Source organism: Equus quagga, chromosome 1 (assembly GCF_021613505.1).
Source record: "Equus quagga isolate Etosha38 chromosome 1, UCLA_HA_Equagga_1.0, whole genome shotgun sequence".
Classification (NCBI taxonomy): Eukaryota; Metazoa; Chordata; class Mammalia; order Perissodactyla; family Equidae; genus Equus; species Equus quagga.
This window is the reverse complement of record NC_060267.1, coordinates 75,526,637-75,598,725: the sequence shown is the minus strand read 5'-3', so window position 1 is coordinate 75,598,725 and position 72,089 is coordinate 75,526,637. Positions and strand designations below refer to the sequence as shown.

Here is a 72,089-nt window from a genome sequence, read left to right as displayed (position 1 = left end):
TATTATTTCAATGAAAGAACTTGTGCTGGATAGGAGAAGTCTCTGTGAATTCAGTATCAAGTTTAATACCATATCCTCAGATTCATCATCATTCATGAATAGGCACAGAAACTTCTACTTTGTCAAACAACATCATGGAGTGGGCTCAGTGAAAATTTTAATTAGTGTTGAATTATCCACATTAAAAGAATTTTACTTGTGACAATAATATATGTACATGATAAAAAAACTGAAACAGTATACAATAAAAAGTCAGTCTATTTCCAATCCTAGACCCTATTCCTGTACTCCTGTGCCCAATGGCAACCTCTATTAAATTCCTTCTGTATTTATTCAAACCAAGTCTATTCACATACAAATATTTATATACATATATATATATCTACACACATACATACACACATACATACATACATATACACAGACAGAAGAAGATAGGCAAACACATACACTATTTTGTACACAAGTAGGAACATACTATACACACAGTTCAGCAACCTGCTTTTTTCACCTAACAATTTATCTCGCACATCATTCCCTACCAGTACCTGTGTATCTTCAGCTGCTTTCTTTCATTTTCTCTTAGCTTTGTGTTAACATTTTTTACATAAATACTAACTCTTTTTTTTAAAATAATACATCTGTGTTTTGTTTTTTATTTTTTTCCTTTTTCTCGCCAAAGCCCCCCGGGTACATAGTTGCATATTCTTAGTTGTGGGTCCTTCCAGTTGTGGCATGTGGGATGCCACCTCAGCGTGGCTTGATGAGCAGTGCCATGTCCACGTCCAGGATTCCAACCAACGAAACCCTGGGCCACCACAGCAGAGCGCACGAACCCAACCACTTGGCCATGGGACTGGCACCAATAATAACTCTTTTTTAAAGTTTTCTACTGATGCAGAAGCTAACAGAGACATTAAGAAAGAGCTGGGTGATAATATCAAAGATGAGACCCATACCAATGGCCACACACATTTATATATGGCAATAAGCAGATATGCAAATTCACTTCTCATGTGTGGTGCTTAAGTACACAACACTCAAGCAACTCAGGAATTCTTAGCATATGTAATTTGTTTTCGCTATTGCTCTGATTATTCAACTTATTAACAATTTTAAAAGCTTTATATTTCAATCTGAACACATACATCATTTATAATAATTGAGATTTAGAAAACAATATTTTCCATAGAAGGTTTGGTATCAAGTTTAAATTCTCCATCTATTGCTTCTATGTGAAGCTTCACTTTCAAATTCTCTCATGTGTAACGTGCTGGAACTTCTTATTAAAGGCCTTCTAACATTCTTGAAATTCAGAAGACTTCTAAGGTAAAATACAACCTTCAGTTCATTCAAAAGATTTCCCACATCCATTTCACTCAGGAGATTTCACTTCTAAATGAGTTTTCACATGTTTGGTAAGGGATGCATTTTGTTTGAAGGCTTTCCCACATTCATTACATTCATAGGGTTTCTCTCCAGTGTGGGATCTTTGATGTATAACAAGTTGTGACTTTGCATTGAAGGCTTTTCCACATTCATTACATTCATAGGGTTTCTCCCCAGTATGAGTTCTCTCGTGTACAATGAGGTGCGACTTTTGGCTAAAGGCTTTCCCACATTCAATGCATTCATAGGGTTTCTCCCCAGTATGAATTCTCTGATGTTGAGTAAGGCCTTCAATTTGTTTGAAGGCCTTCCCACATTGATTACATTCAAAGGGACTTTCACCTGTATGAATTCTCATGTGGTAAGTAAGAGATGAGCTATGTCCAAAGGCTTTTCCACATTCATTACATTTATAGGGTTTCTCCTTAGTATGAGTTCTTTGATGTATAATGAGGTGTGACTTCTTGTTGAAAGCTTTCCCACATTCATTGCATTCAAAGGGTTTTTCACCTGTATGAATTTTCATATGTTTAGTAAGAGATGAGCTATACTTAAAGGCTTTTCCACATTCATTACATTCATATGGTATTTCACCTGTATGAGTTCTCACATGTTCAGTAAGAGATGAATTATACCTAAAGGATTTTCCACATTCCTTACATTCATAGGGCTTCTCACCTGTATGAGATCTCACATGTTGAATAAGGTTTGAACTGTGTCTGAAGGTTTTCCCACATTCAGTACATTCATAGGGCTTTTCCCCAGTATGAACTCTTAGATGGTCAGTGAGGGCATGTTTATGACTGTGGGCTTTGCCACACTGAATACATTCATATGGTTTTTCTCCAGTGTGAGTTCTCTGATGTACAACAAGGTGTGACTTTTGGCTAAAAGCTATCCCACATTCATTACATTCATATGGTTTCTCCCCAGTATGAATTCTCTGATGGTCAACGAGTCCTTGTTTATGGCTGAGAACCTTCCCACACTGATTACATTCATAGGGTTTCACTTTAGCTTGGGTTTTTTCATGCTTAGTAGGAGATAAGCTATGGCTGGATGATTTCTCATGTTTCTCTCCAGTTTGAATTTTGTCCCATTTAGTATGGGAAGAGCTGTGTATGGGATGACCTAATTTCTCACGTTTCTTACCAGTTTGAGTTTTGTCATGCTTATTAGAAGGGTTTTGGTTGGATAATTTCTCATGTTTCTTTCCAGTTTGATTTTTTTCTTTCTTTGTATCAGATAAGCTATGGCTGAATGATTTTCTCTGCTCTTTAGCTACATCAGGTTTCTTTTTTACATAGTTTCTTCTATGATCAGGTAAATCTAAATTCTGTTTCAAACTTTTACCATGTGACTCAAATTTAAGAAGCTTTTTTTTTGAAGGAGGATGTTTTGTACTCACATTTTTTTCCCCCAATGAACTACATTCATGGCCTTTCTTCTTAGTCAGAGTTTTTTTCTTAAATGCAACTTCCCTAAGGAGTTTTTTTTGAGATTCCTGGTGATTCTCTAGCTGGTCATCATCTTGCTGGACTTCTAAAATGGAATTCAATGAGACATTCTTGTGAATCTTTGCACTCTTGTATTTGGAATACAATTCATAAAGAAATGCCCTGTTGTGGGGTTGAATCTTTATTCAAGCCTAGTATCCCAAAGTGAATGACCTATCAAGCACAAATGTCCCTATTCTCTTACACTTGAGGGCGAAAGTGCCATAGTAAAAAACAAGAAAAGAAAATTGATAATAGTGATTAGAAAAAGCTTTGGCTATTTATTAATATGACTTTGCAACCTGGGATAGAAGATGAAATAACATGAGCAGAGAAGACAGAACAGATGAAGTTCAAAGAGCTTTTGATTGTAGATGACATTTTTTGAGGTCTCTCCTTAGCCCAAGGTGCACAGCTTTGATGACTGACAATCAACCCATAGTACTTGGCTCCTACAGCCTGCACCGTATTAATCCAACTCTCCACAGTCACAGATGGAGACATCTGGCAAAAGCCAAGATGTCCAATAAGAGTCTTCCTCTAAAAATTTAGACTCTAGTTAGTCTCCACTGGATGCTTAAATTTAAAAAATTCTATTAGACAAGTACTAGTGAAGCCTTTTTTCCCTGTGTTCAACAGAAAGTTAATCAGTATGAAGAATGAAGCATATATACACAGAGAAGCAGAGATGTAAGATCATGTGTCCTCAAAGAGACCATTTGCACAATCCTAATTCCTAATGGCTTCCCAGTTCCTGGTACTAATCCCTGGTAAGGTCTGACTGAAGTATCTACCCTTAGGTTACAAGAGATATACCCATGGCCTCATAATAAATTCCTCTATTTACTTAGGCTAGCTCAAGTAAATTTTTGTTATTGCACCCCAAAGAGCCAAAATAGAAAGAATAAGGTAAGTCCATCAAGGAGTACAGAACAGCTTATAGGTGACTGAGGGAATAAGCAGGAAAGGGTGTTGCACTGCTGCCACCCATGATCAATATAATGACATTCTTGTCCTAAAAATCTACAGTTTCTCTGAGTTCCCTGATGCTTTTACCATATGATGAAATTCACAGTAATGAGATTGACAAACAGCTTTACACCATTTGGATTTACAGTGTACACACATACTTGTTTTCCAACAATTTGCTGTGGAGCACACCTTTGTTTCTGCTAGGTCATTCTACTAATTGACTGTAATAAATTTTAAGCTTATTCCAAGCTCTAAGTAATTGTTCACATTCTTTCCTCCACACATTACACAATTATACATTTTAACGTATCTTCTCAATGCAGGCTTCCCTTCCCCGAGACCACCACCCCCACTCACAGATGTGGGCAGCCGTGTTTGTACTACACGATCCAACCTCTGGTTGAAAACAACCAATTGGACAGTGGTAAACATGGAGCCCCAGGTAGTCCAATAATATTCTCACGCCTAAGAATTTAGAATAGAAACCCAAAGACTACTTTTAACTAGATATGGCTATCACATGTATAAAAACCTAAAAGCGTAAGAGCTGGGCATACAATTTTGGGGTGGCCTTTTCCAACTATGTACATGGAAAAGCAGAAAAATCTTCATGGTGAGAATCCACAAAGACTCAAAGAGAGAAGCATATGTAAGAGCTCAGACCTCAGAAAGCTCAGCTCATAACCTTAGAAAGATATAGAGAGTGAACAGTCACCTTGTTCATAATGAAGCATTATGTGGATAAAGTGAAAACTAGGATCAAACAGAAAAGAGTTATGGTATTTGAATATACAGCCAGGAAATACTGTTACTTATTATTTGGGTGAGAAAGATTGGCCCTGAGCTAACATCTGTTGCCAATCTTCCTTTTTCGCCTTGAGGAAAATTGTTTCTGACCTAACATCTCTGCCAATCTTCCTCTATTTTGGAGATGGGATTCTACCACAGCAGGCTTGATGAGTGGTGTGTAGGTCTGTACCCAGGATCTGAACCCATGAACCCCGGGCTGCCAAGGCGGAGTGCACAAATTTAACCACTACACCACTGGGCTGGCCCCAGGAAATACTATTATTTTTTTTCTAAGATTGGCACCTGAGCTAATATCATTGCCAATCTTCTTTTTTGTTTTCTTTCTCCCCAAAGCCCCCCAGTACATAGTTGTATATTATAATTGTAGGTCCTTCTGGCTCTGCTTTGTGGGATGCCACCTCAGCACAGCTTGAAGAGTAGTGCTGTGTCCGCGCCTGGGATCTGAACCGGCAAAACCCTGGGCCGCCAAAGCAGAGTGTGCGAACTTAACCACTTGGTCACAGGGCTAGCCCCCAGAAATAATGTTATTTCTATGGAGGACTTTAAGAGATTAGTTCCCATGGAGTAGAAGATCAAGTTTTGTAAGTATAGATATAGTAATGGTACAGATACAGTAGGGAGAAGGGAAGTTGCTAGCTGCTTTTTCGTTTAGAAAATTTTAAGTGATACAAACATCCTGGGAGAATGAGTACAACAAGACTTTTATGTAGCATAGCAAAAGCAGAATCTTCCAATAGCCAAGGATGCTGGGGAGGCAAATTTCCTTCTCGGAAGAAAGGGATCAAAACTCAAACCTTTTCCTTGGTAGCGAAACACTAAAAGAACCTCTTATAATGATGGTTTGGGCTGGTTCCAACTGACATTGGCCAGTAGAAAAACATATAAAGCACTACAAGAGAAATTTACCATGAGTGAAGGGACGAGAATCTGAACTAGTGAATTGGTACAATAACAGGGTAATACCAAGGGAGAGGTGGGTCTGGCAGAGCATATGATTAAAGCTGTAAGCTTGTCTTGAATCTGAGACAGTAAATAAAACATGAATTTTAAGCTAAAATAACTATAACTTTAGAAACTGAAGTATGGCGCTCACTAGACCCAGAAAATCATTGGAGGGAACAGAACAGTCCATCCTTGCAGAATCTCCAAGTACTATATAAGAACCTGAACCAAGAAGAGAGTCACAGCAGCAATGACAAAGATGTATTAAATGACTCAGGATTACTTTTCACTTGTAGCACCAAGTACCAGCGCAAAAAGTAAAGAGAGCCAACACTGGAGCCACTGATGAATAGATCAAAAACTCCATGAGGTCTTGTCATTTGTCATTTGAAGGACTTTCCCTCTGGTCTCAGAAAGTCATGGAGTCTTGGAAAATTCAGGGTCAGAGGAAACTTAAAAAGATATTGTGGACATTCTGCTAATTTGGGAACTATAGTGACTTAAATAATAGCTGAATAGATTAATGGTTGGTGGCAACATCTAAGATGAGTTATTAAAAAAAAAGATTCAACAAATCCACCTAAGAATTGGAGCAATTTAGGTATGAGATAATACGAACTTGATTTGGATGATGTCAGTGAGAAATGAGGAAAACAAACCAACCAACCAGGAACTGAGGAGAGGATAGCAAGAGAGAAAGCAGAAAGCAAAGATTCACAGAACTCCATGGTAGACAGGCCTAAATCAGAGTAGACCCTGATAAAAATAAGAAAGGTGAAAGGCAGCTCTAATTTACAAAAAAAGATAGAGTTTTCAATTTCTGACACTGACAATGAGCTGTCCTATAAGCAATTAAAATATGAGTGCAAGACAAAGGAATTGGAGATTTATCTGGACAAGGTAAATTTATCTTGGAAGTCACCAGTGTAGAATAAATAGTTTGTATTTACATAATGGATGATTCATTTGAGGGAAATATAATGGAAAAAAAAGAACAGATAGCAGAAGATAAAACCTTAGGGACACTTCAGCAAAGTGAGAAGGAAGAGAATCTGGTGAAATAAAGGGTAAAGAAACACTTAGAGGATAAGATCAGATTCAAATGGTATAAGTCAAGCTGGGTGAGCAAGAATTTCAGGCTGATCAAAACAATTAAAACATGCATTGGAAGGTAAGCAGTAGTCTCTTTAAAGTCAGAAATTTAGATAGAGGCATGAATTCTGTGGGATTCGCCTGCAAGGGTTAAGGAGAAAATGGAAATGATGATGCACTGTGGTATATAACCACAAGTCTAGAGCACTTCACAGTGAAAGGAGAGAAATGCAAAGTAATTAGGGGCAGGAGCATCATGCCAACAGATGTGGAAAGAGGACATATCTAAGAATGTCTGAATATATAAGGAGAGAAATTTGATACCATGGGGTCTCAGAGTGTGGGTAGAGGAAGGGAGAAAAACTGAGGATATTAGGAAAAAGGAGGATAATTTTAAAACGCACTGCCGGGATTCAGAGAACAGCTAAGAGAGATCAATGCTCCTTCTGAAAGCTGAGCAGTAGAGAACATGGATGAGGAAAGACAGTATATGGACGGGTCAGTTAGGCATCTGAAGGGCTGTACCAAAGGTTTAGAGGCCTGGTCTTCACCATTTTTCCCACCACAACCTGAGTGATGTGGCAGACTGTATTATTATTCCCTGTGGAAGGATTATACATTCATACCCTGTTGAACTCAGGAGTGACCAGGTGATCTGCTCTAACCAACAAAATGACAGAAAGAGATATCCAGCACTTCCATTCAGTGATTTTGAGAGTCATCATGTGGTTCCACTCACTCTTCTTTCCCTCTGCCATGAGATCAGAATTTGCCAGATAGGGACTGCTCCTTCATTGTAGGTCCACAACATAATGTGGAATAGGGCTGTAGCTTGAGCAAGAAACAACTCTTTCCTGTTGTAAGCTGCTAAGATTTTGGGGTCATCATTTACTGGAGCATAACTTAGCCTAAGCTGACTGATAGAAGTGATAGAAGCAAAGTCTCATACATAACACTGGCTTACAACTATAGTAACTTCATATGAGAATCTCTCACGTGGACCAGTTCATAGAAGGATGAGATATTACAATCTCTAAGGTTAGAGAATCTTTGTAGTTTAAACTCCTCTTCCCCCAGGAGATTCTGATATTTTTCTACTGCTACTTTATGGTTAAGAAAGAAAGGTCTGGGATCTTTAAAAAGAATGTAAGAATAAATTATTCTTTGAAGAATTCCAAAGTTACCACCAAGAAACTAGGAACTTACTTCCACGGGCTCCTATTTGCTTGGGTCTTGCTATTTCACTCGGACCACCTTGACTGGGTCTTTTCCCCTTCCCCAACCACGGCTCTTCTCCTTTTTCCAACTTGGAGATCATGTCCGGTTTGGCAGCTTGATATCCTGCTCATGAGAAAGGGTAGAAATTGATGTATAACAACAGCCATCCCAGAAATAAAGCCCTAACATTTGAGCTTTAGAGCCTTAAAAGGATAAGAAATACATGGTTTCCGAAATTTCATAATACAGATGCCCATGTACCTCATCTGAGTAGAACTTCCTTTGTTGAGGCAGGGGCACAAGTATCCTGTCTAGTACCCAAAAGGGACTAAAACTCTTTGATCTATAAAAATCCAGACTTCAGAGAGAAGGTATCACAGTGGACACATTTTGAATTATGAAGGAACGGTCCTTACCCATTGAAGCAAGGCTGCTGTAGTTCTCCAGCATCACATCCTTGTACAGGTTCCTCTGAGCAGGATCCAGTTGCTCCCATTCCTTCTGGGTAAAGGCCATAGTCACATCTTTGAATCTTACTGATCCCTATAATAACATATTCCTATTCAGTCTAATGTTATCCATATTAGTGAGTGATTTGGACAGGATATTAATGACTTCTTCTTACCTTGACCATTCTCTGTTGATCATGATATTGTATAGGATACCTATTCTCTACCCAATTTTGCATTGTTTTTTTTGAGAAACAAAAGTCATATTAAGAAATGTCCCCGTTAGGGACTGAATGTTTGTGTCGTCCCAAAATTCATATGTTGAAACTCTATCCTTCAGTGTGATCATATTAGGAGATAGGGCCTTTGGGAGGTAATTAGATTAAATGATGTCATGAGGGTGGAGTCTTCATGAATGAGATTAGTGCCCTTATAAGAATCAACAGAGAGCTTGTTTCCTCTCTCTGCTCTTTCTGACAAGTGAGGATACAACAAGAAGTCTGCAACCTGGAAGAGGGTCTCACCAGAATCTGACCAAGCTGGCACCCTGATCTCAGACTTCCAGCCTCTAGAACTGTCAGAAATAAATTTCTGTGGTTTATAAGCCACTCAGTTTATGGTACTTAGTTGTAGCAGCCCAAACTGACTAAGACAGTCCCTACTGTGAATTTGTTTATTCAAGAGGATGAAAAAAAAATCATACAAATATCAGAAAGACAAGTAACCAAAAAAAAACAAAGAAGGAAAGAAACAGAATCATCTTTATCTTTTCTTCTATAACAGAAGACTATGGAGTAGTGTTTTAGAGTTCTCAGGTAGAAGAATTGAGACCCTTGATTTTATAACCAGTCAAAAAATCATTTATGTTTGGAAGCAAAGTAAGGTATTTTAGGTATATAAGGATGCAGAAAGTATATTACCTATGTACTTTAAAAATAAAGAGGAGGAGAGAGGCAGGGAGACACTGGGGGGTGGGGAGAGGAAGAAAAGGAATGATTTTTAAAAGAAGGACAATTGGATCATAATCAAGATTTTAAGATTGGGAAAGAATAATATACAAGAGAGAGCTATGAATAGTAAAACCAGTAAAATGTCTAGCTATATCTAAATAACTTGATAATGTTCTTGTGCAATTGCTATAAAAGTATCCTTAAAATCAAGATGTATGATGAAAGAAAAATAAGCAGGAATATAACTGGTAGGGGTTGGGGATAGGGGAGAAATTTAAGCATGTTAAAGTTTTCCTCTTACTAGGCAAGTGAGAGGAGGATGATACGGCTATGGGAAAATTATACATTCACACGTGTTTTGTAACATTTAAAGATAACCCCTTCCTCCCACACAACACCAATCAATTAATTGCATATGTCACCAATCTCTAACCTCACAAACATCCAGTTACTGACTCCTAATAACCCCCATCATTGATTGTCACTGCCCTCCCAATCACTGAGCCTATAATTCCAAAATGGCTGATCTCAACAAACCTCCCAATCACTAACAGCAACAGATCTCGCCAATCACTTGCCCCTACAGACACTCCAAATACATATTCCCACAAATTCCTCAACTATTGATACCCACAGAACACATCGATTTCTACCTCCTGCATAACCCAAATCCCTTATTTTATCAATCCCCAGTCACTGACTCCAACAGGACTCTCAAACAGTGGCTTTTACAGAAATTCTAACCACTGCCAGCAAACCCCTCTACACCCTCAACCTCTTTAACCATTCCCTTCACCTGCTTGCTTTAACCAAAATCTACCTTTCTCCTGAGGATCCTGCTCCCTTACAGCACTCCCCAGTGGAAGCTGTTTGTCTCCCCGCATAATCCATGTGCCTCAGGGCATGAAGATGAGGTAAATGGTTACTTTCAACCATTTCTCTTGGATCCTTCAAAATCCATAGCTTGTTTATAGTGTCACCAGACTGTAACCCATGAGCCCTCTGGTTTGATGAATCCCTAGAAGGACTCACAGGACTCGGCAGCTAGTTGTACTGATAGCTATGATTTATTACAGCGAAAGGATACAAAGCAAAATCAGTGAAGGGCAAAGGTGCAGAGGGTGAAGTCCAGAGGAAATCAGGTACAAGTATCCAAGAGTCCTCTCCCAGTGGAGTCACAGGACATACTGAATTCCTCCAGAAATGAGTTGTGATAACACTTGTTAAATGTTGTTTACCAGGGAAGCTCATTAGAGACTCAGTGGCTAAGGTTTTTCTGAGGGGCTGTTCATGTGGGTACCTTCGGCCCATACAAAAATCCAAGAGTCCTAGAAGGAAAGCAGGTGTTCAGCATGAACCACATTGTTTACATAGTTTAGGCACAGGGAGCCACTTTTATCAGTTGTGGGAATGGAGGAACCCTCCTGACATCTGAGTTCTAAGATGCCAGCCAAAAGCCAAGCTTGCAAGCAGGGCTTTTCAAGGACAGTAGTTTCAGGCCTGTTATGTTAACTTTTCTGCACAGTCATTCTGCCTTATTCACTGAAAACTTTAGCACCAGCTTCCTCTTCACCACAGCTCCTGCACTATCTCTGTGTCAATGTAGAAGAGCCATTCAACACCCTGGCCTCTCTCTTTCCTGACTCCAACAATCTTTTCTTCCACTCAAACTCAGCCACCTATTCATATCCATCCATTCCTTAGCCCTTGCCATCAATTTACCACCTCCAAAATCTCTACTTCAAACTTTCTACCCTCTAACCATTATTTCCTTTCCTGCCAGCTCACTTTCTCTAATACTTCCATTCTAATAATTCTCCAAACTCATTGAGCCCTCTGATCCATTGATCTTAACCACTTTTTCATAATCTTCTACTGCCTTATAGCCTTACTTTTCTTCTGTTTTGTTTAGATTCCCTGTTCTAGCACCATACACACTCCATTGAAAACCGCTTTATCTTCCTTACCCCTCTTCTCCATTGTACTCACCTAGCAAAGTCTCACCTTGGTCAAACCCAACTCTTGTCTTAATCTCTCCCTGCAACTTTGAAGCTGAACATCGCAAGAGAAAAATCAAACAACTGTGCTGACTGGATTCACTTCAAATTTATAATGTGTCTCAAGTGGGCATCCAATATTGTCAGCATCCTATTCTTCTTTCCAAGATGATTATTCCAAATATTCTCCTTTTTCTCTCTGAACTCTCCAACATCTATTCATTTCCCACTCTCAGCTGATGAACTTGCCTTATACATCAAAGAGAAAATAAATGCAAATGGACAAGAACTGCCTTGCCTTGATACCACCAATTCACCAAACTGTTACCAAACCTATATCATCTGTCTTCCTTTCTGTTGAGATGGAAATGTCCCTTCTCTTACCTAAAGCCAGTTTCTCCACTTGTGCTCTGGATCCCATCCCCAACTGCCTTCTCAAGGTCTTCACCCCTGCAATTAACCTTTCTCCTTTGTACCACCTATTTCTCCCTTTCTGCTGGATCATTCCCACTGACAAAGTTGCCTTAATATCACTCATCTGAAGAAAACTCTCTCTTGATCTCATGTCCCATCCAATGTCCATTTCTCTGCCCCATTTACCAGCAACACTCTTGGTAAGTGTTGTCTATACTTGCTGTCTCTACTTCATTACCTCCAATTCTTTCGACTAATCCCAACAAGATTTTACCCCTGTTACTCCACTAAAAGAGCTCTAGTCCATTGAAATAACCATTGAACTACATCTTGCCAAAGTCAAATTCTCTATAATCATATTTCTGGGATTCACAAGAGCACGTGACACAACTGGCTGCTCCCATTATCTTGAAAAGCTTTTTTCTCTATGCTTTTTTTTTCTGTTTTTTTGAGGAACACTGGCCCTGAGTTAACATCCATGCCCATCTTCGTCTACTTTATTTGTGGGACGCCTACCACAGCATGGCATGCCAAGCAGTGCCATGTCCGCACCCGGGATCCGGGCCAGCGAACCCCGGGTTGCCAAAGCAGAAGTGCGCACTTAACCGCTGCGCCACCGGGCCGGCCCCTCTATGCTTCTTTGACACCACATTTACACAGGTTTCTTCCTACCTCAGTGGCTATCCCTCATTGTCCTTTTTTTTTTTCTCTTTTCTTTTGTCTTCTACCAGACCTCTAAATGTCAGAGTGATCTAGAACTCTGTCTTTGGCCCCCTTCTCTTCCCTATCTACCTTCTCTCCTTAGGTGATCTCATCCAGTCTTATGGCCTTAAATACCATCTCTATGCTGATTCCTTTCAAATATGAATTCTCTAGCCCAGACATCTTAAGTTCTACATTCATATATCTAATGGCTCTCAACATCTCTACTTGAATGTGTAATGGGAATCTTGACATGGCCAAAACAGAACCACTGTCATCCACCCTGGCTCCCATTTCCATCTACCAAATCTCATCTCCAACCTAACCCTTTCTCAGAAAATGGAATCACCATCTAGTTCCTCTGGCCAAAAGTCTAGATGCAAATCTTGATTCTTCTCTTCCCTCTTGTTCCATATCAATTCATCAGTAAGTCCTATTTGGCTCATTTCCATATGTATTATTAAACTGATTTCTTTTCATTTCACTGCTACAACCCTATTCTAAAACATCATCATCTGTTCTCTTTAACTGTTGCAATAAACTCCTATCTGAACTCCTCGCACGTACCTCTGCACACTGACAGCGACAATCCCGTCTCTAACCACCACAGGCACCCATAATTACTGGCTCCCACAGACATCCCAAATTGCCCACCCCCAATGACGTCTCCATCTCTAACACGCTACAAAGCCCTCAATTTCCGATCCGCAAAGCCTTTCAAAGCCTGACCTTTCAGTGACTGCCAGACTCTCCTCCCTCCTGACTGTCACCGCAGATCCCTCAAAACACTGATTTCCTTAACCTGTAGCACTCACTGACGCCACAAACCATCCCCTCATCATCCCTCAGCCCACAGATGCCTCAGAACACTAACCTCACAAAAGGCCCTTCCGCATCGCCTCCAACAATTTCCAAATCACTTATCTTCAGAGAATACAGTAACCCTCCAATCACTGACCCCCAATTAGACCATCTCTGACACCCGACTGCGCCCGCTCCATCTTCGCACTCACCGCCGCGCTGCCCCCGGGCTCCGACACGGCCATCTCCGGTGGACACCCGACCTCGTCGGCCGTTCCCGCACTCTTCCTCAGGTCCTCGATCTCCAGCTTTGTCAGCATCGGATCGCAGCCGGCGGCCGACATGGCGGCCACCCGGAGCGCGGCCCCAGCCGGTCCGGCAGCTGTGATGGCGGCGCCCCTGGGAACGGCCCAGGGCGCGGCCATCTTGACCCAGGCTCTGCCGTACGGAAGGGACCCCGGGCTCGCGGCGGACTCGGAGGCGGGTGCGCGGGGGGGTTCTTCCGAGAGTCCTGGAGTGGTGAGATGCGAGCGGGCGGAAAGTGGGCTCGGTTACCTCCTGCAGAGTGCCTCGCTGTGCTTGACACCCCACCCCCGGCGCTCAGAGCTTGCACCACCTGAATATGGAATTCAGAGTTGCTTTTCCGAATCAGGCAGTGCAGACAGCGGCCGGGAATCGAAATGCCCAGCGCGGACTCCAGACAGCCAGGATAATAAGAGAAATTGGAAGGAAAAAGGGGGAAATGCCCGATCGGGCAGATACCATTGTTTGTATAGGGAGAGAACGCTAATCTTTGAAATATGTGATGTCTTTTCATTTATGATATACGAACAATAAGAAAAAAATGAAGCCACGTGTTAAAGGAACACATCACCCCTCAGTGCGAACCCGGGTTTGACGGAGTTATTTCAGCCAAATAATTAAGAATTGGAGCAGAAATAATTTCTCAATGCACGATTTCATGCCTCAACGTCATTCATTTAACAATTATTTGTTGACCTTTTAATGTGTGCAGACTAGGTTGCTGTACTATGCTGCGTAATGCAGAAAGAGTGGAGACTCAGGTAGACATAGCATTTGTTCGCCCTGCTGGAATTTACCATGGGGCAGAAGGCTAGTGAAGTTGTCCCAAATACGTTGTTCCTTTGTCCAGAGTCAAACATACTCCATTTTGCACATTTCACTTAGGAGGAATGAACTAGTTATCCCTCAGTCAGCAGTGGTTGCACCTGCTTTCCTGGTCCTCTCAATCGTTCGTCTCAATACAATTCTCAGTGCTTCTTCACTGAACTCATGAGAAAGACTCCCTAGGCCCCCTAATCTCGGGACAGTTTCTGCCTAGTCTCCCCATCCTATTACTGAATTTTTTTCTAACTTTTTTTTGGGGGGTGGCAACAAATCACAGTGATATGGTTCCCATTTATTCTCAAACAATCCCAACAATGCTTTGCCTAGTCTTCTGGCATCAACTCTAGGGCCTAGCAAAGTGTTATAAATATTGTGATAAGCAGAATTCTAATATGACCGCCATTATCTCTACCCCCTGGTGTTACACCTTGATGCAATGTACACACCTCTGTGAGATGTACACCTCTCTTTCAGTGCAGGAGGAAGCTGTGATTTGATGGGATATAACTCCCATGATTAGATCCTAAAGCAGTTGATTTCGAGATCATAAAAAAGAAGATGATCCTGGGTGAGCTTGACCCAATGAGGTGTTTCCTTAGAAGGAAGTGGATCCTTCCTAAAGTCAGAAATTCCAAGGGTGGGCAGAGCTATGGAGGGAGTGGCATAGCAAGGACCTAAGAGTGCCCTCTGGGAGCAGAGAGTGTTTTCTGGTCTACAACTGATACCGACCCTGATATCAGTTTCCCCACATTAAACCCAGTATATATGGGGTTAAAACCAAAACACTCATTCCCTGCTTACTTTCTGGCTTTCTGGCTCCAGAATCCACTATCCTCCATAGAGACAGACACCACCAAGGACAAGCACCTGGATCATCTCCTCCCCGCAAAGAGACACAGGCTGGTGGGAAAGCTGCTGACCAGCAAGGTCACAGGCTCCCTCCTCTCTGCAAGTGTCTCAAGGCCGAAGACAGGCTGGTGGGCAAGCTCCAACCAGCAAGGCCATATGCTCCCCCTCCCCTACCTAAAACCCCAAATAAAAACCCTTCCTTTTAGCTTTTCGGGGAGTTTGGGATTTCAGCATTAGCTGCCCTCTCTCCTTGCTCAGCACTGTGCAAAAATAAAATTCCTACTTTCTTCCACCACCCCCGGTGTCAGAGATTGGCTTGCTGCGCAACGGGTGAGCAAACTCACTTCAGGTTCAGTAACACAACTAACAAGACAACAAGGACTTCAGTCCTACGACTACAAGGAAATGATCTTCTGCTAACAAGTCGAGGGAGCTTGGAAGCATATCTTTCTCTAGTGGAGCCTCTAGATTAGGAAAAAGCCCAGCCAACATCTTGATTTCAGATTTGTGTAACCTTGAGCAGAGAACCCCACCATGCCATGCTCAGACTTCTGACCTGCTGAAACTCTGAGATAATAATCTTGTATTGTTTTAATCCAGTAAAGTTAATGATAATTTGTTATGTAGCAAAAGAAAACTAAGGACTCTGCGAAAATTGAGGGATAATTGCTCAACTGAGATTCCTCTTCAACTACTTGGGACACAGCTCCCTATCCTGTGTCCCTGACAGAGTATTCTTTGATCCTCATCTTTTGAGTGTCCGGAGTTGCTTCCCGTCTTCCTCAGATATAGTCCTAACTTTCATTGTGTCTGATATTACCATCTAATCAGGTCCAATGCTTGTATTTCTAAAAATAGCTCTGTGCTCTCTATCTCCTCACAGCTAGTTCTGAGAGAAGAGAGACAGGCCAGTCTCTCCAGGCCTTTCTTTAAAAGCATCAGTATTCCCTCACAAATCCAAACTAATTCCAATGTATCCATAATCAAAATGCTGTTCTAAATTTTAGCAGTTCTCCAAGCCACCTTGATTCTAGTAATTGATCAGTCATCCCCAGAGAGCCTTTATGGGGAACAGTATTTAGAGGAAGAACTGGATGGAAAAGCATAGGAGAGGTAGGGTAAGGATATTCTCTGCACTGCAGAGGAGGAAGGGAAACAAAGGAGAGGGAAATAGGAAAGAGAAAATGAGGGAGATAAAGGAGGTTGGTGAGAACAGGACATGGGATGGTGACCAGGAACGTATCAGTTTACCAAAGAAGTTCCATCATTTCTCCACATGGCAGAGTCAGTCAATTTCCTAGTCCAGGATAATAAGAAAAGAGAAAATCTTATACTTGGATCAATTTTGTAAAGATTGTAAGGATCAGTGTGTGGGTTGTATATTTACATGTGAGTTTTTGTATATGTTAAGACGTTTTCAAGTGAGTGAAAAAATTGTAATATCAAAGAAACTCCTGAAAAATTGTCTCTGCTTTTTATAAACTCTGTTTTCTCCGCTGGTGTCAGCTGACTCTCCTATGTATACAATTTTAGGTACCTGAGATTCTAACTCTGTTGCCTAAATTAGCCTGTATTTTAGCTCTTGACTATGAAGAATTTTTTTACAATAGTCTCTAGGAAATGTCCTACAAACTGATCTTGTGTGAGGCTTTACCAGAAAAGGAAAAAGTGTGTGATCCCATATATCAATGTTTTCTCCTTCATTCATTCAATAATTCATTACTCAATCAACAAATATTTAATTGCATATCTACTATGTGCCAGGAACTATGTCCTGCATTGTGGATACAATAATGGGGAAAAAACTTAAACATGGCCCCCACCTTTAGGAAGCTTAGGATCCAGGGGAGGAGGCCAGTATTGTGCAAATAAGAGCACACAAAAAATGTAAAATTATAGCTATGATAAGTGCTTTGAGGAAAAGATACATGGTGCCATGAGAGCTTGTAATCTACTCTTAGAAATTATGAAACTTTTCCTGAAGAAAGAACATTTGAATTGATTTCTGAAAGCTGAACAAGAGTTAATTTAAATAGCATTTCAGACAGAAGGAAATGCTTGTGCAAATGCCAGTGCCACCTCCCAACGCTAATCTTCACAAAGAAGAATCTGAAACCTTCCTTATCTCCTCCTGAGAGCCCTCCTGGGACTTCATGGAACTCTTTTCCTCCATCCTTTATACGGTCCTCACTCTTCTCCTTTCTCTTCAAGGGATAAGATTCCCTCAGAGAAAATGCCTTCACATTTACTGTGCAAAAGGCATCCACTCTCGAAGTTCTCACTGCCAGGGCTCTTGTCACTGAAACCTTTTCCATGTCATCCATGTATATCATTCTATGTTATTAAGGGTAAGTGATGGAGTAAGATTCAAGAAGGAGTGGTGTGCAGTGCAAGTAGAAAACGTTACGACTAGGACAATAAATCAAATAATGAGATACAAAGCTCAATACAAATGTCAAAAGGAATTACTTACAAGAAGAGACAAAAGTTCTGGGTTTTGATATTGGGTAGTGGTGTAAAGATTGCAAAGTACCACGATAGAAACATCCTCAGCCTTGATTGGAGTGTGGTTACCTGGGTTTGTATATATTTGTGAACATTTTATTGATGCGTGCACTTGCACCACTGTGCATTCTAGGTATATAGGTAAAATCTCTTTAAAGTTGAAACAATGAAGAGGCATAGAATAAAAGTAGGAATGACTGAAATATGAAAATAAAGGATGAATGAAAGATTCAGGACACCAAAGAACACTCGCAAGGACATTTATATATTCTCAGTGGCCAAGGTTTGAAATCTTAAAAAAATTATTGCAGGACATGTAGAACATAGTGATCCATAACTAAGGAAGCATGTGACTTTAACTTCAACACCAAAAACCCCTGCAAAATCCTTTATGTAATCCAGATTGCTCATTCAGTTGAAGATTTGCTCAAGCTAGATCTCTATGCTTTCACCTTGAAGAAACCCAATCTCTAGTAAAAACCAAAGACAATTGTGCTTTACAGTAGAAGCCACGGCGGAAATATATATATATATATATATATATACATACATCTATCAAGCATTTTACTTTTGAACTTAAATAGGAAAACATCAAGGGATGAAAAGGCACAAATCGCGTCACTCTCGATAATCTGAGGCACCAGAAGAGAAGAAAGGTTTTCCTCTGAGCGTTCATCTTCGCTGTCTTCTGGAAAGGAGGAGCCCTTTCCCTGAGCGGGGATCCGGTAGGAAGGGAGGGAGGTCTGGTCGGTGCCTAACACTGTTTCCCAGACAGGAGGATGGTGTCGCTCTGTGGGAGAGAGCTCGTCGCTTGGGTGTGCAAGATGCCGCCACGGACCCTTGCTCGGGGAGTCGGGAGGGCAGAGTCTGGACGGGCTCCGGGGCAGACGGGAGCGGCCCGGGGAAGGGCGAGGACGCGGGCTAGGGCTCGGGGCGCGGCCCCTACGGCCGCGGAGCCGCCGGCAGGGAGGGCTGCGGGCAGGCGGGCCGGGGCTGAGCGGCGGCGAGCAGGGCGTCGAGCGCCGCGCCCGCCCCGTGCAGGGTCGCCCCCGCCTGCGCCAGCTGCCAGGAGAGCCAGGCGCGCTGCGAGGCGGCCGGCTGCGGGCCGCGGGCGGGCAGCGGCAGGAAGGCGCCCCCCCGGAGCCCGCAGCTCGCCCAGGGCCACGTCTAGCGCGCCCACGTGGTTGAAGAGCCGGGACAGGGGCCCAGACAGGGGCGCGCGGGCTTCTGGCGACAGGTGGCGGCGGCACTTTGGGGAGGCGGGCCCGGCCTCCCGCCTGTCCTGGCGGCGTCCGCGGCCGGCGGTCCTCTCTGGCGACCCGGGCAGGGTCCTCCTGTTCTTGAGTTGCGGGGCGGTGTGGGCAGAACCTAAGCGGGAGAGAGAAAGGGAGGTGTTGCGGTGAGTGCGCGCGGCCCCTGGGACTCCTTGCCAAGGTCCCCAGAGCCGCTTCCTGGTCCTGCTCCCGACTCCAGCCCCCTGGCCCCCATCCCGCTCTCCCAGGCATGCCAGCCTCTGGTCCCCTTCCAGAATCTGACCCGAACCCGCGCCAAGTCCTGCATGCCTTCCTCTCAGCCCTTTTGAAAGGGCTCAAGGAGCATCTCCCCAGGGCCCGTGTCTGTCCCCTCCCCGTGGGTGCTCGGTTTGCCACCGAGGTCCCGCACCCACCTCCCTGTTACTGAACCTGAAGTGAGTTCGCTCACCCGTTGCGCAGCAAGCCAATCTCTGACACCGGGGGTGGTGGAAGAAAGTAGGAACTTTATTTTCGCACAGCGCTGAGCAAGGAGAGAGGGCAGCTAACGCTGAAATCCCAAACTCCCCGAAAAGCCAAAAGGAAGGGCCTCTATTTGGGGCTTTATGTAGGGGAGGGGGAGCACACGGCCCGCTGGTCGGAGCCCCCCCACCAGCTTGTCCCCGGCCCGAGACACTTGCAGAGAGGAGGGAGCCCGCGACCCCGCCGGTCAGCAGCCCTCCCACCAGTCCGCATCTCCCCGTGGGGAGGAGATGGCCCAGGTGCCCGTCCCCGACGGCGTCCGCCTCCATGGAGCACAGTGGACCCTGGAGCCAGGAAGCCAGAGAGCAAGCAGGGAGCAAGCGCCTCGGTTTCAACCCCACACATGCTGGACTCAATGCGGGGAAACCGACACCAGGGTCGGCATCATCCCCACCTGTGCCAAGGCCCAGCCCAGAAACCTACCTGCTCTGCACGGACATCCTGCTCTGCTGGGGTCGTGCTTGTCCTTTGGTCTCCCCTTAACTGGGGATGGTCGTCTCCTCACCTTCGCTTCTCTGTGTCCGTTTTCTTGGTAGCTACTGCCAGGGGAGCCCTCAGGGCTTCTCCTGCGCTTGCGCCTGGAGCCCTTGGCCGCCAGGCTCGGCCTGGTGATCCCTGTGGTTGGAGAGGAGCAGAGTAGTGAGTGGCCCCTGTCTTTGCTCTGGAATCTAGGGAAGGGTGGATTAGAGGAGGCTCCAAGTCCAACCCGGGTCCATCCTAGCCCCACTGCCAGATTCTGGTTCCTTCCAGCTGCCCATAGCCTCATGGGCAGCTCCCCAGGGCCCTACCTTCCCTGTCACTCTCTGGTTGCCTGAGCCGCCTGGTATGCATGCTCCTGGAAACCCTGCTTGGTGTCCAGACCTGGAGAATGGCTCAGCTGGCAGAGCCCTGACCACAAGGAAGCTGGTCTTCCCTTTGGGTTTCCCTCACCACTTTGAGCTGTGGGAAGGCCAGAGATTCTGGGACCTGCTGATTTGCCCATCCCAGTCCCATCTCTTGTGTCTCCCCAACCCTCCCAATCCTAGCACAAAACCATCTCTGCAAAAAAGGTGGAAGCCTACCTTCTCTGCTGTGAGAGGCCTCTGCAGTCTCTAGGATTCCCTTCTTTCTCCGCCTTTCATAGGGATGGCAATCATACTCCTTCTCTTCAAAACACATTTCCCTTGGAGTCAGTCCCTTGGTCTTCCCTGTGGGAGGGGCCTTGTCTCCCTGGGTGCTCCTGGCCAGCCTCCTGCCGTGCATAGCCGCTTCCATTTCATCCATGTCTCCCTCCTGAGCCACACATCTGGAGAGCTGAGGAGTGGACTGGGCAATGAGCAGGTGGGCAGAGGCCACGGCTTTTATAAGATCCCCAGGCTCCCTGCTGGGTGGGACCAAGAGTGTGTCTGGGAACCACACCCTAGGTGGAGGAGGAGACCTGATTAGATTAGGCACGTTTCGGGGAATTCCCTTGTCTTTCTTGGTTCCTTGGTCCCCTAGGACTCTTTCACCGCTCATTTCTAAGCATTCCGATTCTCTGCTGCACGTTCACTTAAAATAGGTGCAATCTTTCTTGTTTGTTTCCTGGTGCTTATTTTCTTTTTGTTTCCACAGTTTAGCATGTCTGCATGTACACCAGCATGTTGCATTCTATGGCTGGGGTCAACAAAGTGTTGGAGCAAAGGACCCAAAAATCTTCAAGTGTTTGTTGGACATACACCCTCTGCAGCCACTACTCAGTTCTGCCATTGTGGTAGGAATGCCACCATAGACTCAATGGATCTAATGAGGGTGGTGATGCTCCCAATTAATATTTCTTACACAACAGACAGCTGCATTTTCAGCCCAAGGGCCATCATGCATGGACCTCTGCTCTCTACAACATAGAAAGTTTCAAATTTGTTCTTTGAACCTCCCTCATTCTATTTTCTTCAATCCCCCCATCCGACAAGGATTGCTGTAGGCTCATGAAAATCCTGCCAGGCTCTACTGTCATCATTTATGTCTTTCCAAAAGCTTCTGCCTTCCTCACTGACAAGGGTCACCAAAGGAAGGATTCTCTAAAGGACTCCAGAAAAAAATCATAAGAGAGAGGGCAGAACCAGATTTGTGAGTCCCAGGCTGTTGTCTCTCATGGGACGTAAAAGCCACATGTTCATAGTTCCATCTAAAAAGGTTCTTTGTCATCTCACTTCAGGGGAAACATCATGGCAAGACGAGCTGTCTCAGCTTGAGTGATTCCCAGCCTGGATGATTTTCATCCACAGCCCAGGCTCTTTCCCAATGGCCCGTGAACATTCCAGTTGCTTCAGTTCGTTGATTCTCTAAGGCTCACTGCCCTCAGAATCTCAATCACCTGCCTGAGCGTCATCCATACACCCACTAGCAGGGGGTTTTGTCAAGATCACACATGGATTCACTCCATCCTGTATCTCTTCCTCAGAAAGAAGCCAGGGTTCCAAGACGCCAGCAGATATTGCCTTTTCATTTTCTTCTCCAAAGTGACCTTAGTGCCAATAACTGGCAGGAAATGGACCTCCTGTCCTAAGGTTGGAAGAAATAGTATTTGGTCTTCAAAGCTCTTGGGGACTTCAAGGAAGGCTGAGTGTGGCTGGCAGTAGGGGATATACTCAGGCACCAGTAACATTTGTCCTCATGCCATTGACAAGTTGGCACAAAGTGAATCATCTTCCACATAATGGATGCTTCTATGTGAACTATAGTCATTTTTTTTAGTCAGTGGAAGATCTGTTTCAGGAGTGACAATTTGAGAGTTTGGTGACATAGTTTAACTACTAAGTCATGACCATTGAAGATTCTTCTTGAAGCTCTCTAGCAGAGCCTCCTGGAAGCAGAAAGAAATTGGGCATGTTCTACCCTTGGAGGGCTTGGACCAGGGTGCAATGGTTGCTCAGTGTTCTCCAGACTGCTCCAGCCATCAGTAAGTTTCCTGTTCTCCTCTCCCCATTTCCTTTGTATCTTACTCCACTTCTAGTGTATTGGAACACAGGACGCATTCTAATTCAGCACAACCCAACAGAGTCAGTAGTCCCTGTGTGGAGTCCTTTCAAAAGGTAGGGGTGTGTGTATGCGTGTGTGTGTGTGTGTACGTGTGTGCATGCATGTCAGTGAGAGTTTCATTGTGTGTGTTATAAACAGCATCCATTACTCCTTGAGGGCTAGGTGACACTTGACTTGGGGGTTCTGCTCACACAAGGAGAATAAACAGTTCTCGCCTAGAGGCCTTACCCAAAGCAGTTTGTTTGATTTTTTTATCCTGTTCTGCTTAGATGGCTATTACTGCTGTTCCAGGGACTGGTCAGAACAGTTACCTGGAGTGATGCTGGGCAGGTGGAGGAGGAGAATGATGGGATCACACTGAGGTTTATCAGTACTTCCCTCAGGTCAGGATGTGGAAAGCTGTTCCTGCATTGTCGGCTTTTGTGGTAAAATACATGTAGAAATAAGGGACAGATTGTGAGTTTTGATATATATAATCATTTGACCCTCCTGAAGGAGGCAAAATACCTCCCTGGAAGAGAGAGTAGCAAGCATTGAAGTAGTAGGACATTTTGCAGTGCTGTTGGGATGTCTCCTGAGTTGAAAGTTACCTGTCTGTGTCCTTTCTGCTTCAGCCCCTCTGATGTCAGTGTGTGCAGATGGTGCTCACTGATCTTCCATTGAAATGTGTTTTATTGTCTCAGAGCTAGAAAGTGGCAGTTTTGAAGACTAGACTCCGGCAGTAAGCTAGGCTGAAAGCAAAGCAAGTGTTCATTTCATAATCGGTTTTGCAGATAGGCATTCGGACTCTCGAAAAGAACAAAAATTACTTTCCATTTGGCTTTTAGGCTGTTTTATATTTTAGAATTTTTATAAATTTGTCTTCCTATGTAGATTTCTGTTGCTGCCTCAATACATATTTGAGCATCTACCAGGAGCCAGTAATCCCAGTACTAAGCACCACACTCTGCACTGTAGACCCCTCAGCCATCCTTCACAGGACATGGTCCATTCAGGGGGCACTTCTCCTAGTATTAAGGGTGAAATCAAGGTTTTTCTCAAGGGCGTGAGAAAAAGTGAAAATTGTCTTTTCGGCTTGCTGCTGTTTAGCAGACAGAGCTCAAGCAGAACATCTGAGCATTTATTCTTGAAGGCACTGGTTCTTTTTTCCTCTCCAACAGCCACTGGAGGGAGGGGGATGTGAAAAGCAATATGATCAGAATGTAATGAAGCAACAGACCTCCCTGGAAATCAGATACCATTGTTAAAAAAAAAAACCCCGTAAGCAGAAGCCTCAAAATCAGAGGCTTCCCCCAGTGTTCTTTGAATCCATTTTTAAAGCTATTAAAGCGCCCTTAAAATAAGCCTGCCATCAAGTGAGGACAGGAGGAGGGTTACCCGTCTTTCCACCACCATCTGCAGGGCCGGCTCTGCTTTAGGCTTCCTTGAGCCCCACTCCCCTGCCTCCAGCCCGTTCTTTACAACATGTCAGCGTGGGGTTGATTATAGTCTCTCTCTCTAACTTAGCAAAATTCAATTACAATTAAAATTTGAAGTGAACTGAAGAGAGACCACAATGCATTTTATTCTCGCATTTTCACATTTGGTAATAATAGTTTCTAACTGTGTGCTAGGCCCATTGTAATTTTCAGTGTGAGTTTGGATCAGGTCACTTTGTGAGTAGGGTCAGGGCTCAGCCTATATCTAGGTTGAGAGCTCACGCTGCTACTGGGATCATGGCTCAGACTGTGGTTGGGATCAGGGTTCATCCTCTAGCTGTGATTAGGGCTCTGTCTGTGGTGGGCTGTGAGTATGGTCTATGACTAGGGCAGAGACCTGTCTCTGATTAGCATTAGGGCCCAGTCTGCTCTGGAATTGGGTCTCAGCCTATAGCAGAGATCAGATTCATTTGTGGTGAGCACTAGGATTCATTCAGGGGCTGGGAAGAGGGATCTATTCCAGGAAAGAAGGGCGGGGAGCATTGGTCAGGAGTCCTAAGTCCTAAGGGTCCATTGAGGAGCTGTTAAGCCAGGGGTCTGAGCAGATGGGGAACCAGAGAAACAAGCAGGAGATCAAAACAGAGTTGGCGGCTCCCATCAAGATGGCTCAAATTAAAAGGACTGGCAATCCCAAACGTGAATGAGGATGTGGAACAGCTGGAACTTTCTTCTGTTGCTGGTGGGAGTATAAATGGTACATCTACATTGGCCAACTGCTTGACAGTCTATATAAAGCTAAGTATATGTATATCCTACAGTTCAGCACTTCTGCTCCTGGTGTGAGCAGACGACAGCTGCACACAGCGTGGGTGAAGCTCATGAAATAGTGTTGAGCAAAAGGAGCCAGACACCAATGAGAAGATACTTTATGATTCCACTTATGTGAAGTTCAAAAACAGGCAAAATTAATCTATGACGATAGAAGTCAGTAGTGGTAATATTTAGGGGGTGCTATGGACTGTAGTGGGCATGAAGGAGCCTTTTGGAAAGATGGTATCATTTGTATTTTGAACTGGATGGTAGTTACACGATAAACAACTATAAAAATTTGTTGAGGTGAACATTTAACATTTGTACACTTCGCTACGCGTAAGTTATGTCTCAGTGAGGAAAAAGGAAAGTAGATGAAACAGTATAGGTGCGTGGTTGGTAAAGACTGGTTTGAGAGTTAATTCCACAGTCATGACCTTTCTGCCATGACAATTGTGATGTTACTGCCATGGCTTGTTGAGCCTGGGTGTAAGCCCGGGGGTATTGGGAGTGGGAGGGTGCAGCCTTGAAGCAACCATCCTGAGCAATGATGTAGTGTAAAAAGCCACAGACTAGGAGCCAGAAGTCCTGGGTCTGGATCTCAGCCCTCTGCTGGGCACCTAATCCTGTGTAAAGCACAAGTGTGTTGTGATCAGTCATGAGGTGAGTTACAAATTACTCACTGGTGATTATAAATCACTGAAGCTTTTAATAATTTTCTCAACTCATTTGAATACATAATACATGCATTTGGTTGAAAACAAAATAAATCTTATAAAAGCGTATACAGTGAACAGTCCATTTTCCTCCCATCCCTGACTCCAAACACCCGTTCCGCAGTCTCCCTCTTGAGAGGCAACCACTGTCATCAGCTTCCTAAATATCCTTCCAGAGATAGTCTATGCATATTCATGAATGACTTCCTTGAAGAAACTCAGAGCAGATTCAAGGCATGACTACAATAATGTTGCCTGCATAGTTTTATTTTCAAAATGGAATTAAGTTTTCATTATGAAAATAATACATGCTTATTTAAAAATTGCATAAAGCAAAAGTGAAATCTCCCTCCCCCGACTTTACCACCTCTCACTCCTCAATTCCAGTGTTAACCACTGTTAACAGTTTCCTCTGTGGCCTTTCTGACAACTTTAGGCGAGTAAACACACATAGGATATTACTATAAAGAGTCAATTTGTAATCTGATTTTTTAAATAACAATATATCAAAGATCTATTTCCACCTCAATTACACCTAGCTCTACTTGCCCTTCTTAATGGCTTCATAGCATCAAATACTCTTCAGTAGGAGAGAAAGGGATGAAGACATGGCAGGAGTTACACATGGGAGTGTGTCCACCTGAAAGCATCATCTGTCATACATATCTCAGAAGAAAAAATGTTGGAAGAAGCTGATTTAACCAATCTGGGCCTCAGTTTCTAATCTGCAAAATGGAGATAGTAATGAGAGCCCTGACTATCTCAGAAGATTAGGTAGGTTACCTCACAAGGATTACGTAGAGAGAAGGAGAATTGAGGGCAGAGTACTTGGAAAATAGGTGCTGTGCAAATGAGAGACACTGTTATTCCTGGAGGGGAGAAAGAGGGGAGGCATTAGTTCCAGAGTCCATAGTCTTACAAACGACACTAATTATAATTGCTTTTCCTGCCCTTCTTGGCCACGTGAACTGTTCATCTTTGCATAATAATTGTGAGCATTTGTTGAGTTCTTCCTTTGCCAGGCATTCTTCTAAGATATATGTATAAAATCTTCATTTAATCCCTCCAACTGCTCTGTGAGATAGGTACTCTGATTATCCTCATTGGACTGATGAGGCAGCTGAGGCTGACACAGTTGGCAAGTGGTGGTCGTACTTCTAAACTGCACCAAATTCTGTGCTATCCATTTTGGAGGCTTTTGCCATGCTTCAACTATGTCGAGGGCGAGTGAGTTAAGCTGGTAGTTGAGGTGTATGCGTTGGAGAAAGGTGTGGCTCATTCCACTGATACTAAAAACTTAAAAGCAACTGATGATAAAAACCCTGAGTCTCGTAGGGAGTCACACAGGTAGCTTCATGACTCTCCTCTGCTAATAAAAACCAAACTCCTCATCCTGGTGTTCCAGGCCTTTCTTAGCCTGATCAAATAACCTTTCCACGCCTTTGTCCTATACTACAGGAACTTCTAAAACTGTTTTCTCCATTATTTCATACGTGTCTGGGACCCTGTTATGGGCTGAATTGTGTATCCTGAAAAAAAAAGGTATGTTGAGAGGCCGGTCCCGTGGCACAGTGGTTAAGTTCAGCATGCTTTTCTTCGGTGGCTTGGGTTTGGAGGTTCAGATCCCAGGCGCATACGTACACCACTCCTTAAAAATTATGTGGTGGTGACCCCCATATAAAATAGAGGATGATTGGCACAGATGTTAGCTCAGGGCTAATCTTCCTCAGCAAAAAAAAAAAAAAAAGGAATATTGGCAACAAAGTTAGCTCAGGGTGAATCTTCCTTGAAAAAAAAGAAAAATATTTTTTAAAAAAGGTATGTTGATGTCCTAACACCAGATATTTCAGAATATGACTTTGTTTGGAAATAGAGTCATTACAGATGTAATTAGTTATGATGAAGTCATACTGGAGTAGGGTGGACCCCTAATGCAATATGACTGGCATCCTTATAAGAAGATGGCCACGTAAAGAAACCAACAGGGAGAATACCATGTGACCATGAGGCAGATCAGAGTCATGCAGCTGCAAGCCAAGGAAGGCCAATGATTGCCATATACCACCAGCAGCGAGGAGGAGGCAAGGAAGGATTCCCCTACAGGCTCAGAGGGAGTGAGGTCCTGCCGACACCTTCATTTGGGGTTTCTCACCTCCAGAACGGTGAGGCAATACATTTCTGTTATTTTAAGCCACCCAGCCAATAGTACTTTGTTACCATAGTCCCAGGAAACTAATACAGAGCCTCAGTCGTTTAACTCCAATGCTGCAGATCTGAGCCCAAGATGCATCAGGCCTTCCTTCTGTCCCATTCCTGTTCTCCTAGCTGGCCATAGCATCCTTGGCAGTTTGCTTGTACAACACTCAGACAATCACACCAATGATATTCCCTTCTCTTCTGGCAGGCAGCATGCCAGTGGTCTGTTTACTTCCAAACATGCCCTGTACTGGGCAGTCAGGTCCCCTGCCCCCTGAACTCTTCCTGTTTTAGGAACAGCCCAACCCCTCTGGGGAGACAGTAACTTGAAGTCCGCTTCTGGGTTGCCTAGGCAACAGCGCCTTCTGAGTGCCCTAGAGCCAGGCAGCTGTGGCTGCGGGAAAGGGAGAGACCAAGGGAAGAGGGGAGGGAGTGCAAGGATGTAGGGGAATGACCCAAGGAGACTCCTTAAAAATAGCTCTAGTATAAACCCAGAAGGTGAAATTAAAACCACCGCCTCATCATAGCAGCGTTATAAAGCACCATGCAAGATGTGAGATGGAGAGGAGAGACTTTACTCAGGGGGTTCTATACGGAGCTCAACTCTGTTGGTCTCTGAGTTCATACCTATGCTTTGCGGCCTTTTGACAGCATGAGAGATCAAAAGACACCAAAATTTAGGCAGATGGGGACTGGCATTTTGCACACCAAGGACGAATCTTCTATGAATTGCCTTAAGATGCACAATAAATAAAGAGAAAGATGCTTGTGATTTTTAGTCCACAATAAGCAATGCCTGCTGTGTGCCAGGGAACATGCAGGGTGCTGCGTATGTCGGGTGGGAGTACAGGGAGGAGCAAGATGTTAACACTTGCCCTCAAGCACATAGTCCTTCCTTCAATCATCACCGCAGGAATGGACTTCTATAATACCATGCTGGCACACCCCAAGACAATTCTTCCCAGTCCATGGGGTTAATTAGGGCTTCAGGGGGGCAAAGGACTCAGCCCTAATCAATCAGGTCATCACACTGCCCTGGCCTCAGATCGGTACGGGGGGCACGTAGCCAATCTTAGCCAATGGAGAGTAGTGAGTCCTTTGCTAGGATTGCGGAGAGGGATACGTGTTCTCTCTTCTGTGCTAGGAGCTGCCACCACCCTCTTGCCACCACATGGAATCTCATCTGAAGCCAACATGGTGGTGAGCACAGCTGAAAGATGGAGGAAGATTGGGAGCTGATGACATCATTTGAGCCCTTGAATGGAGCCATGCCACATCTACCCCAGATTTGGAGTTATAGAAGTCAATAAATTCTATGTTTCTTAAGTTGGTTTATGTTACCTCCAGTTCAAAATGTTCAATAAAATAGATATTAGAAAATCTTTTAACTGATTAACCAGGTTAACCAATGCTTTCCATTCCGTGTAAAATATAGTACCAAATTAAGCCTCTGTATACCGAACTTTGTCCCCAAACCTGTTTATGTTAGTTGTATTTATTACTGCAGTTATGTTTTTAATTAAATAGTAAGTAAACTGCAGAAACACAAGTACAAAAGGAAAGATAGCTCCTCCTTCTATGAAAGCTAAGTTAAATGCTTCCGAAAGATAATGCTTTCACTTGATAAAAAGTGAGTATTTCAAAATTGCTTTTGGGATAGATATGGATATATACATAGTTAAAAATGAAACAATAAAAACTTGGATGGGTTTTACACTCAGCTTTGGAAGCTTCTTTAGGTTCTTTTTACCCTCTAAAGAAACCAATGCTGGAAATAGTGGATGATGCATACTGGGTGAGAAAGGCTATTGTCTCAAAAAGGAGCCTTGCAGCTTCCACCTGGGACACTTGGAACAATTGCTCTGGGGAAGCTAGGTACCATGGAGGAAGTCTGTCTCTCCTGAGACTACCATGCTCAGTAGGGATTAGGAATCCCAACCTAGCCACATTGAGAGAGAGGGACACCCTGCTAATCCCCAGCTTTGCCAGCCATCTCAGTTTAGGTACCAGAAAAGCGAGGGAGGAAGCCATCCTAGATATCTAGCCCAGATGAGCTTTCAGATGCCTCCACCCCAGCCACCATCTGACTGCAACCTTATAAGAGATTCTGAGTGAGAACCACCCAACTGAGCTCAGTCTACCTACAGAACCGTGAGAAATAATAATAAATTGTTACTTTTAGCCACTTAATGTTAGGTTGGTTTGTTGTACAGCAACAGATAACCAGTCTTTTGTGGATGAAAGAAGAGACTTACAAGAAAAGGGAGGTGGCCCCTAATGTCAAATATCAGAAGAAGATCATGCAGGGTGAGAAAAGGCCATTGCATTTAGCAATTGAAGAGTCACCATTGTCCTTCAAGCACTGCAGTTTTAATAAATGGTGGCAGCAGAAGGCAAATTGGAAGTGTTCATAGGGCAAGTGAGGGGTAGGAAACAGATACAATGATAGATTGGTCTTTTTCTGTCTTACTTTTTTAGTAGTTTTACATTCACTGATGATCCTTGCCTGAATCAATTATCTCATTGGAGATTGCAAAATGGTGATTTTCTAGTTCTATCAGTTCCTCTATACTTATTAGCTGACTTTCTTCTATAAAGAAGAGTTTTCCCTCATCAATGGGAGATGAAATAATTTCTTCCTAAAATGGCAGATTCAATGTTTCATTCTTTCTCTTTACTTACCAATTTCCTGACAGAGGAGTTAGTGTCAGTATTTCCATTGGTGGCAAGTGAGTTTTTTTCTCCTTTCTCTCTTCCTTTCTCTCTTTGAGTATCATTATAGACTCATCTCTCACCTTTATTCAATGTGTTAGGATCAATTCTGGGCTAAATTAGTCTTTAAAGAAGCAATGGAGGATGGGTGTAAGAGTGTGATCAGAAAATTCTTGGAAGAATATAGTGGTTAAAGAAATACACATATACATATTTATCCTTATCAATAATCAAAAAGTGAAAATCACAACATAAAAGAGAAAAAAATTGGTTATATATCCAATTCTGCTCCTGGATATATGACCCAGAGAAATTCTCACATAGGCCTCATAAGGGAAGCGTATAAAGATATTCACAGCAGCTTTGTTTTTGGCTGTGGGGAGTTGGAGACAATTTGTGTCCATAAGTGAAGTCCTTAGGTAAAATGTGGTGGATGGAGTACTATGCAATAGTTAGAAACAATGGGCTAGATCTTAAAAACATGTTGCTGCAAGGAAGAAAAAAAAAGAGGGGCCAGCCGGGTGGCGCAGCGAAGTGTGCATGTTCCGCTTCGGCGGCCTGGGGTTCACCGGTTCGGATCCTGGGTGCAGACATGGCACCGCCTGGCAAAAGCCATGCTGTGGTAGGCATCCCATGTATAAAGTAGAAGAAGATGGACACGGATGTTTGCTCACAGCCAGTCTTCCTCAGCGAAAAGAGGAGGATTGGCAGCAGTTAGCTCAGGGCTAATCTTCCTCAAAAAAAGAAAAAAATATATCGTACAGTACTATTTACATAAGAAAAAAATACATGCAGTTAAAACAGTAATACACATTTAAAATAAACACAAACAAAAAGATATACACTAAACACACTGGAGTCATTTCCTATGGTGGGAAAGGGGAATGAGATTGGAGAATATTGATAAAAGAGAATAGTAAATAAATAAATGAAACCAATGCCGGAGGCTTTGCAAATGAGGAATAGGATCAACTCAATCCTTATATTTAAGTAGAAATCAAGAAATGATTAAATAAGCAAATTGCTACAATTTTTCTGGAAAGTAAAACCTTTAAAAATATTGACCTAGCAATTCTAGTTTTAGGAATCTAGCCTAAGGAAATAGAAACTCATGCTTATTAGCGTTACAAGAGTGAGAAAAAGGTCAGCGTGTGTTCTTTTGCCCTCCCCTACACCCTGCAATACGCATCACCAGGTGTTTCAGGGGAACCTCAGAGGTGTTTCACAGGTGTTTGTGATGGGCTTGTGAACAAGTGTAGTCAGGAGGTGTTGGTGGTTAAAGTCATCATCTCCAGCTCCAGCCCCTTCCATTTGGCATTGCTATTTCCACTGCCTTTGCTCGGCAGGATTACGACTGCTCCTGAGTTCCACCTCGTCTGGAGTCCTTCTGTTGCTAAGGCTGCAGAGTCTTCTTCTGTGGTGTAGTTGAGACTATCTTGCTCTTCTTTTAGTTTTACTTACTATTAGAATACTATGGTTGTGTAACAATTTTTCAGGAGATAACTCTTTCAGTATTTTCTTATAGTCTCTCTCCTCTCTTTACCCTCCACCTCAAAATTTGCAAACCAAGCTAGAAGACAAGTGCAAGTAATAGATATGCTGGGCTTAAAAGTGAAATGGGAAATGCAAGGCAAAACCACAATGAGATACCACCTAACACCCATTAGGATGGCTAATATATATTTTTTAAGAAGGAAAATAACAAGTGTTGATGAAGATGTGGAGAAATTGGAACCTTTGTGCATTGTTGGTGGGAATGTAAAATAGTGCAGCCACTATGGAAAATAGTTTGGTGGTTCCTTGAAAATTCAAGCATAGAATTACCATATGATGCAGCAATTCCACTTCTATTCAAAAGAATTGAAAGCAGGGCTCAAATAGATACATCTACACCAATTCATAGCAATATTATTTACAATAGCCCAAAGGTAGAAGCAACATAAATTTCCATTGATAGATGAGCGATGGATAAACAAAGTGTGGTATATACATACAGTGGAATATTATTCAGCTTTAAAACAGAATAAAATTGATACATGCTACAACATAGTTGAACTTTGAAAACATTATGCTAAGTGAAATAAGCCAGACACAAAAGGACAATTATTGTTGATTCCATTTGTATGTACCTAAAATAGGCAAATTCATAGAGACAGAAAGTAGAAGAGAGGTACCAGGGGCTGCGGGGAGGAGAGAATGGGAGAGTTATTGTTTAATAGGCACAGAATTTCTGTTTGGGATGATAAAACATTCTAGAAATGGATGGTGGTGATGGTTGAATAACATTGTGAATGTAGTTTCTATGGACTGAATTGTGTCCCCCACAAATTTATATGTTGAAGTCCTAACATCCAGTGTGGTAATATTTGGAGATGGGGCCTTTGGGAGATAACTAGGTTTTGAGGTCATGAGGGAGGGGCCCTCAAGATGAGATTAGTGCCCTTATAAGAAGAGACACCAGAGAGTTTGCTCTCTCTCTCTTCCCACCACCTGAGGTCACAGCAAGACGCTGGCCACCTATAAGCCAGGAAGAGAGCTCTCATCAGAAACTGACCGTGTTGGCACCTTGATCTTGGACTTCTAGTCTCCAGTCTTCTAGTCTGGAAGAAAACACATTTCTGTTGTTTAAGCCACCAGCCTATGGTATATTTTTATGACAGCCTCAGTTAAGTCAGTAATTAATGCCACTGAATTGTATACTTGAAAATGGTTAAAATGACAAAATTATGTATACTCTACCACAATTTAAAAAAAAAAGGAAACAAAAAGTGAAATGGGCAATCTGCCGTCTTGCCTCTCCTTTGTAAATCTCTGGATACCAATCTCAGAAGGACGTTAGTAATTGTAGACTCCCTCAGCCCCTGGGCCTTATATGGATGAGGAGAGGGAGGGTTACAGTGAAACCGGCAGAGAGTTAGTCATTGATGACTAAGTACCTAGGAACTACAGTTTTTTTCCTTTTTGCAACTACTGATTATAGCTTTTAGCTGTTTAACCACGCATTGTTAACTGTGCTGTTTAGGCAATATGCTATCTGACTCCCACTAGGCTTCTATAGATAACATCTTCTTGGAGCCTGAGTCACCATGGTAATGGGTATGTGACCTGTTTTTCAGGAATTAGAACCCCTTCGTCCACTCCAGGCCAGTTGAGACCACCAGCTCATCAACTGGGCCCATGCAGATGTCTGATAGATGACCTTTTGATGCCAAGAGGCTAAAAACTCTACCCTCACATCATGATAACATCGCCATTTTGTGAACACGGGTCTTTTGAAGAGCCATGAAGTCTGACGACGCTTGTGCAGATCATCAATTACCTCACCTCTCCTCGCCTCCAATCACCTATCTCCACATTTCAGATTACCTTGCCCCCTATCCCATTGATGAGTGCTTGGTGAGCTAAGGAGTCAAAAGAAAGATTTCTTGGACTCAAAGTCTGGTAGTAGTGCTTTTTTATTGAGAGAATAGCATGCGGACAGGACCCATGGGCAGTGAAGAGCTGCAATGTGTTGAGGGTTAGGACTAAATTTATAAGGCATGGATACATGACTTATTTTTACTAGACAAAGGAAAGATCATGTAAAAAGTCATTAAAATGGTGTCAGTGCAGGTGGCATCTGGCTATCATGCAGTCGTATAACTTTAGATATGAATCGGATCATACAGATTGGCATGTAGGCCAGGATGCCTTGGGCTTCTCTCCCTGGGGCAGCCTTAATCCACGTCACCATAAATATCCCTGATTCCGTATTTTTGGGGAAGTGGATGTGAGACTCATGCTCTCACTTCCTCGCATGGCTGCTTTGTGATTAAACCCTCTCTCTGCTGCAATCTCATCGTCTCAGTGTTTGGCTTTCTGAGCAGCGGGCAAAAGCAAACCTGGTTTGGTAACAACAGAAATGAACTGATTTCACCAGGATCATAGTTCTCTGTTCCTCTATCTTTTGGAATGGCAATACTATTACCCAGCTGCCCAAGCCCAAAATCTTTCTCCTCCTTGATCCTCTCTCATCTTCCTCAGCAGCTATGTCCTGGTGATTCTAACACCTTATTATCTCTGTATTCCTACCATCTCTGCCTCAGTTTGTGTCACTTTCTTCCCTTGCCAAATAGCTTTCTAGCCAATTTTATTGCTTCTCTTCTTGTTCCTCTCCAATCCATTTTCTTCACAGCAGCCAGTCTTGCCAAAATTCAATCTGATCATGTCATTCTCTCACTAAACCCTATAATAGCTCCCTTTACCTACTTGGGTTGAGTTCAAATGCATTCAAGACTCTTCATGGTCTCCTCTTCTGGTCTCCTCTTAACCTGCCACTCATCACTTTGGCTGTGCTCCAGCCCTATGTAACTTGTGGTTTCCTAAACACATCATGCTCTTTTTTCTTCCTGATGATTGCTGGCGATGGAAAATTTCAGAGATAAAGATGACAGCACATCTGAACGTAGCCCATTCTTTCTTTTGCACCCCTTAACTAACAAGGTGAGGAGGCCCAAGGCCTGGCCTGGCCCTCTCCTTTGTTTCTTCTTTGCCTGCAAGGCAGCCTCAGTGGGATCCTTTTTTTTTTTTAATTTTAATTTAATTTAACTTAATTTTTTGAGGAAGATTAGCCCTGAGCTAACTGCTGCCAATCCTCCTCTTTTCACTGAGGAAGACTGGCCCTGAGCTAATATCCGTGCCCATCTTCCTCTACTTCATACATGGGATGCCTACCAGAGCATGGCTTGCCAAGCGGTGCCATGTCCGTTCCCGGGATCTGAGCTGGCGAACCCCCGGCCGCTGGCCGCCGAAGAGGAATGTGTGCATTTAACTGCTGCGCCACCAGGCTGGCCCCAGTGGGCTCCTTTAGTTACTGGATTAAACTGCTTGCCAGCTCCTTTTCTTCTAGGGCTGTTGGGCAAGGCGTTTGACCAAATTGGAATTGTAAAAGCTTCAACTGGGGTTTGAACTTTGCGATGAAAATAGGTGTGATTTTGTTCAAGGCTGCTGAGCCATATCAAAAGAGAGAAGAATGCCATAGTTTATAGGCATCGTTTATGGGCATTCTATGGTGGACATTGGGACTGAAGCCCCAACTTGTAATATGATGTTGTCAACACAAATAATCCATAACCAATCTATAAATGAAAACTGGGGCGATTTTATTATGAGCCAGATCTGAGGACTAGCCCGAGGCCTTCCTTCCCCAAGGAGAGAAGGGCACCAAAGAAGTGAGGTGTACAGAGTGTTTATATACTGTCTTGGAACAAAGAGCCTACATCACATATGATAGGAATGCCCTTTTCACAACAGTCACGAGATTGCCTAGCTGGCACAGCACAGCTATTCACACAGCAGGTAGCAGGTCTGCTGTCTGGAGCTAGGTGGTCACAGTGCGGGCGCAGCAATCAATTTCTAGCCTAGGGAGAGATGCTTATCCTTAAGGAAATGCCAATGTGGGGGAAGTTGCATTTTTATCTTAAGGACATTTGTTCTTGTCTTTGGGACACAGCAAATGCTTAAAGCAGATGTACAATGCATGCTCAGCCTCATCAGACCCTTTTGGAAAGACAGGCAGAATTAGTTTAACACCAAATGGCTTCCTCTTATATTCCAGTATATCCTATTACTTGCCATTTATTTATCAATGTTATCTGCCTCCTCTGTGACCAGAAAATCAAGAACGAGATTCAGGAAATACTAGGTCCCTTGGCCAATTATAGTCTTAACGTCTTCCCACTCCACTTTTCCCTATCCTGCTCTACCTGGTAAACTCCTACTCATTTCTAACTTCTAAGAACATATCTCACCGTTCTCCAAGGAGGTTGTCACATCTTTGAAGGCCTGGACTTTACCTTCATCACTGTATCCCCAGTGCCTAACATTGCTGATGACTGAATGAAAGGCCATGCACCTCCTAAGTGTCAGGGTGGAATCCGAAAGGTCTGTTGCCAAAGACTCCTTGACACTTCTCTCTCATGGGGCCAGCCTACCACTGTCACACTGGGCCTTGTCAACTTGCAGCTGTCTCTGCTCAGTCCCCAAGTGGTGGCTGCATGTGGGGAAAGGTTGAGGATAATACTTTATTGAAACGATCTAGTCAGCAATTTAGCTGTGCCCTGACCCACATGGCTGTATTTAGAGGCACTCTCAGCACATGGCTGAGTTACCTTGCTCCTTTGTGGCTTTGATACTGGAGTCAGAGAAACAGAAAAGGAAATGGGTTCAGTGACCAGCATCACATCTGTCGACGAAAATAATCCATAACCAATCTATAAATGAAAATTTGGGTGAGTTTATTCTGAGCTTAAATCTGAGGATTATAACCCAGGGCCTTTCTTCCCAAAGGAAGAAAGGGCACCAAAGAAGTGGGGTGCACAGAGTGGTTATATACCCCCAGAGAGGATGTTTCACATAGGATTGAAATGTCCCTTTTACAATAGTCGCGAGACTGCTCTGTCAGCACAGTAATTGATGGACACAGCAGGTAGGTCTGCTGTCTCGGTGAACACAGCAGGGTGGCAGTTCTGTTGTCTCCAGCTGAGTGGTCAAAGGTGAGCTGGGTGGTCAAAGGTGAGTGCAGCAATCAGTTCCTAGCCTGAGGAATGAAAGATGCTTATCCCTAAGGAAATGCCACTGTGGGGGGAAGTTGCACCTTTTTCTCAAGGGCCTTTGTTCTGGCCATAGGAAATGTCTAAGCGGATATACAATGTGTGCGCAACAGCCACAGTCAGGACCTTTTGGAAAACACAAAGTCAGGCCGAATTAGTTTTATGCCAAATGGCTTCCTCGTATACTCCAATATATCCTATTACTCCAATATATCCATTTTTATTTGTCACATCCAAGGAGGGGAGGGTGGCCAAGGGGGTCAAGAATCTGCAGGCTTCTTCTCTCAGGAAAACTGTCAGCACAGGTCAAAAGCCTTTCCTCACCTCACAGCCTCTCCCTCTTTTGAGACTGAGCTGGACTGGGTGGGATAGTTTCCCGTAATTCAAGTCGGCTCTCTAGACTCCGAGAGGGTGGCGCATCTCCCTCTCTCTCCGTTCCGCCTCTGCTGTCCCCTCCCGGCGGGGGGCTGATTTCTCACTGACACGCAGCCTGAGGAGGGGAGAGAGTTTCCTCCTAAGTGTCCGAACGGAAAACTGGGAGGAGGCAGGGGCTGGCCCCGTGGCCGAGTGGTTAAGTTCGCGCGCTCCGCTGCAGGCGGCCCAGTGTTTCGTTGGTTCGAATCCTGGGCGCGGACATGGCACTGCTCGTCAGACCACGCTGAGGCAGCGTCCCACATGCCACAACTAGAAGGACCCACAACGAAGAATATACAACTATGTACTGGGGGGCTTTGGGGAGAAAAAGGAAAAAAATAAAATCTTTAAAAAAAAAATAAAAAAAAAAGAATGTGTTAAAAAAAAAAACTGGGAGGAGGCAGCCGGGAGCGGAGCGGAGACCGCGGCTCCAGCGTGGTGAGAGGAGGAGGAAGGAGGCCGAGGTTGCACAGCCGGGACACGGGAGGCGGCCGGGCGCAAACACAGGCGCCGAGGCAGCCGCGAGCGGAGCCCCAGGCACAGGCCGGCCTGCGGGGCGCGAGGCCTGGCCCCGGAAGCCCCTGCCGCGCCCCGGAGGCGGACCCTGGGCGGGACAACTCCCCCGAGAGAGGTTCTCCCGGCAGGCGGCCCTCAGCCGCCCCGCCCCGGTGCCGCCCCGCCCCGGTGCCGCCCCGCCCCGGTGCCGCCCCGCCCCGGTGCCGCCCCGCCCCGGTGCCGCCCCGCCCCGGTGCCGCCCCGCCCAGGAGCCCAGGAGCCCGGCGGCCCCGCCCTCTCCACAGCTCCGCCCCCTGTTCCGTCGCCGCCGCCGCCGCTTCCCGACTCCGCCTCCTCCCCCTCCCGGAGCCGCAGAGGCCTGCAGTCGGGCCCCAGGCTCAGCCGGCCGCGCTGGAGTCGAGTCGCAGCCTTAGCCGCTGCTCGCAGTCCCGCCGTGAGCGGAAGCGCTTCTGCTGCGGTCTCCGCCGCCGCCTCAGCCCTCCGGGCCACTGGCCTCTCCGGGCGGCCACGCAGGGTGGCGGCCCCTCCGGCCGAGCGCCGGGAGCGCGTACGGTGTCGGGAGCGGGCCAGACTGGCAGGGGTCTGGGGTGGTCTTGGAGAGGGGCGGGCAAGGGCGTGTGGTGCAGCCGCGCGGCCCGGCCGAGGGGAGGAGCGCGGTCTTGGGGAGCCTTGTGCGGCCCCGAGCCCCTGGGAGCCCTGCGTCCCCGCCGCACAGAGCGGCTCACGGAGCGTGTCTTCCCCCCGGGGGGCAGCTCCACACCTCGGGCGGGCGGGGCAGGATCTCTCCAGCTGGGCAAAGGGGGAAACTGAGGCTTACACAGCCGGCGAGAGTCGTAGCCTGGCTGGGACTCAGGGCCATCCTGGGCCGGCGCGGGCCTGAGCAGGGGGCTGGGAGGAGGAAGAGCCCCCACCCCCGAGAACCGGGGGAGGTTGATCGGGAGGAGGGGCGCCAGGCCCTGGGCCCACGCAGGCCCACCCAACGCTGTATGGCCTGGCTTAGAAGACAGGATCTCTGGCGGCGTCGGACGGAGGTCAGGGGCCGCTTTGGGGGCTTGGTGGTGCCCTGGGGAGCCGCAGGGGGAGAGACTGCTGGAAGGGCTGTGCTCTCGGGGAAGAGGGCTTTCTTGAGCGAGGGGGAAGGAGCTTCAGAAACTTCTTAGCGCGGGGACCCTTTGGTTTCTGCCAGGCCACTTTCCCTACCGCTCCATGGACTAAAGCGTCCTAGCTGGGGTTACTAAGAGGGAGGCCAGCCTACTTTGGGGAGAGGCCGGTGAAGGTGTCTTTTTCACGAAATGACGCGAGTTTCGTTCATGCCTCAAACAGAAATGCACGTATGGCCCTGGTAAACTGCAACAGAAGGCCGAATGAGTTTTTTCTAGGTGGTCTGGACCTGTCACCCTTCGAGAACCTCCAGAGACAGGACAGCAGTCCCAGGCGAAGGGGGAAGGAAGCTGGGACGAATCACCCTCCTGCCTGGCATGTAACCGGGGGCCATGTACTGCATGCGATTCGTGTTTTTCTTGGGGTGGGTGATTGAGTGGATTGTTTACTGTGGATGCATCTTGGAAAGGGAAGGAAGAGAGGACTTGGAGTTCTAAGGCGAGGGAGGGGGTGACATGTTATAGGCAATGAAGAGGGTCGTGTGGAGCTAGAAACCAGAAGCTGTAGAATGGGGAAAATGAGGGGACATGTAGTCGTTGTGGGGGAAGGGAGATGAAAGGGTTGCTGAGGGGAGGGGGACAGTCTCTAGTCTGGAGACAAAGATGGGAATCTTTCAAAGAGGGAGCGAAACTGATGAGTTTGAGAGGAGTCTGTTAGGAGTGGATAGTATCTTACAAGGTTGAGTAATAGCGGTTGGTCTGCAATCACTTCATTTTCTTTGAGTGAAGACAGTTGTAGTACTTTTATATACATGTTTTAGTTTTTGCACTCCCCACTCCCATTCTTTCTCCTGTTCTAAGGTTGCAGGCTGGTACTATTGTCTTGCAGGTAAGATTTGACAAAAGGGGAAGGGAGAGACTAATTAGCAAATGCATTAATTGGGGCCCTTTGTCCAAGATGATTCCGTGTTTAACTCAGATGTTTTCTTGCTGCATTCTGCTCCTCAGCTTTCTAACTGTGGTGACTGTTGGCGCAGTGCTCGGGGAAGAGCTGCCCCGATTCAGACAAGACGGGTTAGATTTTTCTAAACTGAGAAACACATATTTGACAGATATATATATATATATAAAAGCATGAAGATTTACTTGTCAAAGACTTATAACCATGGAAATGCAAATTGAAACAACGAGATACCATTTCACACCCATCTGATTGGCAGAAATTGAGTGACGTGATAACCATATTAGTAAGGTTGTGGGGAAATCAACTTTTATACACCGCTAGTGGGAATATAACTGGATCCAGCCGTGTTGAAGAGTAGTATAGTGATGTCTAATCGAAAGAGGGCAAACATACCTATTTACCCAAAATGTCCATTTTTGGTTATACTCAAAGAAATCCTTGCACACTTGTCCAAAAGAAGTACAAGAATGCTCATTGCAGCTTAAATGTCCACCAGCAGTGGAATACACAAATTGTTAGATAGTCCTGCACAATTGATGGTATAGCATGGTGAAAAACAATCTATAGCCACGTGGATTAAAATATTTGACTCTGAGAAATAGAAATGGCAAAAATTAGTATATATTGGAGTATATGAGGAAGCCATTTGGTGTAAACCTAAGTCAGCCTGACTTTGTTTTTTCCAAAAGGGCCTGACCTTGACTGTTGAGCACGCAAGCACGCATTGTATATCTGCTTTAAACATTTACTATGGCAAGAACAAATGGCCTTAAGATAAAGGTGCAGCTTCCCCCCACAGTGGCATTTCCTTAAGGATAAGCATCTTTCCTTAGGCTAGGAACTGATTACTGTGCTCACCTTTGACCACCCAGCTCACCTGTCACCACCCAGCTTGAGACAACAGACCTGCCACCCTGCTGTGGTCACCAAGTCAGCAGACCTACATGCTGTTTCCATCAATCGCTGTGCTGACAGAGCAGTTTGCGACTATTGTAAAAGGGACATTTCAATCCTATGTGAAACATCCTCTCTGGGGGTATATAACCACTCTGCACCCCACTTCTTCGGTTCCCTTTCTTCCTTTGGGAAGAAAGGCCCCGGGCCATGGTCCTCACATTTTAGCTCAGAATAAACTCTCCCAAACTTTCATTTATAGATTGGCTATGGATTATTTTTGTTGACAACTCTCACAAATATAATATGGGGTCAGGGAGTGAATAACAGAAGAATTCTTACAGAATGTTTCCACTTGTGTAAAATCTGAAAGCATGCAAAATTATTATATTTGTGGCTGTGTACATACGTAGTAATAGATTAACAACGCGCATGGTAACAACTAACACCAAGTTCAGAGTAGTGATGATCTCTGGGAAGAGAAGATGAGGAATGGGATTGGATAGGGCTATAGTTATAACTGTAATATTCTATTACTGAAAACATGTGAATCAGACCTTTTTTGAAAATTCAGATTTGCTTATCTTGGGTGTAGGTACAGGGATATTGATTATATTATTTTAAATACTTTTTAAGATATTTGAAATGTTTGTCACATGTGAAATTTGTTTTTTTCATACAGCACAGGGTTTTACCTTGTAATAAGGAAACTAGCTACAGGCTCCTGTCCAGCACAGCCTGTTAGGCTGCAGCTGGTGATCCTTTGGTCACCTCTTCTTGACCTGCACAGCCTAGTTTGCCATGGCTCACTTTTATTTTGGAATTGCTGATAGGCGTGGAGGATTTCCCCATCTTTCTACACATTCTAGTGGACCTAGCTGAGCAGTTTGAGCTTTGTCAAAATATAAGTGCTCCGGGGCATTCTGACTTGTCTTATTGGGAGGGACCCAGAAATCGGATTCTGAAAAAGCTCCCCAGTAGATTCTGATGCCCACTGAAGTTGGAGAAGCACTGCCTTAGACTTCTGACCCTGGGCTGTACTCCATTTCAGTGTTGCCCGAACTAGCCCCCCCGGCTTCCTTCTATTGCCCCCCCTGCAGGAGTAGGACTAATTTGGACCCATGTGATATTTGCTGTTTTGTAGGGCATGAAAGAATGATAGGAGGAGAGAAAGTAGCTGTGTACCACATTTGCCTTTGCATTCTTACAGTGATCACTTGCAGGGGGAAATACGATGTTATTTTTCTCTTCCTATGTCCCCCATACTAGCATTCTTGAATTTCTTTCTTTTTTTTTTTTTTTTTTTTGGTATATTAGCTTTTAGTTAACTACTGCCAATCCTCCTCTTTTTGCTGAGGAAGACTGGCCCTGAGCTAACATCCATGCTCGTCTTCCTCCACATTTTTTATATGTGGGATGCCTACCACAGCATGGCTTGCCAAGCAGTGCCATGTCCACACCTTGGATCCAAACTAGCAAACCCCGGGCCACTGAAGTGGAACGTGTGCACTTAACCGCTGAGCCACTGGGCCAGCCCCTAGCATTCTTGAATTTCTGAAGACCTGAGGCTTTTTAGCCAATTTTGGAAATATTTACCCATTTGTGTTCCCCATTAAGTGGTTTTTTATGCTTCCTGCTGTTTCATTTTTTCGTGGGTGGAGGAGAAGAGCTGAAGCAAGGACCAAGACTAGACTTGCCGCTGCTCTCACGCAGAATGCCAGCGTGGTTTTCAGAACAGCTGTGATGGCAGAGTGCTGTTCTGTGGGCTCACGGGAGAGGGACATTTGTAGTGGTTTCAATTGTCTTTTATTATTTTTAAACATGGTTGGGGATGATGAATAGAGTTCCATTGTGTTTTTGCTGCTGTCTTGAAGGATTTTTTTTGAAGGAAAGGTATGTAACTAAAACTAAAAATGTTTAAGAAAAATAGTCTTATGCCCACACGAGGAGAATAAACAGTTCTCACATATAGGCCTTACCCAAAGTGGTTTGTTTGGTTTTTGATCTGGTTCTCCTTAAATGGTTATTAATGCTGTTCCAGGGACTGGTCAGAACAGTTACCTGGAGTGACGCTGGGCAGGTGGAGGAGGAGAATGATGGGATCGCACTGGGGTTTATCAGTCGTTCCCTCAGGTCAGGATGTGAAAAGCTGTTCCTGCATTGTCTGCTTTTGTGGTAAAATATGTGTAGAAATAAGAGAGAGATTGTGGATTTTGATATATATAATCATTTGACCCTGCTGAAGGAGGAAAACTACCTCCCTGGAAGAGAGAGTAGCAAGCATTGAAGTAGTAGGACATTTTGCAGTGCTGTTGGGATGTCCCCTGAGTTGAAAGTTACCTGTCTGTGTCCGTTCTGCTTCAGCCCCTCTGATGTCAGTGTGTGCAGATGGTGCTCACTGATCTTCCATTGAAATGTGTTTTATTGTTCCAGAGCTAGAAAGTGGCAGTTTTGAAGGCTTGACAGAGGCAGTAGGCTAGGCTAAAAGTAAAACAAGTATTCATTTCATAATCGGTTTTGCAGATAGGCATTCGGACTCTCATAAAGAACAAAAATTACTTTCCATTTGGCTTTTAAGCTGTTTTGTTTTTTAGAATTTCTAATAGATTTATCTTGCTATGCAGATTTTTGTTGTTGCTGTTGCTGAAAATAATCCATAACCAATGTATAAATGAAAATTTGGGTGAGTTTATTCTGAGCTAAAATGTGAGGACCATGGCCCGGGGCCTTTCTTCCTGAAGGAAGAAAGGGCACCAAACAAGTAGGGTGTGCAGAGTGGTTATATACCCTCAAAGAGGATGTTTCACATAGGATTGAAATGTCCCTTTTACAATAGTCACGAGACTGCTCTGTCAGCACAGCGATTGATGGACACAGCATGTAGGTCTGCTGTCTTGGTGGACACAGCAGGATGGCAGTTCTGTTGTCTCCAGCTGGGTGGTCACAGGTGAGCACAGCAATCAGTTCCTACCCAAGGAAAGATGCTTATCCTTAGGGAAATGCCAATGTGGGGAGAAGTTGAATCTTTATCTTAAGGGCATTTGTTCTTGCCATAGTAAATGTTTAAAGCAGATATATAATGCGTGCTCAGTGGCCATGTCAGGGCCTTTTGGAAAAACAGTCAGGCTGAATTAGGTTTATACAAAATGGCTTCCTCCTATACTCCAATATATCCTATTGCTTGCCATTTCTATTTGTCACTGCCTCGGTACATATTGGAGCATCTGCTATGGGCCAGTAATCCCAGTACTAACCACTGACTCATTGGGGTGATGGCCTTCACTGTCAGAGACTTCATTCCCTGAGATACTGACAACAGTGCAGAGGAGTGTGCTTCAGCCATTGCTTTCTTTTTTTTCTTCATGCTTCCTTCTGCTTCCTGGCCTTCTGGGCTTGGTGGTGATCTGCCCACCTTTTCTGACAGTCCTGATCCCCTCCTTCTCCCGTGGGAAGAGTGCAGAGGCTTTGCAGAACCTTTTGACTGGGCACCCGTAAGTAAACCCCTTGAACAGTATTGAGCCAGACTGAGGGCCATCTTAGGGCTCCAGCTTCTCTTCCTTCATTGCTGCCTGTGTTGCTACTACCCACGCTTTGCCGTGGAGCCTGGAAAGTGCCCATGCCCGCCCCAGTCATACAAAGAGGCTTTGTGCTCTGAGGACTTTCTAAAAGCAGGATCACTGTAATTACAATTCCCAAAGCACAACCAAGCAGTGGGGGCAGGCAGGGTAAAGGTGGTATCCAAGTACTTGGTAGGGAGAAGCCAGGGGGATTAGGAATCATCTGGAGACGGTACCAGAATGGATAGTGGAGCGTTGTTGACAATTCTGCCAGGAGCTTATTTAATTGAATACATTTCAGTGTTTTAAATTCTAATACTTGGAAGATACTTGAAACTTTAAAAAGCACAAGACAGCCAGAACTTTTTTGTTTTGTTTTAGTGTAAAATTGTAACTGAAAGGTACTTTAGAAGAAGGAATGTGGAAATCTGGGCCTACTTTGCTTTCTGTTTATGTTGCTAGAATGATCGATTGCCCAAGAAGCCAAATACATAACTTGCTTACTATACAAGGGGTGCTTTTACTGAGCCTACTTTTTTTAAGTGTCTAAAAGTAAGCACTGACTGATGTTTTTGGGAGCTGATTTTCCCCTATCACCACCAAGAAAAAAATCAATAACCTGGGGATATGTGCTTAATAAACTCTTAGATCAACCCTCCTATGTCATGATGTGCTTCCAAGCTCTGTGGAGAATCCGTTAGTGAACACTTTTTTCTTACTATGTTAACTATTAGCATATTACTCTTACTGGTGTCTCAAACAAACTCTTTTTTCTTTTTTTTTTAAGGAATGCACCAAACAGTTGACTACAAAGGTGTCTGTAGGATAGTGGACTCTAATTGTCCTTACTCAAGGTGAGGGGAAGGGGTCCTTTTCACACCTGACGCCTGTGGTGTGTGACGCAGACAGGTAGACAGTGTGTGCTCCATGGAAACCTACAGCTACTGTGAGCTGGCCCTTCCTCTAGTTACCTGGTGGAGGCAGGTCAGGAGTTGGACCTTTATTTTTCCTGTCTAGCATGATTTTGTCCTTTTTGAGGAAATCTGCATTTTTTTATTGACAAATAAAATTGTATATATTTAAAGTGTTCGACATGATGATCTGATATATGTATACATTGTGAAATTATTACCACAATCAGGTTAGTTAATACATCCATCACCTCATATAGTTATGTTTGTTTTTTTTTTCAGTGAGAATGCTTAAGATCTTAGCAAATTTCAAGTATACAATACGGTCTTACTAACTATAGTCACTATGCTGTACGTTAGATCTTCAGAATTGCTCATCATTCAACTTATAAGTGAAGGCTTATGCCCTTTGACTAGCATCTCCCCATTTCCCCTGCTCCTGAGCCCCTGATAACCACCATTCTCCTCTCTCTGTGAGTTTGATTTTTTAAATTAAAATAAGATTTTTTTTTTTAGATTCCACATACAAGTGAGATCCTATAGCATTTGTGTTTCTCTGTTTGGCTTATTTCGCTTAGCACTATGTCCTCCAGTTTCATCCATGTTTTTGCAAATGGCAGAATTTCCTTCTTTCTCGTGGCTGAATAATATCCCACTGTCTGTATAGACCACATCTGCATCCGTCAGAGACTTAGGTTGTTTCCATATCTTAGCTACTGTGATTAATACTGCAGTGAATGGGGGAGTCCAGGCATCTTGAGGAAATGTTCCTTAAATTTATTCTCACACGAGACTACTGGGTAGTCCATTACAAAGATATTGCCCAAATAATCCTTTGACAAGACTGTACCAGTTTGTCAGCTAAATTTTGAGATTTAAAAATACACAAAGATCCATTTTATCTGCTTTAGTGAAAAGTAAGGTTGATAGCTACCTGCCACTCCCACGGTTTTAGGCAAATATATTGATCAAGGGTTACTTACATTTTAGCTTAATTATAAACTGTTATTTGGCTACTTCATTTGCTTCATTTATAATATATGTTTCCTTCAGGGGTTACCCTCTTTCTCTGTTCACCGCTCTTGTGGCAACTAAAAGTAATGATGCAACATTTATTGAATGCCTGCCATGTACCAGGCACAGTGAGAATTTCAGATGATTCAGATATGCGACAGTTCAGTGATAGATTCTGACAGTGTGTTAGCAGGACAATGCATTTCTGGGTCTGCTAACTCTTAGTAAGAGGGCAGAGATCATCAAAATTGCGTTAATAATAGTGATATGATAGAACCTTGATAATTAGTGTTGCTAAAGCACAGACCTAATCAGTTCAAAAATTTAAGTGGCTGCCTTCTAAGTAAAAGGAATATTTTTTGGTCTAGCATGCAAGGCCAGCATAATTGTGCCTTCATTATTCCCAACCTCTATGATTATTTCTCATGAATATTCTCCAGGGAAATAGAATGCCCTGTTGTCCATATGTGTATCTCTTTTTTATCTCTGTTACTTTTTGATTGTTACTTCAGCTCTTGGAATGCCTACCCTCCTTCAGTTTTTCCAAATCCTACTTATTTTTTAATATTTAAATAATAGTGGTCTCTTACTGTGTGTTGATTATGTACAAGGTTCTATTCTTTGTGCTTTACCTAGATTAATTCATTTAATTTTCTCTATGGTCCTCTATGGTTGATGCTAGTATTGTCCTTATTGTGCAGATGAAGAAACTGGAGCACAGAGAGGTTAAATAAGTTGCTAGAGATGGTGCAGCTACTAAGAGTGTTATCTGGGAGATGAACCCAAGCTGTCTTGTTCCAGAGTCTGTGTTTTAGCCATCGTGCTTTACTGCATCTCACTATATAGATAGCCTAAGCAAACTTAGCGGTTAGTTTTGGTAACAAAAGGTTGAATATAAACAAAGGTGATCACTGTTTTAGCCACTAAAGAGAATCTGCAGTCTTTAGTTTTACCTATGTTCCTCCTGAGAAGTATACTCCTTTAAAAAAAAAAAATCTGAATTATTGTGTTAGGATTACTTAATTGATTATTTTTAGTCATTCATTACTTTTTCACATAAGCAGTAGGAGTACCTGCATTGGAGTGGGTTCACTTTAGATCAGGCGTATTTAAATTGTTTCTTAGAAAATCTCTCATGTTCTAAGATTCTGAACTTTGGGGTCTTAATTGAGTGATGGTTTGGGTACTTAAGCAGATACAGAACTTCTCCAGGAAAAATTTGGCCCTACTTTGAGGGACTTTGAATCACACCTTTTTTGTGGACATGAGTACCCTTCCTGCCCAAAATCAGTGCAAGAATGGATGTGAGACTTCTTTGTAGCCGTCTTAATTTTCATGATAAACTGATTTGTCACAAGCTAAAGCATAAACATATCCCTTTCTTAAGTAGCATAGACTATGAACATTTTAGGCAGCGGCTGGAGAGGCCGGTGTTGGGTTGCTGCCATTTGAGATAGTGGATTATTTGAGGAAGATAATGTAGCGTAGTGGTTCCCAAATGAGCGACTTCAGAATTGGTTGGAAGGCTTGTTAAAAATGCTCTTTAGGTGGCCTCAAGTTGGAGTCTGAGTAAATTTTCTCATAAGCAGTTATAGATGTTGTTTCTAATATTATTTCATTTATATTATGGGCTTAATAGGCATTGGTGGGCCATCCATTTAGAAAATGTTCTATAGGAAAATGGGAGTCAAAGGTCAAAAGTAGGTATGGTACTTATAAACTTTTGAAACATGGTGTGTTTTTGAGTAGAGCACTGCAAACTCAATCTTTTTCTCCTACTTTGCTTATAGATACCTAGAAAGGAAAAATGAATTCTCGACCTTTCAAATTACTAAGCAATATATGGAATAAATTCATAGGAGGAAGATATTCTTCCTATTCAGGCAGGATAAAAACTGAGTAATCCAGATAATTGAGGAATTTCCACCCATTTACTGGGTTGAGTTTCTTTGAGAAGCTTAGACTCAGAACATATCCAGAGTTATATGTTTGGGGCCTCTAGTGGAAGACATTATTCTTGACTATGTTTGCTATATATCAATCTGAACTCTTGTGATCGAATTATCCAATATTTCTATTAAAAGCTGTGTGTCTATTGTTGGAAACAGAAATATTCGATGATATTTTTGAGCTTTAACTTCAAAGAAAAACTACCATTGTGTGCTTAAAAAAAAAACCAAATAAACTGAGAAAACCAACAAAGGCAAGAAGTCAAAAGATTTGCCTTCTTAAAATGAATTTGTGTGCCGCTCATGAAGTTGTTAATTTCTGTTGAAATCAAAACTAAAGTCAGAATTTGACTCTAGAATGTTTAGATAATACTGTACATATTTTGATTCTAACTCTTGGTAGAATGAAATTTTTTAAAAGATGAACTGTCTCAATGGACATGAGTGATTTTAACATAAACAATTCTGTGGGATGTGGGTAGAAGTCAAACTGGTTTTACCGTTCCCAGATCTTCTAATAGTACATTTGAGATGGAAACATATTTCTTTTTGAAATAAAATTGTTTGATAGGATAGTTATATTATTTTTCCTGATACTAAGTAATTAAAAACCCAAGGCCAAATTTATTTTGAGGCTTGATTAAAAATCTTTGCTTTGGAGCAGGGGAAAAATAAAGTCTTTGCTTCTATGGAAGAATAGTTATCTAATTTGAAAATGGGCTTTAGACATTTTTATTCTGTAGGGCAGGAAGACATATCCTCTACCCTCTGGGTACTTCAGGCTGGGCTACAAATTAAATTCACATAAGACAGAATAACAGGAGAAAATCAAGCAAAGCTTTATAACATGTATACATGGGAAACACTCAGGAAAACTGAGCAACTCCCCAAAATGGTGGAGGCTCTCATCTTAAATACCATCTTCAGCTAAAGACAAAGGAGGATGTTGAGGATAGTGATTTGGGTCTTCAAGGGGGTGGAAGGCAATTTACATGTGGACAGAAATGTAAATGGACCAACTACAGACAATGTGACCTGAGAGACATATTTTATGTTACACTGCAGTTATCTTATGCTATTAGCTCCTTCCTGGAACAGGAATTTCTATTTTAAATTCTTTCAGGCAGTTGGGATGGAGGTCAAAATTTCTTTCAGAGTTCTTAAAAATAAGCCACAGAGACACATTTTGTGGTGGCCAATTCTGATCTGCCACAATACCAAGATTGCTTTAAGAAAGGAGAGAGGCAAGTCAAAATTCTGTATGGGCCCCACAGAATTGACCATGCTACTTCCTGGGTTAGCAAAGCTCAGAGAGCTGGGCTGTGTTGCATTGAGGCGGGGCCCTAGCCTGGGAGGAAGTAGAGGTGAAACTGGAACTGCCTTAAAAAGCAGGTGGTAGTGTTAGGCTGAGTCAGGCCAGATTGAGCAGGGAGACTGCAGGATTCTCAGGCACAAAGGTGTAATTCACCTGGCAAGTTTCCTCAGAAAGTCAACATGTTCGTGGTGGACTCGGGACAGACTTGAGACTCAATGGAGGAAAATGAGAGAAGAGCAAAGGAAGAGTGAGGCAGGGACCTTAGGGTGCAGGCTTTGGAAGGAAATTTCTGAGCCTTTGAGGGAGGTCCCAGTTAAAGTTGGAATTCTGGAGACACTTCCCCTCTCCACACGCTGCAAGGAGGTGGAGGCTGCGGCAGGAGGCTGAGGGGAGACGCACTTGTTAAGTGTGTCGACGCAAAATAACCAATAAGCATTTTATAGATGAGAGAAATAAGGTGAGGTTTACTTGAGTCAGAGTGAGCTTTATAACCCAGGGAGGCCTTAGAAAGTATTCCAGAGAAGTGTGGTTTTCAGTATAGTCTTCTGTCTTTTTAGAATAAAGAACATAAAACACACCCAGATACATTTTCAGAGTTTCAAAGAGGTATTCAGTTGCCAATTAGCAGTCAATATGACCCTGTTGTCAGCAAAGGGACTAATATTGGCATTACCCATAGGGCATAGGAGGGGAAGTATGCATTCTTAAGAAAGCACATTCTTTAATGGTCAGAGCAGATGTACAGTGCATCCCCAACAGGCCATAAATCAGGCCTCCCTAGTTCAAGCTGAAGCAGTCCTGAACCTGATAGGCACCCCGTATACCTCAATATGGGAAAATCTCTTGTCAGGCAAAGGTACCCTTGTTAGAACAGAAAAGGTATATCCCCTTGGTTTGTTTTAAAATGACAGATTCCCACTACAATATTGGTGATACACACAAAGGTTAGCTAGTCTAATGTAATTTTATTATGCCTGGGATTAAAATTGAAATTCACTTATTTTAAAAGAAAAAAGAACACTTATGAAATAACACTGACACCTAAGAGCAATAAATTTCCAAGATGGTTCAATGGTACTTATGTGCTGTCTGTGACAAACAAAAGATGGCACCGCTAATATGCTCTGCCTAACTACTCGGGCATGCAGTGCTGATGTTTTATCCATGGGAGTGACAGATTCAAATTCAAAGAGATTAAACGACACTGCTCTTTTTGCTGGTCTCCCTCGTCCCCCTCCCCAGAAACCACTCATAGATACTCTGTGTGCAAGTGGATGTGGGACGTAGGAATTTGGGTTAGGTTTATGGCTCTGAGGTAGACCAATGCTTCTCAAACTTCAATTTACTTATATCACCTGGTTCTTGTTAAAATGCAGATTCCTAGCAAGGGTACGGGTGATGGTGAAGTAGTTAGGAGTAGCCAGAGGTGGAGTAGTGGCTCTCAAACTTCAGCCTGCATGACAGGCCTGTGGAGGGCTGGTTGAAAGGGAGTTTACTGGCACCTGACCTCCTGAGCTTTGGATTCACCTCACTGGGGTGGGGCCTGGTATTCTGCATTTTAAACAAATTCCTAGGAGATCCTACTACAGCTGGGGGTAGGGGCACATTTTGGGAGCCACTGGGGTAGATATAAATAACCCTGAGGAGAATCAAACCATCCATCTTGGCTTCTTGAGCATTCTTGTATAACTAAACTAAAAATGGTGGAGAAAGAGGTTGCTGAAAGTAATAGAGTAATTAATACTGTTCGTGTTAAGCAAGTTAAACAATTCTGCCAGACCTGGTGGTCCAGTGGTTAAGATTTGGTGGCTCTCACCACCTGTCACCCCGGGTTCTTTCCTGCTCAGGGAACCACACCCTCCATCTGGTTGTCATACCATGGAGGCTGCATGTAGCTGTGATGCTGAAAGCTATGCCACTGGGATTTCAAATACCAGCAGGGTCACCATGGTGAATAGGTTTCAGTGGAGCTTCCAGACTAAGACAGTCTAGGAAGAAGGATGTGGCCACTCACTTGTGAAAAAAATTGGCCAAGAAAATTTGGAGAAACATTTTCCATGAAACGTTTTCTCCATGAAAACATGGAGAAAGCCCTGTGAATAGCAGTGGAACATTGTCTGGTCTGATATAGTGCTGGAGGGTGAGAGGATGGTGCCAAAAGACCAGGCAGGGTTCCCCTCTCTTGCACGGAACTAACAACAAAATGGCAGCTAGCGTGTATTGAACATTTACTGTGAGCCAAACACTGTGCTAACGCTCTTTGGTCATTTTCTCATTTAAACTCTTAACAACCTTTGAGGCAGGTACTATTATTCCCACCTCACACATGAGGAAACTGGGGTTTAGAGAGTCTGAGTAACTTGTCCAAGTCCACACTTGATGGAGACAGCTGGCCCACCACAGCCCCCAATGTTTTACACCTAGAGACTTGGAAAAATAATCAGGGCTTTAGAGGCCCTCCCATCCCCCAGGGAGTGGCTAACTCTGGCATCCCTGCTCCAGTGAGTGGCCTCCACCTCTCCCTCTATTTTAAAGAAGAGTGGTTATCTGTGGCCACAATGCTCAGAAGCCAAAGGACAGGGCCTTTCTTGTCTGATGGCCAGGAGCCTTGGCAAAGAAAAGTACTTCCAGGCCTGAGAATCAGAGACTGCGGAAAGCTGAGTAGTGAGGAGCTTCCTGGAAGGTTGGAGACAGTACTAAGATACAGAAAGCTTGGGTTCCAGGGCCTGTTCTACTTCCAAGTGGCAGTGTGATGTTGGGCAAGTCCCTTCTCTTCACTGGGCCTCAGTTTCCTTCCTGTACCATGGGAGGATACTTCTAGATGATCTAATAATCTCTTTCCTTCCCCTAGCCTGCCCTTATCCCTGCCTACACCACCCCCTGCCCAAACTGGCGCTGACATTCCAGAAGCAGCCTTGAACTGAGGTTTGAAGGTCCCAGGTGGGAGTTGCTATCCAACCCTGAGTTTCCTCCTGAGCTCTGAGCCCTGTGCACCAGGTCCTGATAGGGTATCTAGCCTGGGCAGATTGGAGCCATCAGAGGCAAGAAAGGCCCTGAGCCTCTGAGAAAGCACTCAGGGGGACCTGCATTGTGATGACCTCATTGACTCTATGACATCATCCTCTCTCCCACCCTCTACTCCTCCCTATCCGCAAACAACCATCAGTCTGAATCCCAATGGCTGTGGAAGTCTTCTCTATTACATGCTGCTAGTCTTCTGTCTCAGCCAGCAAGAAGCACCATGAAATGGGAAATCACTGAGAAACTCATGGCTTTTTGCTGCAGAAACTGAACAAACAGGAGATGCAAAGAGTACAGGGACATGGCCCTGACTGGACCACGAGGTCTTCTTTGCACATTGCAGTGTGCGGGCTGCTGCCTCTCCAGTAGTGAAGGGCCTCATCTCCAGTGATGATGTGAAGAGCTCTTTATCACCCTTAACCCCAACTACCTGAGTCTGGCCGTGGTGGACCAGCTACTGGACTACTTCTACAGTGACAAGGTGGTGATCTCGGAGCAGAATGTGGAGAACCTCCTTCATGGGGCCCAGTATTTCAACACAACATGCCTTTGAATCCACTGCAATGGCTTCCTGATTAAGTCCACTAGCTTTCTCAACTGTTTGCACTACCCCATCTTGGTTGAGATGTTTGAGCTCAGAGGTATCAGACTTGGCCTACTCTGGCATTTGTGACAACTTCCACTACTGGTCCAGTCCTGAGGGCTCCATGCAGCCTGAGGGCTCCATGTTCTGTCCACCTGTCATCTTCAGCCACCTATTTCAAGATCAAGACTTGCATGTGCTCAACAAGGACCAGGCTCTCAGTGCACTCATCATTTGGGTGTACTTTCAGAAGGATGAGCGGGAGGAGTATTTCACGAAGTTCCTCTATTACACCGATCTCAGCGCTATCTCTAACAAGACATTGATGCTTGCCAGCTCTAAGTTCAGGGGCATGGAGAACAACTCAGCCCATGCAACTCTGATTGCAAATGTCCTTGTGGAACAAAAGCAGGAGAGTCCATCCAGCTTGCTGAGCTACCAGCAGTAAGGGGCCCTGCTTCATTCAGTGGTCATCCTAAGTGGTAGGAAGGCCCAGGCAAGTTCAGTGATGGAGTGTTTGCATATGTCAGCCAGGAAAACCTGTGGTTGAAGCTCTCACAGATGCCGTATCAGGCAGCAGCACTTAGTGCCACCTCTGCTGGTCACTACGTCTCCATCTCTAGTGGTACCACTGACCAGATTTTAGGGCTGAAGATGGCTTGGAGGTATGCCATGGATGACAACTCATGAACTAAGGTCCCTCAGTTATTGGGCTGGATGCTGGGCTGGGTGTCCCCACCCAGGCAATTCATCCTGGCAAAGGAGTGAAGTCCAGAGCTCTGGGGGTTGGGGCAGCTCACTGGGAAGCCACATCCCTTTGCTGTCTGGCATGGCTTCTCTGCCCCTGACCAGCTGGTGCTGCCTAAGTCACACAGTGTGCCAGGCACCAGGGAAAGGACTGCTCAGTGAGCAACAGAACCTGCATTGTCACTCTGAGGCCCAGATTTGTGCAACTTCTGCACCCTTACTCTGTACCCCACTTCCTTAAAACAGTGTATTTAAATTTCCGTATTTCTCTCTAGACTATGAGATCTTAGCAGCCAGGAAATGTGCTGTATGTGCCTTTATAGCCCCAGAACCTAGCACAGTGCTCAGCACTGATTAAATTTCTCCTGCCTTTATCAGCAGAAGGATGTGTTCTCTCCCCATGTCCAAGTCACAGGGGCATTAACTGCCCAAGGGTGAGGAACCATTTCAGATCAATTGGACACTGGGAGTTATAACGGTACCACACTAGATGGTGCAAATGCAAAGATGGATATATACCATGTTTCCCATGCTATGATCTGAGTCTGGAGAGGGAGGTATGCACACAACTATATTATAATGCACCAAGATAGAAAGAATGGAGTGGAGAAGGACTGGGAAATCAGTGACAAATTCCAACTGGGGAGAAGGGGAGGTGGGGACGATGGAAAGCTCCCTGGATGCAGCAGCATCCTGTCTTGAGCTAGGCCCTAAACACTGACCATAGACAGGCATTTGAGGAAGAAAAACTTTTGATGCAAAGGCATGGAGGTTTTTTTTTTTTTTTATCTTGCCTATTTTTTTTTATTAAGGTTATGAAAGTTAACATCCTTGTGAAGTTACAGTTGTACATCATTATTAGTCATGTTGTAGGTGCACCACTTCACCCCTAGTGCCCTACCCCCACCCCCCTTTCCCCGGCAACCACCTATCAGTTCTCTTTGTTCATATGTTAACTACCACCTATGAGTGGAGTCATACAGAGTTCATCCTTCTCTGTCTGGCTTATTTCACTCAACATAATACCCTCAAGGTCTATCCATGTTGTTGTGAATGGGACAACTTTGTCCTTTTTTATGGCTGAGTGGTATTCCATTGTATATATATACCACATCTTTATCCAATCATCAGTTGCTGGGCACTTAGGTTGGTTCCATGACTTGGCTATTGTGAATAATGCTGTGATGAACATAGGGGTGCATGGGACTTTTGGAATTGCTGATTTCAGGTTCTTAGGATAGATACCCAGTAGTGGGATGGCTGGGTCATAAGGTATTTCTATTCTTAACTTTTTGAGGAATCTCCATACTGTTTTCCATAGTGGCTGCACCAGTTTGCATTCCCACCAACAGTGTATGAGGATTCCCTTTTCTCCACAGCCTCTCCAACATTTGTCACTCTTGGTTTTGGATATTTTTGCCATTCTAACAGGTGTAAGATGAGATCTTAGTGTAGTTTTGATTTGCATTTCCCTGATGATTAGTGATGATGAGCATCTTTTCATGTGTCTATTGGCCATTCGTATATCTTCTTTGGAGAAATGTCTGTTCATGTCCCCTGCCCATTTTGTAATTGGGTTGTTTGATTTTTTATTGTTGAGTTGTGTGAGTTCTTTGTATGGTATGGAGATTAACCCTTTGTTGGATAAATAACTTGTGAATATTTTTTCCCAATTAGTGGGCTGTTTTTTTTTTCAATCCTGTTTTCCCTTGCCTTGAAGAAGCTCTTTAGCCTGATGAAGTCCCATTTGTTTATTCTTTCTATTGTTTCCCTCATGATATTGATATTATTTCAACCCTCTTGAACTTATTGATGCTTGCTTTATTTCCCAAGATATGATCTATCCTTGAGTATGTTCCATGCGCGCTTGAGAAGAATGTGTAACTTGCTGTTTTTGGATGAAGTGTCCTATATATATATATCTATTAGGTCCATCTCTTCTAATTTTTCATTTAATTCTATAATTTCCTTGTTGATTTTCTGTCTGGATGATCTGTCCATTGGTGTTAATGGGGTGTCGTTGAGGTCCCCTACTACTATTCTATTGCTGTTGATGTCTCCTTTTAGTTTTGTTAATAGTTTCTTTACAAATTTTGGTGCTCCTGTGTTAGGTGTGTATATATTTATAAGTGCTATGTCATCTTGGTGGAGTGTCCCTTTTATCATTATATACTGCCCCTCTTTGTCTTTCTTTATCTGTTTTGCTTTGAAGTCTACTTCGGCTGATATAAGTATGGCAACACCTGCTTTCTTTTGTTCATTATTAGCTTGGAGTATTGTCTTCCATCCCTTCACTTTGAGTCTGTGATTGTCTTTGGGGCTGAGGTGTGCTTCCTGGAGGCAGCATATTGTTGGATCTTGTTCTTTGATCCATCCTGCCACTCTGTGTCTTTTGATTGGAGAGTTCAATCCATTCACATTTAGAGTGATTATTGAAACGTGGGGGCCTACTGTTGCCATTTTATCACTTGTTTCTGGTTCTTTTGCATTTTGTCCTGATGGAGAGCTGTTACTTTGTGTTATTGTCCTTCTGCTTATCTCCTTTGTTCTGGATTTTGTAACCCCTTTCCTTTTTTTGATTTTTCAGGAATGAGATTCTTCCTGATCATTTCTTGAAGAGGAGGTTTTGTGGCGATGAACTCCCTTAACTTTTGTTTATCTGGGAAAGATTTTATTTCTCCATCGTATTTGAAGGATATTTTCGCTGGGTAGAGTATTCTTGCCTGCAGGTTTTTGTCCTTCAGAGTTTTGAATATTTCATTCCAATCTCTTCTAGCCTGTAAGGTCTCTCCTGGGAAATCTGCTGATAGCCTTATGGGGTTTCCTTTGTAAGTTATTTTCTTCTGCTTGGCTGCCCTTAGTGTTCTCTCCTTGTCGTTGACTTTTGCTAGTTTCACTACTATATGCCTTGGGGTTGGTCTTCTTGCGTTAATAAAGTTTGTAGATCTATTGGCTTCTGTCACATGAAGTTCCATCTCTCTTCCCAAGTTTGGAAAGTTCTCAGCTATTATTTCTTTGAACAGGCCTTCTGCCCCCTTCTCCTTCTCTTCTCCCTCTGGTATACCTATAATCCTTATGTTGCATCTCCTAATTGAGTTGGATAATTCTCGGAGAGTTTCTTCATTTCTTTTTAGTCTTAGTTCTCTCTCCTCCTCTGTCTGCAGCATTTCTATATTCCTATTCTCCAAATTGCTAATTCTTTCCTCCATATTATCGACCCTACTGTTCAGAGTCCAGATTTTTCTTAAGCTCCTCCATTGTGTTCTTCATCTCCAGTATTTCTAATTGGTTCTTCTTTATAGTGTCAAGCTTTTTTGTGACATAGCTCCTGAACTCGTTGAGTTGTCTATCTGAATTGTCTTTTAACTCGTTGAGTTTTTTAATAATGGCAGTTTTGAAATCATCGTCATTTAGGTTATAGATTTCATTGTCTTTGGGATTGTTTCCTGGGTGCTTATCATTTTCCTTCTGTTCTGGAGATTTAATATATTTTTTCATACTGCTTGATGGCGTGAATTTGTGCCTCCGCATAGAGATAGAGTTTAGTAGCTGCTTCCACTTGTTGCAACTGGTGGGGCGTGGGGGGCAGCTGTTTAGACTGCACCAACCAGGAACCCTGTCAGCTGTTACTGACTGGACCTGGACCCCTCCTCGTAGTCACAGTGGTCCTGTGGGGTCCCTCGTTGGTTGTGGGGGCAATCGCAAGGGGGTCTCAGGCTGCTGGTGCCTACTGTTGCAGCCCACTTAGACGTGCTCCCTCCTTGTGGTCTGCAGTGGTGTTGTGGGCTTTCCCAGCAGCCAGGAGCAGGATCACCTATAATCGCTGCTTTGTCCCTAACAGAGCCCACAAGATCACACTTGTCCACTATAGGTCCCAGCAGAGCTATGGGTATCTTCTGTAGTCTGTCGTTAGCTCACCTAGCTGTGCTACTTTTGCCCCAGGGCCTTCCCGCCTTATGATTGCCAGTCGGGACCTCTCCACTAGTGCTGTGCAGAGGCTTTCGCTGAGGCTGCTGTAGGAACCTGGAGCTCCCCCCTGGGCGACGTAGCCATTTCACCGTAGCTCCACTCTGCCCCACTCCACTTTCACAGGATCTCTGGGAGCCCCTTGCCTCGTCTGGGACACGGCCAGAGTCCGTGGGCCTGGTGGTGGCTTGTAAGCTGCTGCCTTGTGGTGAATTCTGCTCTAGGGAGCTTCCTGGTGTTCCGAATGCTGGGCGGGTCCTCCCTGCCAATGGCAAGCAGAGGCCCTCCCTGCTGGGGGGATGCAGGACCCTGGAGCATCCCCCTGGGCTGCAGAGCTGGGTGTTGGAGCTCCACCCAGTCCCCAAGCACGTCCATGGGAAGTCCAGGCACCCCCTGCACCGACCTGTGCGCTGGCAACCGTGGGCCCAGCAGCAGCTGGTGGTCTGGTGCAGTGCCATGGAATCCACCTGCCGGGAGCTTCCCTTTGTTCTGGATTCTGGGTGGGTCCTCCCAGCTAATGGCAAGCAGAGGCTTTCCCTGCTGGGGGGGTGCGGGACCCCAGAGCCTCCCCCCAAGCCACAGAGCAAAGGCATGGAGGTTTTACAAAAGGGAAAGACCACCATTGTGGTTCGTAGCAGTGCTGGCATGACCTAAGTGCTTGGTAACTGCTTATTTTGGCTGCCCTGCCCCAGAGCCTGGTGGGCACTGATGCTGGACTGAAAGAGGCAGTGATGTCCTCTGCCCTGTCCATGGAGCCCCAGGCAGCTGTTCCCTCCTCCACATCAATCTGAGAAATGCTATCTTGGAGATTTGTCTGCAAGACAGCCCCAGGGGTCAACCGACCAACAACCAGTTGGCTTATGGCAAAATATGTGAACAGAGTCTCTTACATACCAGTGGGCTTACTCTGAGGAGCAGAGGAGCACCGTGACCTCAGAGAGTCTATGTGCATGAGGTGAATTTCCATTTGTATGTGTAGATATGCATTAAGATGTCTCTGTGAGGGTAAATAAATATGTGTAGTAAGTGCATGTGTGTATACAAACATGTGGACAAAAGTATGCACACATACCCACACCTGCAGTATCACAGGCTAAATGTTATATAGAGAATATTTTGATAATTTTAGGCAGCACAGTGTCCAGAGGACTATGTGCTCCTTACCAGCTTGTAAGTAGGAAGTCTACTTTTAAGTCCAGTATTTCAGAGCCCGGTTTTGGATCCTTTCCTGGTTTCCCAAAATGGATAGCTGGCAGCTGACCAAGAGGATGGCCAGCTTTACCTGGCAGGAGAGAGGGAAACACCATGAGAGATGCCTCACAGCCCTGTCCAATGGGGCCAAGTCAGAGAACCACAGATGTTCTGGGCTGGAAGTTGTCTCCTCCATCCCCCTCCAGAGCCTGAATCTCCTCTGTGGCATCCCTCCCAAAGTCTACACCTGAATAGTGAGTAAGTAGGAATTCATTTTCTCTCCAGCAGCCCACTTCTCCGGTTTGCAATATGCAGTATTGATCCACTGCCATATGTACCTCAAACCTCTCATGCCCAGAGTGGGGATCATTACTGCCCTTTGGTCCTGCTGTGGGTCACCATTCACTCCCCTTGTTCTGCTTTCCTTTGTGTTTGATCTGGTTTCCACCTCTCTTCTTGCCTTTGCTTCAGTTACTGCTTATACCTAATTCTCTGTGAATTTTCTATTGAAGAGTCCTCTGAGGAGTGCTACAGGCTTCTTGCTGGCTTCAAGCAAGTGAGACTGTAGGGGGAAGAGGGACACTTCCTAGGTTCACTCCTATAGTAGCACCTTTTCCTGGGGGGTGTTAGCTGCTTCTCACTCCCTGCCCTACAGGCAGAGTGAAGAGGTCTGTTTCCTCACACTCAGGGGTGATGTGATGGAGGGTCATGAAAGGATGGTTTTAAGAAAGGTGATTTAAAATCTTCCTGTGACATGGGCTTGCTCCCTCTTAGCACAACTAGGTTGGCCTGTCCTTGTCAAATCACTCTCAAACTAGTGTGGTATCTCCAAATTACGGCAACTTAAGGACACCATTTCTGGAAGCAACCTCTGGTTCTTGTTACAAAAGTACTCTTATAAGAGGACAAATGGGGAGCTGTGACAACCAGAAACTTCTATGGACACTGCAAATCGTCTGGGGGCAAAATCATCCCCAGTTGAGACCACTGCTGTAGCAGGAGCTAAACACTTCCTAGGCCTTTGGGGCATGAGGTGAGTTTTCCCTGCAGAACAGAGATGGAATCTAGCACTCCTCATAGGCAGCTGGAGGACATGAAAAAAACCATCAAGTGTGCTAGGGCGCTTGGACAGGGCTCCAACTCATTCAAGTGGAAGGCACCAGTATTTCTATATTTTGCCCTGATCGTAGATATGTTTTTCCTTTCTCTGAATTTGTGTTGGGATTTCGCCCCAGAAATCATCCTGAATATGGAAAAATTAATACACCATGTGATTCTGCCAAGCTTCAACGCCTCAATAAATGGACACTTTTACAAAATTAAGTATTGCTAAAACGTTATATGAGAAAGTCAAGAATAAAAACGATGGGAAAAGTCTAGAAAACGGGCAGTTCTGTGTTCAGTGTTTCAGAAAACTCTTGGGAGATCTCAGCTCTAAGTTCTCCCTGGCAGTCAGTGCTGGGAGACTGCAGCTTTTTATTCACTAGTTCTGCTGCCCCCAGGCAGCATGAAGCCGTGGATGCCTCCCACGTACGAGTGCAGCCCGACCTGTGACAAACCAAGCTTGGCTTCCAGGCTGGGCCTCATCTCCCAGATCCAGGAAAGCACGTCGCCTGCGCCCATTGAGACTCCCCTTTGTCCCAGAGTGAGTTGACCCCCCCCCCCCCGCCCCGCACTGGCCGTGGGTGAGGAGCAAATGAAGGTCGCCGTCACAGTTTAGCGATGTCTGCGTGCCCCCTCGGGTCATCTTGTGGACTCACGGAAATTCTCGAGGCCCTGGTCTCTGTTGATGGCCCTGGGGTTGCTCTGTCCCAGCCCCTGCTTGTTTTCTTTACGGGGCTATGTCTTTGAGCCACGGCTTCAAAGGCAAGGAGATCCTCACACCTTTGAGATGTCTGGAAAGGATCTCTTCAAAGTCATACCGTATTGTCAGGACAAACTTCAAGTTTCATGAGAGAAAGAGGGGATATCAAAATCCAGAAGACACAACACTCAATTTTATTATTGTTTGCTAAGCACAAGAATGCAACTTGCCCTTGCGTTTCCATATCAGCTCTAAGATCCCGAAAACCAAAATCATGCTTGTACATCTTCAATTTCCACAAAAAACAAAAAGTTTAGAGAGAACATCATTTATTTTTCCTAAATAATTTAAGATTTACAGTCGCCATTTACTTTTTCAAATTTCCAGGGAATATTTGCCATTTCCACAATTTGAAATAAATTTTTTTACGGAAAACTTCCTTTGGTGTGCTATTATGTTACAGACTTCTGTCAGTTAAGGTGAAGTTCACTGCTGTAACAGGTAAATACAAAAATATCACTTGCTTGAACATCCTACAAACTTATCTTTGTTTCATGTAACTCCTAAACTTAGGCATCAAAGATCAAATGACCCTGTTTGTTCCTTTTCTCCTAACAATGATTTATGGACCCAGGTATCATCTATTTTGTGGATTTGCCATTGTCAACATGTGACATCAAATCCTGCTACAGTGTTTGGGCCTAGTGCACTCATCACAAAGGGTGAAAAAGCCGTTGCGCCTCATGGCCAGCCCCTATGAGGCAAACATCACTTCTAGACACACATACTTGGCCAGAACTGCTTCACATGGCCATAGCTAAGAGTAAAGAGGCTGTGCAATAGAATCTAATTTTCTGACTAAGGAGAAGGGGAGACAAGTTTGGTGGATAAGAGCCCTGTTGGTTTTTCCACTGTGTGCACCAATGCTGTTTTTAGCATTAGCGTCCAGTTTTCTTGCTTGAACACATTTTATCCAGTAAAACTCTGACTCAAAATCTGATTCCACATATTAAACTCAGGAAATAGAATTGAGTGAAGAAGGCAAGGATGTCAATCAATATGGTTCACAGCATCATTGGCTCTTTAAGAGGGAGATTCACGTTGATTCCAAGGTTGTAGATTGAAGTGAAAAAATAGCCAAGACCATTATTGTCTCAAAATAAGAAAGAAAGTAATTAGTAGTTTTCGTAATTTTTTTTAAAGGTATGTTTTTTGGTGAAGAAGATTGACCATGAGCTAACATCTATTGCCAATGTTCCTCTTTTTTCCTCCCCAAAGTCCCAGCACATAGTTGTATATCCTCGTTGTTACCTGTTCTAGTTCTTCTATGTGGGATGCTGCCACAGCATGCCTGATGAGCAGTGCTTAGGTCCATGCCCAGGATCCAAGCCAGCGAATCCCGGACCACTGAAACGGAGCCAGAGAACTGAACCACTTAGCCACAGGGCCAGCCCCCTAGATTTAGTAATATTTAGATATAGATTGACACTGGTGCCATCACTCAGTCACAGTGACAGATGCTCACATGTCAGGATGGTATATAGTGTTATTCACTCAGCATGCAGAGAGATTTACAGTGGCACACACTCTTTCCTGTACTTTCAACACACTTTATTGTCATTCAGTTTATATGTGATGTGGTAAGTGAACATCTCCAGAATTATCCTTTCTTTATGCAAGTTCTTGACAAGTTCTACAGTTCCTATTATGCAATTTGTAGTATACAAGTGTGGGACCCACTCTTTAAGGTCCTTGAACACAAACATTTTTTAAAATGAGTGATACCCAATCCCAACCTCTTCTCCGTCTGCCTTTATTCCTCATCAGCCCATGTTTCAAGGCCTGACTTCACAACCAGGCCTGCGAATCTCCTTGAAGGAAACCTTCAAGCAGATCAGTGAAAAGAGGTGATAAAAAAAAACAAAAAAGCAGTCTCTGGCTTGGACAGCTCTTTCCTGCACCGTCCCATCAGATGAAGAAGGTCAGATGGCCCTGAATTGTGAGTTTAAATGAAAACACATTCAATAGGAACCCCTAATTCATAATTCATGCAAATTTTACCTCCTCACACTATTCTCTTTTAAAAAATATTTTGAAATTGACATTTACTTATTTATTTATTTTGGTGAGGCTGAGCTAACATCTGTTGCCAATCTGCCTCTTTTGCTTGAGGAAGATTGTCCCTGAGCTAACAACATCTGTGTCAGTCTTCCTCTATTTTGTGCATGGGTCACCACCACAGCATGGCTTGATGAGTGCTACATAGATGTAGGCCCACGCCCAGAATCTGAACCCATGAACTGTGGGCCCCTGATGTGAAGTATGCCAACTTAACCACTACGTCACTGTGCTGTCCCCTTTCAGACTATTCTTAAAGTTTTCTTTTTCTATCATCCCCCACTCCACTCATCCCTGCTCCCCAAAGTACACTTACCTTACTCCCAACCATAATCACAAACCAGACCTCGGAAATATTGGCTATTTTATATGAATCCACACCGAACTAGAGAGGTCTCTTTATTTCAGCTCAAGGAAAGCAGGCAGAGGGTTCTTTGCCCCAGGGGGGTCGAGTCTCCTGCCCAGGGCACAGGTGAGCACAGCAGCACACCCTACCTTCCTAGATCCATCTTCCTCCCTTTTTGTCCAACAAATTCCTTCCTTTCCGAGATAAAAATCTCAGTGGCATGCTTAAATTCGTTACAGTTCTGTTTCTCGTTTTATGCAATCCATTATTTCATCATCCTCATCACTCAAGAAAGGCTAAGAACCAATCAGGTGAACTCAGAATTGGAGAGAGTCTTTCGATAAGAATGACTGAATAGTCCTGTATTAATCATTTCTATGCCTGCTGCTCATTAATCAGTTTTTGTCCCTTTTGTTTTTTCAATTTGCATATGTTCATATAATCCTTGCATATTATACATTAATGAAAGAATGAATTGATGAATGCAAATATATAAGTGTGAAGATCTGATTCAGGAGATGATAAGGCTCAGCCAAGGAATTAACATACAACTACATTTGAGAGCCAGTTTTGAGGTGCTTCCGATGAGTTGGGTGATTTTCCTGGTGCTCATTGGTCTGTTCCCTGAATTACCAGGGAGTGTGGGGAGAGAAGTTCCCGTCTGTGCCACCTCAACTCTGGGTCTGAGGGAAGCTTTCTGTGGGTATTAGTACCAATATTGCTGAAGCAAATATTCCCATTCAGCATCCTTGGGATTACCAGAATATACTGCCTACTTTTGCCTTTATGTGAGTTCAATTTTCAACCTCAAATGGAGAAAATAACACACTTAAGCTCTTTTAGAGCTGAAATTATTTGATGGAGGATTGAGGTCAGGTGTCCAGAAATTCAGCCTCATCCCTAGAGCTCAATGTGCCCCATTCGTCCTGAAAAGAGGAGCTGCACTGATGCTCCACCCTGGAGTCAGGCTGGAAGGAGTGAGGTTCTCTGTTCCTACTGCAGTCAGGCCACCTGCTCAGGAATTTACTGTCTCACAGGGAAAACATCAATTCTCTTGCAGTTTACTGAAGGAAAATCTTTTGAAAATACTGCATACTGAGATTTCTCTTTTTGAGGACCTGCATTTGTATGATATGAAGTAAAATTATTGTACATGTAAATCAGAATACTTTGTTCTATAAAATATATATACTGAGAAATATCATGTGCAAAATAAACACAGAAAAATGAATTTAAATCTGTCTGACTGATTATGGACCATAATTCATGTTTTTCTCTGCTTCTCATGTCAGATTGTTGTTTTCTGGCCTCATTTTTAGTTGATGAAGCAACTTTAAAATGTATGAGCACCTGGACTGTGTAAGAATCATCTCACCACTGTTTTGTGTCTAGTTCTCTTCCTAGTTTCCTTAAATTTTCTTTTTACAAGTTTTTTAATGAAGAGAAATCTTCTCCTGATTTCCAGTCAGACAATTTCCCAAACACAGCACTTGTATTCTTCCTCCTTCAGTGACAAACTCATTCCTTGCCGTAAAACTTCATAGTCTCGGCTCCTCCCTGAATCTCTCTTCTGACCCAAGTGCATCTCTGGCTGTTCCCTTGCTGCCGATGCCCAGTGACAATTCTCCAAGAGGGTCTCTGTGCTAAGAATGTATATGTTGAATATGACATGGTAAAGTCAGTGTGGCCATTGGAGGAAATGAGAAGGAGGCTTGGAAAGAAGAACTTTATTATTCTCACAGGTCCCAGAGAGGGGGTCACTGCATGTCATGTGGGGCCACAGGGGAAATGGTCAGGTGGCAGAAGACAGGAGTGAAAGAAAGCCCAAGCCAGAGCCTTTATTGGTGTTTCTGAGGGAAAGGCAAGGCAGGACAGAGTAAACAGCTTAGGACTGGCTAGTTTTAATAATTCTGGTGGGCTCTGGGCTACAGGGGTTGTCTCCAGTTGCTTCATACCAGGCCCAAGGGTGATTTAGGGCAGGGGAAATATTGGCTTGGGCGTGAGAGATCTATAAGGAGGTGGTTGGGGCTATAGACTCAAGATTGCTTTGGTTTGTTCATCAAGGTTGAGTCCTTTGCTGTCTCTAAGAATTGGCTAGCCCTGGGTGGGGCAGGCACTCCTCGGCTATTAAGATTTTTAAGCTATTGAAACATCATAAAATACAGAAAATAAAAAACATGATTCATACAGTCTCGCCCCCAAAACTGTAGGATGATTACACAGGACACTTTATAGTAGTTCCTTTTAAATATCTCTCTTCCCATAAATTTCCAAATCATCTGCATAAACAGCTTCTTCTCTCTCAAGTCTTGTAACCTACGTAACAGACCTCAGGCCCCTTTAGGAAGACTGGGTGGATGCCCAGGAAATAAGACCAGGGAAAGAGCAGTGGCCAACTGAGGAGCAGAGTAAACATGGAAGGGACACAAGGGACAGTTAGGAAGTGTACCAACCATCCCATTACTACCTCACAACCAGGTACAGAAATCAGGTCTGCATCTCTATCAGGTGTCTGTTCGTTTTCCATGGACTTTACAAAAATTTAATATTTAACTACCTTTGTAATTTTTATTCTATTAAAAAAAGAAGTTATTTTTTCTCTCTCCTCTTTCATCTTTTGTGCTGGGTGTGGACATATATTTTAACTAGGTCCAAAAGGTGCAAAAAGACAACAGGAGAGTGACAGAACTAACCTAGGACACAGCACTGGGAACAGTGGCCCATGATGTTTATTTGAAGCAGGTCATGGACACCTCTGTTGTCTCTAATGGAGGACAGTCTAGTTGAGGATGAGATAACTGGGTTGTTCAACTCTGAAACAGTGTGAATGAGCAGAAGTGATGGGGTGGAGGAGACTGCATTGTCTGCACAGCTGCTCTTCCATGAGACAAGCTCCAGCCATGTCTGACCAGCCAGGTCAGGTTGCTGCTGCCCATGGCTGAATAAACCAGCACAAGCCAATCAGAATCTACTCTTAAGAATTAGGCTTGAGGTACCCAGACCTCAGAGTAAGGAGCTGAGTTGCATTAATGAGAAGCTACTGTGGTTATTGGGGCTTACGGAGTACTACCTGTTCTGAGGCTTCCTTGACCGTGACTTGGAATTTTTGAGTTATCATAATATTTTTGCAATAATTATCTTTCACTGCATATTGATAGAGATTGTCACATATTCCTACAAAGGGTGTGTGTTACAAGAGTGAGACTTAATTGTAAGTGCTCAAGTATGGAAGGCCCTGATCTCCCATCATCCCAGGGTGACCATTGTGATAGTTTGGATCCCAGGGTTTGGAAATAAATCCTCTAATTGTGATCATGATGATTGGCCCAGGTGAATCATGTTGCCTGAAGTTCTAAAATCCAATATGGTTTCCCAGACAAGTTTACATGGGAGAGTCAGTTTTCTTTATAATTTTGCTCAAAATCTACAACTTGAATGTATCGCCAAACCTTACCTTTAGTGGGCACATAATTTAGATCCCAAGAGATCACAGACAAAAATGTTGCTGCAAAAAATTGGAGTTCTCTGCCTGATGAGCATAAACAAGCCAATTAATTATGGTGCCAGCCTTTGAGGGGAGAGATCAGCATTTTATTCTGCGAGATCAATCTTCAGGGAGACAGGGGGCATGTGCCCTCAGATCTGTCTCTCTGATTCAGGATTTGGGACAAAATATAAGAGGTTGGGGGAACAAGCTGGAATGCAGAAATGCTAGTGGGGCAGGTTTTGATTGGCGGGTCTCATGCATTTATGGTAAGGTTCTAAACATTTATGATGAGGTTCTAAACATTTATGATGAGGTTCTAAACATTTATGATAGGGTTCTAAACATTTTTGTACCAGGTGGAGGAAGAATTTTAACACCAGATCTTCCTGAATGAGGGACCCCTTGCTTCTGATAAGAGTCTGACTTTCAAGTTCTGGTCGTGTTCCAGTCCTTGGGTTCCACGGGAGAGAAGATCTTTGGTTCTGAGGTCGTTTCAGGTCATGATTTCTTCTTTTGTGCATGCCCTGGCTACATGACTGCAGTTTTTCTGAAAGACAATCCTTAATCACTTTGTTGATAAGAGATGGAGGTCTGTTCAAACTGGCTCTATATGGGCCCATGGTTATAAATACCTCCCTTTTTTGTTCATTCCTCAATCTTGAGGGAATTAGGTGACAACCGCTTTAGCTGCTTCCTGCTGGTAAGGGGCATAGGCCTAACAAGGACTGGAGGAATGACCAGCTTATAACTGTAACTACTGGCAAGTTCTAGAGTGTTGTTCCTGGAGGGACTGATATCCTTGGGTCTCTGGGAATAGTCTTAACAAGAGAATTAAGAGTCTCAAACCTGATCAGGAGGTGTAACAAGACCATCACCAAAGGACTTATTAGTAAGTATATCCATGGCTCTTTGAGAAGAATTTTTTTTCTAAATATTGTCACCTGAGCCAACAATTGTTGCCAATCTTCTTTTTGTTTTTATTCCTCTCCCCAAAGCCCCCCAGTACATAGTTGTATATTCTAGTTGTGAACGCCTCTGGTTGTGCTATGTGGGACACTGCCTCAGTGTGGCCTGATGAGCGGTGCCATGACCATGCCCAGGATCTGAACTGGTGGAACCGTTGGCCACCCAAGTGAAGCCTGTGAACTTAACCACTCAGCCATGGAGCCAGCCCCCAGAAATTCTTATTTATAAAGAGATGCCAGGGTGAGAGGGATGGTGACATCTCTCTCTTGGCTTTTGGGCATTGTAAATGTTTAAAGCAGATGTACAAATCCTGCCCAACAGGCCAGTCAAGACTTTTTGTAAAAATAAGTTTAGGTCAAATTAATTTTAAATGGCTCCCTCATATAATCTAATATATCCTACTGCTTTCCATTTATTTATCATTTTCCCTGTTTTTGATAATCTTTCCATAGAAAGCATTGATGATCAAAAGATTGTCCCTTGGCACCAGGGTGGTTGCTGCCTGCCCTGGCTCCCTCAAATCCCTTGGTGCTAGGCCTTTATTCCACTGATTTTCCTGGTTATCCACATTGGGGGAAAATAGTGAACAAGCATAGATATATATATTTTAACAGAGGAAGCTTTTCATATGTTTTTCAATTAGCTTATATTGTGCAAACATTGTACAAGTGCTTTTTGTGACTCTTTATGATTGCATTGTTTACAGTTATAGAAAAGACTATTTTCAAAATAATTTCTCTTTTTCTTAAGCTCATTGTTTTCTTTTTTTAAAAAATATTTTCTTTTTCTTTTTTTCCCCAGAGTCCCCCAAGTACATAGTGGTGTGTTTCTTTTTAGTTTTGGGTCCTTCTAGTTGTGGCATGTGGGATGCCGCCTCAGCATGGCTTGATGAGCAGTGCCATGTCCACACCCACAATCCAAACCAGTGAAATGCTGGGCCGCCAAAGCAGAGCACACGAACTTAACCACTCGGCCACAGGGCCAGCCCCAAAATAACTTCTTATGCTTTATCAGAAAGAGAAATTCATCCAGAGTCATAAAATTGATCGACCATTTCGAGTTTTTGAGTCATCACTTTAGCTTGCATACTAGTCTTACAATACTGAGTAAAGAAAACAGTAATCAGTCTGAATACTATGACTAATACAAGAATTCCAAGAAGTAATAGAAATAGAAATTGTAATCCGGATTGCAAAAGAAAACCAATACCCAATCCTTCCCTGCATCCAAGGGGAGCCCAGGGTGCAGTGTCCTAGCCATCTGGGTGGTGGCCAAGGCCAGAGGTTTGTTCCACATAACCACTGAGTTCCATTAGGAGCCACCCAGTAAATGCCAGGCCAACAGGACCAGTCTGTTCCAAACCAATCACTTTCTTTAAGTATGACAGTATTTTGACATGACTTGGGGGATATCCATCCCATATTTTGAGCGCAATTCAGAAAATTTTGTTTGGAATGATTTCTTTGTTGCCAACATAAGGGTACCAGTGCATTTAAAGATCCATAACTAGGAATAAGCCAAACATATCCATCCCAGATTTGTATAAAACCTCCCATGGTTCACTCAGTAGTATCTGTCTTCTTTTGTTTCTTTGCTAGTTGTGGGGAAAATTGTATAGTCCAAGTAAGAGAGAAAGAGTAGCCATGCCCTGTATCATTAACGGTGTGGGCTGTTGGCCATGTTTCAGGATCATAATTAGTAATATTGGATGTACTGTGAATACCAGATCTTTCCATCATAATAAATGGCTTTAAAGCATTCCAATCTTTACCTTGTAAGGGAGAAACCCACCAAGGTAACCCAGATATGCTAGAAAGGAGAAGTTGGCCACATATCCAACAATTGGACTAATTGTTCTGTGTGGCAAAGGAGTGAGCCCATTGTTAAAAAAAAAAAAAAAAAACATTGCCTTTAGAGGCCCATTCAGATGAGGATTGGAAAAACAAACATAATATCAGGAAAATCTTAAGTGGCATTTTTGTGATTAATCAGAGTTTTATATTCAGGTCCTAATCTATCTTATAGAATTGGAGGAGTAAGGTATTAGGGTAGGTAAAAAGTAAGGCAATCTAGAAATTAATTGTTATTACAATTATATAGAGTTTAAACATCACAAGGATTTGAAATGAGGAGATAGAAGGTTAAGAATACAAGCCTGATCCAGAGTCTTGGGACAGCTGTCTACAACAGATGTCATCTTCTTCTCATCCTGCTTTGGAGACATTTGTATTGGTCAGTCAAAGCCAGGTGCCAGAAAGAGAGTTGAAACTCACTCAGCCTGGTACCTGGAGACCCAAGAGTTTCCTCAGTTTTTGTTGCTTTTTCTGAAGAGTAACTTAAGATCAGTTAGAGGTTCACGGGAATATTCTCGGGTAGAACTGCGGGCTGTAGGCCTCCATGCCCACCCAATGTTTGAATTCAGTCTTTCTGTTTCCTGCTGTCCGTGAAGGGCATAACCTGTTTGAGAATTATAAAGGGGAGGAGGGAAGTCCTGGCTAGAAATGGGTGCTATTTTTGCTCATGCTGGTTGTACCAAAGGCTTAACTCCTTTTAATTTCACTGAAGAATATGTGACCAGAAGGACTTCATAGGGTCCACTCCACTTAGGTTGCAGTTGGTCCTCAGGGTGTTAACTTTTCCAAGTTTTGAGGAGGACCTGATCCCCTGGGCTTATGCAGTGCAGGGGAACATCCTGGTCTTGTCTGTTGAATACCTCTTAAACGCAACCTCAACAATTTGTGAGATGGGCATCCCCAATCCCCATTCTGAGTTTTGCATTTTTTCCTTATATCAGGGGCACTATGGCTGATAAAAGTCATATTGATCAGCCTCATGTTATCCAGATACTCTGCTTTCTGTAGGCTTTAAAGATTCTCTAGAAAGGTTGAAGGATTTTCTCTTGGCCCTTGTTGTACCTCCTGGACCTTATTTAAGCTTTTCAGTTTTGGGACCCACCTAGTCATCCCTGTTATTAAACATGCTTTATAATGGTTTAATTTTGCTCAGCCTCTGGGGTCACTGGGATCCCAGCCTGGGTCAACTCTGGGTGTGGCCCCTACTTCAGGAGCCCTGATTGGATTGTTAGGTTGTAACTCATGGGGGCTCTTATCCTCCTGATGAGCTTTGTCCAGTATCATCCTACGCTCCTCTAGGGTGTTGAGGCTGTTCATAAGGGCCTGAATGTCGGCCCAGTTGGGGTCATGAGTAGCAAAGATGGATGTAAATAAACTTTCCATCTTTTGAGATCATCTTGATAAGTAGGTATGTTGTTTTTCCAGTTACATAAGTCCGAAGGTGAAAAAGGAGTATGTACATACAAAAGCCCTCTAGGTTGGCCTTGGTCATTGAGAGCTTCAGGGACTTGTCTTAATGGGAACTGCCCTGCCTGGGGTGGAGCATTCCCTGGGCCAAATTGAGTACCCCAGCAGGGATGAGGAGGGGAGACCATTCCTGTCTGACTATTAGGTAAAGGGGGTTATAAAGCCATGTCAGTGCCTTCAGGGGGGTCACTATGCCCTTCCTGGTTTTCTCCAACTGTTCCTCCAGCATATGGTGGAGCTGTTGTAGAAGACAGCAAACGTGGAAAGACAAGGTCATCATCTGACTTTTATTCTGGGAGAACAGGTTTTTTCCATGGATCCTCCCTCTGAATCATGATCTTAAATCTTCTTCCCAAATTCTTATTCTGATATAAAGACATAAAAGACTACACATAGGGATCTTATCCCATTTCTTTTCTCTTTTACAGAATAGGTCTAATTGCAAGATGGTGTCATAGTTCAGAGACTTATTCTGGGGTCATACATCATCGACCCCAATGAGTATTGGGGCAAGCTCGTATTACAAAAGAAAGTAATTTTATTTTTCTTCATGGGCTTATCACTGAACATTGCCCAATTTTGAAGAATGTACCCCGATGGGCTACATTCTGATATACTATTTTTATTTCCCATTTTAAAGGGGTTTTTGTCAAAGTGGCCACAACAAACAAGGTCTTTCTAGGGAAAGGTACTTAAGGTCTTATACTGTGCTTGTGGGAACAGCTTCCCCAAGAATAACCAAGGGGTCGACTCTTTCCCTTATGTGTTCTGGCACCCACAAAGTTCAGGTGATTTAAGCCTTGGATGAGCTGCTACTGCCAATTGCCTCACCATGAACAATGAGGGCCCAGCAAGATATACTCTTCAGGTAGAGTCTCTATTGATGCTGGCCCTGATATCAGTTCCCCTACATTAAACCCAGCATATATGGGGTTAAACCCAAAACACTCTTTCCCTGCCTACTCCCTGGCTCCCTGG

At 43.9% G+C, this 72,089-nt stretch overlaps 1 protein-coding gene and 1 pseudogene across 3 annotated transcripts; one reads left to right on the top strand and one right to left on the bottom strand.

Annotated features, from left to right (window-relative positions):
• Positions 1-780: 780 nt before the first annotated feature.
• Positions 781-13,582, bottom strand: ZFP37 (ZFP37 zinc finger protein). 3 transcript variants are annotated; one of them, XM_046677036.1, is made up of 4 exons: positions 13,445-13,582; positions 8,336-8,462; positions 7,908-8,042; positions 781-2,931 (listed from the first exon to the last, which is right to left on the bottom strand). In XM_046677036.1, the coding sequence occupies exons 1-4, from the start codon at positions 13,574-13,576 to the stop codon at positions 1,376-1,378; spliced, it is 1,950 nt and encodes a 649-aa protein (XP_046532992.1). In that variant the 5' UTR covers positions 13,577-13,582; the 3' UTR covers positions 781-1,375. The 3 variants fall into 3 exon arrangements, with proteins under 3 accessions (XP_046532992.1, XP_046533001.1, XP_046533011.1); XM_046677045.1 differs by having other exon boundaries at positions 8,336-8,420; XM_046677055.1 differs by having other exon boundaries at positions 8,336-8,417.
• A 25,568-nt stretch (positions 13,583-39,150) lies between these two features.
• On the top strand, positions 39,151-53,934 carry LOC124247148 (calicin-like; annotated as a pseudogene).
• Positions 53,935-72,089: the final 18,155 nt, after the last annotated feature.

Excerpts from the sequence above, each read along its gene's own strand:
- ZFP37 (XM_046677036.1), bottom strand. The coding sequence starts at position 13,576 with ATGTCGGCCGCCGGCTGCGATCCGATGCTGACAAAGCTGGAGATCGAG. Across the intron at positions 8,043-8,335 it reads CAGCAGCCTTGCTTCAATGG|GATATCAAGCTGCCAAACCG; the intron begins GTAAGGACCGTT and ends TCTCATGAGCAG. Across the intron at positions 2,932-7,907 it reads GCAAATAGGAGCCCGTGGAA|AAGTCCAGCAAGATGATGAC; the intron begins GTAAGTTCCTAG and ends ATTCCATTTTAG.